The sequence below is a fragment of the Rutidosis leptorrhynchoides genome, chromosome 4, assembly GCF_046630445.1.
Source record: "Rutidosis leptorrhynchoides isolate AG116_Rl617_1_P2 chromosome 4, CSIRO_AGI_Rlap_v1, whole genome shotgun sequence".
Lineage (NCBI taxonomy): Eukaryota > Viridiplantae > Streptophyta > Magnoliopsida > Asterales > Asteraceae > Rutidosis > Rutidosis leptorrhynchoides.
In genome coordinates, this window is record NC_092336.1 from 92,557,872 (window position 1) to 92,629,960 (window position 72,089).

At 34.5% G+C, this 72,089-nt stretch overlaps 3 protein-coding genes across 3 annotated transcripts; 1 reads left to right on the top strand and 2 right to left on the bottom strand.

The window, feature by feature from the left end:
• Nucleotides 1-20,130: 20,130 nt before the first annotated feature.
• Nucleotides 20,131-22,542, top strand: LOC139845558 (pectinesterase 2-like). The gene is made up of 2 exons (XM_071835816.1): nucleotides 20,131-21,022; nucleotides 21,848-22,542. The coding sequence occupies exons 1-2, from the start codon at nucleotides 20,131-20,133 to the stop codon at nucleotides 22,540-22,542; spliced, it is 1,587 nt and encodes a 528-aa protein (XP_071691917.1).
• Nucleotides 22,543-26,665: 4,123 nt separating this feature from the next.
• On the bottom strand, nucleotides 26,666-35,759 carry LOC139843249 (uncharacterized). The gene is made up of 15 exons (XM_071833318.1): nucleotides 35,353-35,759; nucleotides 35,067-35,150; nucleotides 33,315-33,388; nucleotides 33,183-33,216; nucleotides 32,237-32,295; nucleotides 31,663-31,777; nucleotides 31,517-31,554; nucleotides 31,210-31,307; nucleotides 31,069-31,124; nucleotides 28,002-28,287; nucleotides 27,759-27,877; nucleotides 27,598-27,654; nucleotides 27,422-27,487; nucleotides 27,257-27,331; nucleotides 26,666-26,966 (listed from the first exon to the last, which is right to left on the bottom strand). The coding sequence occupies exons 1-15, from the start codon at nucleotides 35,563-35,565 to the stop codon at nucleotides 26,892-26,894; spliced, it is 1,449 nt and encodes a 482-aa protein (XP_071689419.1). The 5' UTR covers nucleotides 35,566-35,759; the 3' UTR covers nucleotides 26,666-26,891.
• A 2,041-nt stretch (nucleotides 35,760-37,800) lies between these two features.
• Nucleotides 37,801-39,820, bottom strand: LOC139839931 (large ribosomal subunit protein eL15-like). Its single transcript, XM_071830146.1, has 4 exons — nucleotides 39,716-39,820; nucleotides 39,467-39,633; nucleotides 38,953-39,150; nucleotides 37,801-38,164 (listed from the first exon to the last, which is right to left on the bottom strand). The coding sequence occupies exons 1-4, from the start codon at nucleotides 39,717-39,719 to the stop codon at nucleotides 37,919-37,921; spliced, it is 615 nt and encodes a 204-aa protein (XP_071686247.1). The 5' UTR covers nucleotides 39,720-39,820; the 3' UTR covers nucleotides 37,801-37,918.
• Between the last annotated feature and the right edge of the window lie 32,269 nt (nucleotides 39,821-72,089).

Sequence of the window (72,089 nt, forward strand, 5' to 3'; positions counted from 1 at the left end):
CCTTTTTATCGTCCTCTATTCCATTTTAAATGAATTTTAACATTTTAGTTTGTTTCTCAATTTATGTCCTTTCCGAGGTAACAATAATTTCGGTGTTAAAACCTAGTTTTATCGTTCATAAATATGTATAAACATGATTTTGAATTCATTTAATTGAAAATTTTGAAAATTTTTACTAGAATTGGGTAGTCAGTATATAAGATTAGGGCTGTTCTTTTTTATCAGAGAGCACTAGATTCTAATACAACTACTGTTTTACTAGTATTTTTAATGGTAACCAAGTGTTTAATATAAAAATTTTTAAAATCCGAAAGAATTTAACCCCTTCCCACACTTAAGATCTTGCAATGCCCTCATTTGCAAGAAATTAGTAACAATTTAAATTATTGAGGGTGATTAGTGTGAAAATGATTAAATTTTTACCAAAGTTTCCAAATATATTGGCGTTTGTTTGCTGAATGATAAATGGTGCACATCATTTGTTCATTCCGTCTTGTTGTTATTTCACATATATTTTGCATCTTGTCGTCAAAATTAGTTGCTTTTGCTGAACTTAATGCCAGTCTTTGAAAATGCGTTGTTTTACCCTGTTGTGTACATAAGATAAACTGCAAACATATATACATATTTTTGAAGTTTGGTATATTACCCCACGTTCAAAAATTATTAAAATCTAAGAATAAAAGTTAGATAATTATAAAAATGATTACAATATTAACAAAAATATTAAATGTATCAATAATTACAAATTACAAAATAAAAAAAAAAAATAAGTATACTAAAGATGATATTGGTACCAATAGGGGTTCCAGGCATAACCATAAGTGCTATAGAATGCTTCGGCAGGATCATACGTAGGATATGGTGGCTGCATCTCTATCGACCAAGGAGGGAAGATGGGTTTCGGTGTAGGAATATAGTTTCTACCTATATGTTGGCAATGAGCTATGATCTGGTTCTGATGAACTTGCCAATCTTCAAATGCTCTCTGTCTAGCATTTTCGTATTCCTGAGAAGCTATAAACCTATGCATTTCTTGCATCTCATTCCCCCCTCCTACATTACCTTGCTCCTGGTTTCTCTCCACCTGTGGATGTCTACCATGGTATCGTACTGCGGCGTTATTCCGCCTCTTCAAAACTTTCGCACCATGGTATACATTTAATCCTATAGTATCGCGGGGTTCCGGCTCTTCTAGTAATAATCCCCCCCGACTTATATCCACACCGAGATATTCACCAATCAAAGTAATAAAAATACCACCTCCTATTATGCTATGTGGTCGCATCCCCCGAACCATAGCTGATAAATAATAACCCACACAATATGGTATACTTACAGCGCTTTGTGGGTCTCGAATACACATATGGTAAAACAAATCCTGTTCATTTACTTTTTCTTTGTTCTTACCCCTTTGTGTAATCGAATTAGCTAAAAACCTATGTATCACTCTTAATTCGGCTCTATCTATATCCAAATAAGAGTAGTTTCCCCCTTTGAAACGGTGATGGCTTGTCATTTGACTCCACACACCGTGTGTATCAAAATTCTCATCTATCTTTCTACCGTTTAGTATCAATCCTCTACAATCGGAAGACGCTAACTCCTCAGGCGTATATATACGTAAAGCCTGAGCCATGTCCAGTAAAGACATGTGGCGCATCGAACCGCCTAACAAAAATCTAATAAAAGAACGATCGGTTAAACTAGCTACCCGATCATTCAACTCTATACTACATAACAACTCTTCACACCATACTTTATATACAGGTCTGCGTATGGTGAATAAACATATCCAGTCATTAAAAGAAGAATTACCATACCTCTGTACAAGTAATTCCCTAATTGGCCCGGCCAATTCTACAGCTTCTAAGGGTCCCCATTCTATGACCCTCGGTACCTCAACAACCTTAGAGTGAAGAGTATGCAAACCCCGTTGATATTTTGGATAATCTATCCAAAGTCTGTCAAATCTCAGGTTCGGGTGCAACTCTTCCAAATGCATATCGGAAAAGGTCATGACTGGATGAGGTACATCCTGCTTGTAGTAGTTATCCACCTCCTGTTGTTCCAAATTCTCAGCAGGAGCATTGCGGGCTTGGGATGAAGATTCACCCCTTTCATTCTGCAAAACACATCAAACACAAATTTTGTGCATCCAAATATGCATTAGTGTCAGCAAAATCATCAATCAAAATAATTACAATGACATTATCAATTTATATCAAACTTAAGCTTATTTTCACATTTTTATCAAATCTACACTTTTTCAAATAAGCATATACGAAAATTTTCGCCAAGTTCATAAGCATTCAACTCAAATAACATGTCAAAATAATCATTACTAGCAATTAAACAAGTCTCAAATGGCATTATCTTTCAAAAATCAAGTTCATGAATTTTAGACTTGAAAAAGTCCACTTTAATTCTCAAAATCATGTTTAGGCTCAAAGTTTGGATCATTTAACTACCTAGACATGTTACATTACTCAATTTAGCAACAATTCATGACAAAAATCGGCCATAACCTGTTTATATCAAAAAGCCCCAAATTTGCTCAAGAACACAAACCCTAGATTATTCAAAATTTGAAGTTTAAGGCTTCTAATCATGTTAAACAGCATCAATCTAGGTTATACAAGCATAATACATAAACAATTTAAGTCTAATTACACTAAAAAGCATCAAAATCAAATTGGGGAAAAAATAGCTCAAGAACACCTAATTTCGAATTAATGGTGTTTAGGTGTAGAAATTTACCGTTTTTCTTGAGTAATTCTTAGATAGCATCCTTCTCAACATGATTTAGCAAAAAATTTGGTGATTAACGGTTAAAAATTGGGATTTTTGGGGGTGTTTTTCGGGTTTTTTCGGCAGTATTTCGCAGCAGTTTTTTAGTTGTGGAGGTGTGTTTCATAAACTGATCGTTCAGCTCTTTTATTTTTTTTTCTGATTTTCGGTCCCTCCGCGAGTCGCGGAGGTTTTGCACTTCAAACTCCGCGAGTCGCGGAGTTTGCTCTTTTTTTTTTTTTTTTTTTTTTTTTTTTTTTATAATCTTTAACTTATAAAACAATTAAGTACTTAATTTTAAAATTTTGTTTCCCTTGTTATTTAGGACGAGGTCGTTTCGGATCGATGTCCTAGTCCGTCCTTCGACAAAATTTTAAAATTTGTCTTTTTGTAGCGATTGTTTTAAAAGCTAAGATTTTTGGGTTTTTTCAATGTTTTTGGCATACTCTAATTCAATAAGATTAAAAATAATGATAATAAAAGTTCTCGTCCCTCCCTCGGGTAAAGCAATTTCGGTTCAAAGACCTAGTCTTCAACTTACGACGAATTTTAAAAATCATATTCTTAACTTAATGAGATAAAGTAAATTTTTGTTTTTAAATTCACACAACTTAAATATAAAATTCAAAATTAATATTAAAAATTCACACCAAACTTAAAATTTGAAATGCATAAAATTAAAAATTCATATTTTAAAAATTAAAAATTCACACCAACTTAATAAATTCATATCAAACTTATATTAATTTTTCAAATATTTATAATTTTAAATATATTGTTTTTACAAAGTTTACAATATTAATTTAATATTTATATTAATTTTAAAAACATGGTAAAAATAAAATTAAAAAATCTTTTTGGCTTTTTATCCCACTTTAATCAATCAAATATTATCAAAAATATGCGCCCCTCTTTTCGGTAAAGTAATTTCGGTTCCAAGACCTAATTTAACTCATGACGAATTTTTGAAATATTTTGGGTTGATTGATTAAAGATATTTATACCTTAAGAATAAACGTTAAATTTCGCAGTGATGTAATAAATTTTTGAATGATATCAATAATTTCGGTCGCCAAACCTAATTTTATTCAATACCAATTTAATACTTTTTAGCGAACAAATTAGCGTTTATTATCAAAAGGTTAAAAATAAAAAAATAAAAACTGTACAGACATACCTGTGAAATAGATTTCTTAGTTATATGATCTATTCCATTCATAAGATAGTCGGTTTAATAGATTTTCCATGGCTGCATAGGCGTAACCTCGAGCATTCAGTGTCTTTTCTTCTAAACATATGAACGGTCCGTCTCTGCATAAAGTAACAAATTCGGTATTTGAATAGGTTTGATTATTTGAACATTTACCTCCATGTGACCATTTTCCGCATTTGTGACATCGTTCTAGGTGTCGTGCTCTTCTTTTTGCTGCGGATTTTGATTTTCCTTTACCAAATTGTAACTTATTATCTTCGCATCTGGATTCTTTTCTAACTCCGTCCATTCTTTCTCTGATTACTGATACTAATTCGCTCGGTAGTATGTCATTATTACGTTTAGTGATCAAAGCGTGTAGCATTAGACCATGGTTTAGTTCACAGGCAGTCTTCATTTTGTAAAAACCTAAAAAAAATAAAAATTCAGAATGGGGGGAGAAGACTAGTTCTTTAGGGTCTGCTAGGGAAAGACCATACGTGTTCCATTTTCGAGAACTACACGAAAACAGACAATCTAACTCTAACAGAAATACATATTATCCTTTAAAGACTTGATTCTCCCCACACTTAGTTAGCTGTGGCGTCGAAATTGTGATTAACTTCGTTGTCGACTTCCATCGGACCATGTATGTAATGTTTAATTCTGTGACCATTAACTTTAAATTCAATCCCATTTGAATTTATTAATTCTATCGTTCCGTATGGGAAAACTCTTTTGACTATGAATGGTCCAGACCATCTTGATTTCAATTTTCCAGGAAATAGCTTGAATCGTGAATTGAAAAGAAGAACTCTGTCTCCTTCTTTAAATTCTTTTGAACTTCTGATTCTTTTATCATGCCATTTCTTCGTTCTTTCTTTATAGATTAACGAATTTTCGTATGCTTCATGTCTTAATTCTTCTAATTCGTTTAGTTGACTTAATCGTAGACGTCCGGCTTCATGTAAATCAAGATTACATGTCTTCAAAGCCCAAAATGCTTTGTGTTCAATTTCTACTGGAAGATGACATGCTTTTCCATAAACAAGTCTAAAAGGTGTGGTTCCAATTGGAGTTTTGTAGGCTGTTCTAAAAGCCCAGAGTGCATCCTCCAATTTAATGGACCATTCCTTCGGATTTGATCCTACGGTTTTCTCTAGAATACGTTTTAAAGCTCGGTTGGTATTTTCAACTTGTCCACTTGTTTGTGGATGATATGCGGTGGAGATTTTATGAGTTACTCCATATCTTTTAAGAACTTTCTCAAGTTGATTATTACAGAAATGAGTACCCCGATCACTTATTAAAGCTTTCGGTGTTCCAAACCTTGCAAAAAGACGTTTTAAAAAGTTGACTACAACTCGTGCATCGTTAGTTGGGAGAGCTTGTGCTTCCGCCCATTTAGATACATAATCAATGGCTACGAGTATATATAGATTATTATGAGATTTTGGAAATGGACCCATAAAGTCAATACCCCAAATGTCAAATACTTCACATACTTGGATGACATTTTGTGGCATTTCATCACGTTGACTTATTTTTCCGGCCCTTTGACATGCATCACAGGATTTGCAAAGAAGGTGTGCGTCTTTGTAAATTGTTGGCCAATAGAATCCAGCTTCATAAACTTTTCTTGCTGTTAGTTGAGGCCCATAATGCCCTCCTGTTGGTCCTGTGTGACAATGGTTTAAAATTTTACTAGCTTCATCTCCAAATACACATCGGCGTATTATTCCATCGGGACAACTTTTAAACAGATGTGGATCTTCCCAGAAATAGTGTTTTATATCACTGAAGAATTTCTTTCGTCTTTGGTACGATAATCCTTTTTCAAGGAATCCACAAACTAAGTAGTTTGCATAGTCTGCAAACCATGGGATTTCTTTATAATCTATCTTCAATAGATATTCATCAGGAAAGTTGTCTTGTATGGCCGATTCATTCAGAACTTCTAATTCGGGATTTTCAAGACGAGAAAGATGATCAGCGGCGAGATTTTCTGCTCCTCTTTTATCTCGGATTTCAATATCAAACTCTTGTAAGAGTAAGATCCAACGGATTAATCTTGGTTTAGCATCTTGTTTTGAAAATAGGTATCTAAGAGCAGAATGGTCGGTATAGACCACCGTTTTTGCTAGAACGAGATATGATCGAAATTTGTCAAAAGCAAAGACAATAGCAAGGAGTTCTTTTTCAGTAGTTGTATAGTTCGTTTGTGCTCCTTGTAATGTCTTACTAGCATAACATATAGGTTGAAATCGTTTTTCAATCCTTTGTCCTAAAACGGCTCCCATTGCAAAATCACTTGCATCGCACATTAGTTCAAATGATAGATTCCAATTTGGTGTTATCATGATCGGCGCATTAGTGAGTTTTTCTTTAAGAATATTAAAAGATTTGATACATTCATCTGAAAAGATGAATGGCGCATCCTTTTCTAGGAGTTTATTCATAGGAGTGGCAATTTTAGAAAAATCTTTTATGAAACGTCGGTAAAAACCGGCATGCCCTAGAAAACTCCTAACTCCTCTAACATTTGTGGGATGTGGAAGTTTAGCAATTACATCTACTTTAGCTCTATCCACTTCAATTCCTTCTTTTGAAATTTTATGTCCAAGAACGATGCCTTCTTTAACCATGAAATGGCATTTCTCCCAATTAAGTACTAGATTTGATTTTTCGCATCTAATTAGCATTCGTTCTAGATTAACTAGACATGATTTAAATGTATCACCGAAGACTGAAAAGTCATCCATGAATACTTCCATGCATTCTTCTATCATGTCGTGAAAAATCGCCATCATACACCTTTGAAAGGTTGCAGGGGCGTTGCAAAGTCCAAATGGCATGCGTTTGTAAGCAAAAGTACCATAAGGGCACGTGAATGTGGTTTTCTCTTGATCTTCGGGTGCTATTGGAATTTGAAAATATCCGAAAAATCCATCTAGAAAACAATAGTAACTATTTCTGGCTAATCTTTCCAACATTTGATCTATGAAAGGTAAGGGAAAGTGATCTTTTCTGGTGGCGTCATTTAATTTTCTATAATCAATACATACACGCCATCCTGTTACAGTCCTAGTAGGAATAAGCTCATTTTTCTCATTTGTAATGACAGTCATGCCACCCTTCTTAGGCACGCATTGAACTGGGCTTACCCATGGACTATAAGAGATTGGATATATCAAACCTGCATCTAGCAGTTTAATAATCTCTTTCTTAACTACATCTTGCATATTAGGATTTAGTCTTCGTTGGCGTTGCACATACGTTTTATGACCTTCTTCCATAAGGATTTTATGTGTGCAATACGAAGGACTTATTCCTTTAATATCATGAATCTTCCATGCAATGGCTGGTTTATGAGCTTTCAACACAGAAATGAGTTGTGATTTCTCATTTTCAGTAAGAGAAGACGATATTATTACAGGTAATTCAGATTCACCATGTAAATAAGCGTATTCCAAATGGTTTGGAAGTGGCTTTAACTCTAATTTCGGAGGTTCTTCTATCGATGATTTATATCGATATCTGTCTTCTTCTTTTAGCATTTGAATTTCTTCTGTTGTTGGTTCATATCCATTAGCTATAAGTGTAGCTAACATTTCAGCTTCATCAATTGGTTCATTACCTTCTCCTAAAGAACATTCTCCTGTTCCTTGTAATTCTGGAAATTCTTCTAATAATTCTGCATGTGCATCTATAGTTTGAATATAATAACATGTATCATCTGCAGATTGTGGTTGTTGCATTGCTCTATCAACTGAAAAGGTAACACTCTCATCCTCTATACTTAGGGTCAGTTTCTTACCGAACACGTCTATCATTGCTTTGGCCGTGTTTAAGAATGGTCTTCCTAATATGAGAGGAACTTGAGAATCTTCTTCCATGTCCAAAACAACAAAATCTACTGGAAATACTAAAGTACCAACTTTAACTAGCATGTTCTCCATTATCCCTCTAGGATATTTTACTGATCGGTCGGCTAGTTGTATACTTATTCTTGTTGGTTTCAATTCTCCAAGGTCTAGTTTAGCGTATAGTGAATACGGCATTAGATTTATACTAGCACATAAGTCTGCCAATGCTTCTATTGAACTAAGACTACCCAGAAAACATGGAATTGTGAAACTTCCTGGATCAGATAATTTTTCTGGTATCTTATTCAACAGCACTGCTGAACAATTTGCATTCATAGTGACAGCCGAGAGTTCTTCCATTTTCTTTCTATTTGTGATTAGATCTTTCAAGAATTTAGCATATCTAGGCATTCCTGAAATCACATCAATGAAAGGAAGATTTACATTTATCTGTTTAAACATATCCAAAAATTTGGATTGCTCGGCTTCAAGTTTCTCTTTCTTCATTTTACTCGGATAAGGAAGTGGTGGTTGGTATGGTTTAACATAAGGTTTATCCTTAACTGTGTTATTTTCATTAATCTTTTCAACTACCGGTTCTTTTTCCTTATCTTGATCAGGTTGTGGTTCTTGTGGAGTAGGAATAGTTTCATCAGAAGTTACAGGTATTTCAGGTGGTTTAAGTGTTGTACCACTTCTTGTGGTAATAGCTTTAGCTGTTTCATTCCGGGGGTTAGCATTTGTATCACTAGGTAGACTTCCCGATTTTCTTTCACCTATTAATCTTGCTAGGTTACTTACTTCTTGTTCCAGATTTTGAATAGAAGCTTGTTGATTTCTAAATGCTTGAGCATTTTGTTCATTGGTTTGTTTCTGAGATGTGAAAAACTGCGTTTGAGTTTCAACTAGCTTTGTCATCATATCTTCTAAATTCGGCTTTTTATCATCGGTTTGTTGTGGTGGTTTGTTTTGAAAATTCGGTCTTTGCTGGTTGTAAGTATTATTGGATACTTGTTGATTGCTAGGACCTTGTTGGTTGTTGTATGGAATATTTCGGTTATAATTCTGGTTTTGATTGTAAATCGGTCTTGGCGGTTGATAATTATTCTGATAATTATTTCCAGGCCTTTGGTTTATGTATGAAATATTCTCTCTTTGTTCCATTGTTAATTCAATACTGAGACAATCTTTTGTCAAATGTGGTCCTCCACACTGCTCACAACTAATTCGTATTGAGTGAATATCCTTAGTCATCTTTTCCATTCGTCTCTCCACAGCATCTATCTTTGCGGAAATGGAATCTAAGTCATGGCTAGAATCGGCTCTAGCTGCTTTAGATGATCTAATGATATCTTTTTCTTGGTGCCACTCATGTGAGTGGGAAGCAGTATTATCAATAATTTTGTAAGCATCAGTTTCGGTTTTCTTCATAATAGAACCACCAGCTGCTATATCTATATCTTTCCTTGTAGTGATGTCGCATCCTTGGTAGAATATTTGTACTATTTGACAGGTGTCTAAACCATGTTGCGGACATCCTCTTAATAACTTTCCATATCTTGTCCACGCCTCATATAGAGTTTCATTTGGTTTTTGTGTGAACGTAACAATTTCTGCTTGAAGTCTTACGGCTTTAGATGCAGGAAAGAATTGTTTAAGAAATTTGTCAACTAAAACGTCCCATGTATCAATCGCCCCTTCAGGTAACGATTCCAACCAATCTTTGGCTTCTCCCTTTAAAGTCCAGGGAAATAACATGAGATATATCTGTTCATCCTCCACTTCTCGGATTTTAAATAGTGTGCAGATCCTATTAAAGGTACGTAGATGTTCATTTGGATCTTCCTTCGGCGCACCACTAAATTGGCATTGATTAGTCACCATGTGTAGAATTTGTCCTTTGATTTCATAATCTGGCGCATTAATGTCTGGATGAGTAATTGCGTGACCTTGGCCAGTGCGTTTAGCTCTCATTCGGTCTTCCATACTTAAAGGTTCTAGATTCTCCATAATTGAATTTGTTGAATCGGTATCACTAGATGATTCTGATTTAATGGTTCGTTCCTCAACAATCTCTGTTTGAATGATTGGTGGTTCCGGAGGAAAGTTTAATGGTTCAGGATCTATGAACCGTTCCTGAATATTCTCTGGATTCTCAATTGTGAGGTCGGGTTCAAAAAATGGATTATCGGAAATTTGAACTGAAGTACTTGGTTGACTGGATGACGATTCTAAAGAAAAATCAACGGCGGTTATATTTGCTAAATGTCTTGATCTAGTTACAGGTGGTGAACGTACAAAAGGTGATGAACGTCTTGCTCGGTGCATTCACTGAATATCTTATTAGTTTTAAAAAGGAAAGAAAAATTATAATAAGTTATCCAATCAATAGACTTTTCTGATTTTGCCCACGTTTCGAATAGCCAAAAGATGCAGCAGAGGGGCAGGATTCGTTTGGTCTCAATATAATTGAGGACTGTTTGGCTCCAATAACCCGGTCCACGTACAAATCCAACTATTACTACGAACCAGAAAATTTTGATGTCTATCAATTTAACCACTCAAAATAAATTTTCGTAATTTTAAGAAATTTAGATAAGAAGTAGAAAAAAAAAATTCTAAGTCCTAAAACTAGAATGGCGAGAAATAAGAGAGAAAAAGAGTTCGTCGAAAAAGGTCGAAAAAGAAAAAATATGGTTGAAAAATAAAAGGTGACGAAAAAATAAAAGAAACTTATAAAACTTAAAAATACTTTACTAACCTAACCTTATTACTACAACTAACTTAAAATTATAATCGCAAATTGAAATTACTAATTGGAATGATAATTGGTACATAGTAAAAGGTGTCTAAAAATATTAAAGCTTACAGGAAAAACTAAATCCCAAATGGAAATAACTTAAAAAGAAACTAAAACTTAAAAAGGCGTCGCAAAATTCTAAAGCACCTAAATCTTAATCTAAAGAAAAAGCACTTAAGGAATTCTACGGCAAAGCCTAAAAATCTAGGAGTAAAAATGACTATGGCAAAAACTAAGTTTAAAATTAAATATGAGCTAAAAAAAAAATACAAATATTACGCTACAACGATTAAAAAGGTACAAAATATAAAAATATACAAAAAGTTGTAAAAAGTACAATTTTTATAAAAATATTATTTTTATATTATTTATTTAATAAAACTACTAATTTTACAATTTAATTAAACTAATTTAACTAAAATATATAAATAAAAAGTAAAAGTAAAAATTAAACTAATAATAATAATAATAATAATAATTAGGTTTAAATAATAATTATAATTAATAATAACCCGTAATTAATGCTCGATTAGGGCTTCCTGTCGCCTGTCAGATACCCTCCGCGAGTTGCGGTGATTAATGAAGAAAACCCCGCGAGTCGCGGGGTTCAGAAATTCAGTTGACAGGTTTGAATTTTTTACGCGTTTTTATATTTTTTTTTTTTATTTTCTGTTTTTAAATAAAGAAAAGATTTTAAAATAAAACTTATATTTTTATAAACTAAAATAAAAATAAAGAAACTTATAAAACTTAAATATTTAACAAAATCTTAAAAATACATATATTTTTGTTTTTCTTTTTATATTTTTCGAATATTTAAAACGTATTTTTACAAAAACGAATTTTTAATAGAAGTAAGCTAAAAATCTTTTTTTTTTTTTATATATATTAGCGTTGCGCTTCCGGCTTTTAAGATAGTTCCCCGGCAGCGGCGCCAAAAATACTTGATGTGCAGCGGGGTGTATATAAAATAGCTTATATTTTACTAGGAAAAACTATTAAATACGATACAATTTTACACAAGATATTTATTTATTTATAGAATGGATATACTTAAACCTTGCTACAACACTTATAGGCAGTGTACCTAATCGTACAGTAGTGTAGTTTTTAGTAAGTCCGGTTCGTTCCACAGGGAAATCTTTAAACAAAGCTCAACGCTATATTAGTTTACTTTTATAAAAATACAAACATATATATAAGTAATATTATTATTATAAAGGGGGGTTTTTACCGTTTAATGACCGGTTTGTCGATTTTAAGACTTTAGTCGCAGTTAAAACCTAATGTAAAATATAAAATAAATACAAGACTTAAATTAAAGCGTAAAGTAAATAACGATAATGAAATTGCGAATAATAAAAGTGCGATAAAATAAAATTGCGATAATTAAAAAGTACGATAATTAAAAGTGCGATTAAATAACAATAAATAAAAGTGCGATAATTAGAAGTGCAATTAAATATAAAATAAAGGAAATTAAATATGAAATAAAAGAATTATGCTTATTTAAACTTCCGTAATCATGATGTTTGACGTGTTGATTTTAGTTTTATGCCCATGGGTTAATTGTCCTTTGTCCTGGATTATTCAATATGTCCGTCTGGTTTTTGTCCATAACAGTCCATCAGTCATAAATATAAAGTGCGAGTGTCCTCGTCAAATTATCCTTATACCCGAAGTTAAATATTCCAACTAATTGGGGATTCGAATTGTAACAAGGTTTTAATACTTTGTTTAATGAATACACCAGGTTATCGACTGCGTGTAAACCAAGGTTTTACTACTTTGTTAACAATTACACCAATTACCCTTGAATGTAATTTCACCCCTGTTTTAATTATTCTAGTGGCTATTAATCCATTCCCGTGTCCGGTTAAATGAACGATTATTCGTACATATAAATACCCCGCCCATCGTGTCCGATCGAGTGTATATGGTAATTTATAGGGACGCCCAATTGTAAATCTTTATATTAACATTAACAAACTTTCATTTAGTTAAACAAATATAAAGCCCATTAATAGCCCATAGTCTAATTTCCACAAGTGTCGTTCTTTTGTCCAAACCCCAATTATGGTACAAAGCCCAATTACCCAATTTTAGTAATTAGCCCAACATCATGATTACTTCGTTTTAAATAAGCATAATAATAACTTAGCTACGAGACATTAATGTAAAAAGGTTGAACATAACTTACAATGATTAAAAATAGCGTAGCGTTACACGGACAGAATTTCGACTTACACCCTTACAACATTCGCTAACATACCCTTATTATTATAATTATAATTAAAATTAAAATTAAAATATAAATTATATATATATATATATATCGTATAGATAGAGAAGAGAGAAAATAGAATATGAAATTTGATCAGAATTCGGTTTGCTTTATAGCCAGAGTTGAATTTTGGGGCTCCGCGACTCGCGGCAAAATCCCCTTCAAACTCCGCGAGTCGCGGAGATAGTATTTACAGCTCAGTCCTTGGAGTTTTCTCTGCCGACGGTTTTTTTATATATAAATATAATATATATATAATTAATTATAATTAATTATATATTATATTATATTTATATACATAGTTAACTTGTAATTTTTAGTCCGTTGCGTCGAGCGTTAAGAGTTGACTCTGGTCCCGGTTCCGGATTTTCGAACGTCCTCGCGTACAATTTAATATCTTGTACTTTGTGTTTTGAATCTTGTACTTTTGTAATTTCGAGACGTTTCTTATCAATAATTGGAACCTCTTTGATTGTCTTTTGTTCTTTTGAGCTTTTTGGTCGTTTGCGTCTTCAAATCGTCGAATCTGTCTTTTGTCTTCACCTTTTATTATTTAAACGAATATCACTTGTAAATAGAACAATTGCAACTAAAAGCTTGTCTTTCTTGAGGAATAATGCTATGAAATATATGTTCGTTTTTAGCATTATCAATTAGACTATATAGATTTATTAGGAAAAATTATATAATGAAATATGAATGGGTAATTAAGTAGTCAATTCTCTTTTCTCCAACAACACCTTCAACACCCATCCACCATTCTTTCCGGCCACCTTTTTCTCCATTTCCTCCGCCCTATCTTCTGGCGGTCGATGATGTAATTTCCATGTCGAAGCCAAACAACTTTTCGTTCTCAAAGTTGAGTGATATTCGTGTAACTTCGTTCTTGATCTTCAATTTTCCGGAGACATGGTCTCGTGATGATTGCCGGAGAATTTTCGAGAAATACGGGACACTCAAAGACGTGTACTTTGCACGTAAAAGATTGTCGAGTGGTCAACGATTCGGGTATGTTCGTTTTGAAGGCATCTCGGATATTGATTCTTTTGCAAGAGTGTTAAACACCATACAAGTCAATGGTCGATGGATTCGTACTTACAAAGCTTTGGAGAAGAATGTTGTCAAGCATTCAATGAGTAAAATTCAAGATTCCAAATTGAATATCGACGGTCTCGAAGACTTCCCTCCTCCGCCCCCTGGAATCAGGGTTCTTCGAAAACATCAAGGTGGAATGGGAAGAGCTTTGCAGAATCACTTGCAGGTTCTAACCATCACCTCAATGTGGCGTTGATTCCTAACCATAATCACATTGAGATAAAAGTCGGAGGTAAATGGATAGTATTCGACCTACCTGATTCATTAAGCAATCATAACCTTGTTTTTAGCTTCAACAATGACCGGCTATCTTGGACCTTGGTTGAAGTAAACAAACTTAAGGTCGACATGGCGGATGAAGGTCTCCAATCGGAACCAGACATTAATAATTTCGTGGGTAATAAAAAACTCTCGGGTGAGGGAAAGAAATCGACAAGTGAGAAATCGGAATCACTATATACGGATGAGTTTAATCGATCCCTTGCTGAGGAAAATAATGAAATTCCGTTGGATGAGCAAAGTATTTATGTACCTGCAGGGGGTTGCGACGAGGTGGAAGAAGGTGAGCTCAGGCCGTGTGAATCCAATGATGATAAGTCCGACGATCCTCCGGCTCAGGTTTCCTTACCAGAAGTTGACGCTGTTCAGTTGTCGGATGAAACCCAAAAGTCGAGTGACCAGGTTACGGCTTCCAATGCTGGCTATGATAGTTCCGAGAAAAACAACAGCACACGTGATTCATGTCCCTTGCAAGTTCCAATGCAATTTCAAATTCATGTTGGGCCAGATCAATCAATTGGGTCGGATCATACAATTGGGCCAGAGTGTCCAATTAATTCTGAAAAGGACAGCCTTTCTTCAATTGGGCAGAGCCTGGATGAATGCGACGAGAATGATCCTAGCCCATCCGAAAATGATTGTGACGTGGCCTCTAATTTATTCCATACCACGGTTGCTCGTTTTCGTGCTAAAGAAATACAAGTCCATCCTCTAATTAAGAGTCACTTCATTAAGCATGTTTGGGGATGGAAAAATATGAAACGCAACCGACGTCGGGATAATTTTCAATGGCACGAAAGATTTTTTTTATCGAGAACGTGATGAAAGACTCGGAAGAGGAAGATGTTTGTTGCTCATGCTGCTCCTCCCGTGCGTCATCTGATTCGGAAACGTAGTTTTAATTAGATAGTCGCGAAGCGTTGATTTTAGTGTCTTTGTGCTAGTGTCCGAGTCTCTGTTTTATTCGTGCGTGTAATTGTGTGAATGCGTGTGATCTTGTGTCTTATCTAGCTTCTTGCTAGTATCTGTTTCGTGTACCTTTTTTTAGTTTTATAAAACTTACTTGCCTTTAAAAAAAATATGAATGGGTAATTGAACTTAAATTTAAAATTGATGTTCGAAACTCGCTTTCTATATACTCCATAATAAAAGATATTAATATAAGAAAAGATTAAATAATTATTTTTTACTCACTCCGTCTTAATTTAATAGTCATGAGTTGACTTTTGTTTTTCACTTTCATCATAAATAACTTTTATTGCGTTATATAATACATGATAAATTTTATATGAATAAATTAAGTTTTATATATGCTTTCATTTTGTATAACTTTTATCAAGTATTATATAACATAAAATAGTTATTTACAGTCAAAGTTAAGAAAAAAGTCAACTCATGATTTTTAAATTGAGACGGATGGAGTATTAAATTTAAAAATATCATGCAAAACACGTGCTCTTCCGCGGGCTCTTTCATAGAGGATTATCATGTAGCGATTCCATTTCATTTACGTTTTCATGTTCCTAATTATTGTCTACATTTGATCGATAACAATAATAATTTTAAAAATTAATATGTCAATTTCCATCCAACGGACGAGCTCATAAAACTAGTTAATAGATAAATCTTATATATAAATCTAAATGTTAGGTGTGATGACATGCATTTATTTATTTATCAATACACACCATCAGTATAAATTTATGTATAAAAAAGTATAAATTTATAAAGTAGTGTCAGTTACTCATCATTATAAATTATAAATGGAATTAAGACTAAATCTAGTGCAACGTCAAAATGCGAGCGTGAGATGAGCTGGAATAAGTTGACGACAAGTGACGGGATTAACCTGACGTCAAAATCTAACGCCACAATGCGTCAGTTAGAATCTGAAGATAGTTTGACGATGGCTTTATCCAAAAAACAGCCAATGAATGTTTTTCTTACTTTAATATTAATATATTTATGTTATTCATTTATTTTTTTCATACCAAATTTCCAATCAGATTTTACCACGTCACCCTCCAAATATTTGACACAAAAACTTGACATTTTGGGTTAACGAGGGTTAAATACAGTCAAATACAGTTACAGCCAAAAACTCACTTTTTCATCAAAAAGTGCACAATTTCCCTATGATGTCACCGTCAAAGTTAGGAATAGTCTAAGAAAATCAAGGTAGTTTTAGTGGAGTCCAAAAGAGTAAGTAACAGCGTTGAAAGTTGTACTTTTGGTTTTGTTTCAACACACTTCCTCTCTTTAAGTTTTTACATGTATATATTTTTAACCTTAAAAAATTGAAATACTATTCTTTGTTCTAAATTTTTACATATATACACTACCTTACAAAAATTAAAATACTAACCTTAATTATAGATTTAAGTAGAAAATAAATAATTAAATTATATTAGATAACTCTAACATTAAAAATAACTTTAAGTTTATAGGCTATTACTTTTCACGACTTAATTTAATAATTAAACTAAAGTTATCAATATATTTCCTCTATATATCATTCAAAAACATGCCTGTATTGTTCATCGGATTTTTTAATTCCAAATCCCACGCGATTACTTATTTTTTCGAGAATTGATATGTATTTTTTTTAACAGCAGTACGAGATCACTCAAGGGGACTTAACTACTCACGCGTTCATCTCCCTACAGTTGCATAACCCGCCCTCAAGGAGGAAACCCGGCCCAATCCGTGTGCATGGGCGATAAAATCCCCCTCCCCCACTGCCCCCGCAACACGATGTGCGGAAGGTACCCTTAGATGAAATTCAAGGGTAAAAGGGGCAACCTTGTGTGCAATGCTGCACCCCACGGAAGTCAAATCCATGACCTCTCGCTAAGAGTGACAAGTCACTACCACACAATCATTGATATGTATTGAATGACTTTTGTTCAAATTATATTTTACGTTTCAAATATTTATTGCCCTTCCCAATTTTTTTTTTAAGATGCATCCATGTATTTAAACTTCAACAACTTTTTGTGCCGTTGGCCCATCCATTATACACCAAAAAGCTAACAACGTCCTCCGATTTTTTTGGCTAACAACATCCTTCCATTATCTCATTTAAACGTACTGAGTCTCTCCGTCAACCATCAATTTAATCTGGACGTTAAGTGCCATCACGTACCTGAAACGTGAGCGGTATTTTCGGTTTTACACTTCATCTTCATATGAATCTGAATCCTACTTGCTCAACTTGTTCTTCCCCAAATTCTTAACTACAAACCCTAAAACCCAAATAAAACTAAATTCATATGGATCTGTTGGACCTCCTAACATGAACCGTACGTCGTATTCTTGGAGGATCGAGAGGCCCTTCAGACCAACTTTCAAGTGATTCTCGTGACCAGATTGATGCCATGTGTCATTTGTTTCTTGTACCCAATCATTACCTGAATTTTCTGGCCGATTACGGCTCACGACTTCGGAAGTTACGTCTCCCCGTTCATTAGTAATATCACGACCCTCCCAAGTTTCTCCCTCGGTAATGGTTGTTTGCTAATATGTACTTTGAACGTCTGCACTACTTTCCACATACGTAACCAGATGACGTTTGGTTTCATGAACCAAATAATGGGTTTGCGTTTGGGTTTACGTTTGGATTTGATCCTGATTCTCATGTTCAATCTCCTGTGGTGTGTTTGCACGAGTCTCATCACTTCTAAAATCATTGTTGTTATTGTTAGATGAATCTTCAGATTTGTTGCTTACTTGACCACGAAAAATGGATTCTAGTCTGAACTGAAACCCTTCCTTAATTAGGGGATACAATTGTCAGAAGAAGAAAAAAACTACGAGTATATAAGCATATACCAGCAACCAAGAACAAGTTACATTGAAATTGAAATACAATTCTAGCGGTAATTCAAAGTAATTTGGGTTCCTTTTATTTTGGGTTTTAGGGTTTGTAATTTGGAATTTGGGGAATAACAAGTTGAGCATGTGGTATTCAGATTCATATGAAGATGAAGTAAAAGAACGAGAATACGCATCACGATTCAGGTGATGACACTTAACGTCCAATTTAAACGGATAGTTGACGGAGGAACTCGGTAGTTTAAATGAGATAATGGAAGGATGTTGTTAGCCAAAAATAACCGGAGTGACGCTGTTAGTTTTTTTGTTGTATAATGGAGGGACCAACGACACAAAAAAGTGAACTTTAACTTTGGCTAGTTGATTCGAACATTTTTAAAAATAAACTTTAAGTATAAACTATAGCTACAAGTTTTTAACTTCAACTAGAAGCTAGTTTCATCAAAGATACACTAACAGTGTGTTTGTTTACTTTTTAATTGAATGATTCAGCGCTGAATGCTGAATCATTTAACATTCATCGCGTTGTTTCTGACTTCTAAATAATATATGATGTTGAATGATTCAATATTCAGTGTTGAACAATTAAAATATGAAACACCTTTTTAACCATTAAACACCTAATATTCTGTAATATCTTCCTCAAATCACATTCTAAATACTTAACAAACAAGTATATTGAGATTCTTATTTACGTAAGACGTTAATAAAGTAATTTTACTTAATTCATAATATTCATTCAATATGATTATCAAACAACTTATTTTCATTTAGAATTAAGTTTAATCAAAGACTTTAAATCATTCAGATTATGAACTATTCAACGACAAATCATTTCGTCTTATTAAACATAACCTAAGTATTTTTTTTTTTAAAGATCTTGCAGTAAATAAAATAATTGCAGTGTAAAAAAGAAAATAGCTAATAAGTAGTACTAAGAAAACATTTCCATATCATTCACATATTTCTTCATCCATGTATTTTTTTTTTTTCTTTTTTTTCGGCGAAAAAACAGAAAACTTCATTAAAACAAGGAAACTTCAACAAAAATTGAAGCCCAAATAACGTACAACCAAAGTCAACCGAGCTTAAAACAAAAATTACAAACCAACCAAACTCGAATCTAAACAAAAGATCTAAACAACAAAATAGAAAAAATGACCACGATACAAAAAACAAGGAAGATCGAGATATAGAGGGTGACCAATCAAACGTATGACGGACGATTAGCAACCATCTAAACGCCGACAACATTAAGCGTCTTTTATGAATTCACCGAACTTTTCCATCTCGGCCCCTTGCATGTAAGGTTTTATTTGCTTTCATTGATGCTTGTTGCTTTGTCAAAGGCAAATTGAAGAATCCATATTTTTACACATGAGTACCAAACAATTTAGACCAACCACGAAAGTCGCTCAAAAAGTTGGGTTACTAGTTACATATCTAAAAGTATCTGAAGTTGCAACCGTTTAATTTGTCTCATGATTTTAGCCTCTTATCTTTATCAAAAGACGTAAAAAACAGATTTATAAAACTGTTCAAAATATATCAAGTTTAAAAATTAGAGTACATTTTTTATAACAATATTCACATGTATAATACTCGTACATTTATATACCTTAATGATAACGTTTTAGGCCCTCAGTTAAAAACACTTTCAAAAAGTATCCGTTTTTTAATAGAAAAAAATCACCCTAATTTCAAAGATACGAGCGATGGCGACCACGTGCATTGCAATAAACATCAAAAAATAAATAGCGTAAAACACTTGCTATTCTTCAACAAGCAATCATTTTTCTACCCTTCTTCATTCATTGTTTTACTTAATTTCACTTAAACTTTACTTACACATTTTATCGATTCAAATCTTCGTATCGTATTATAAAACCACAACCCATCATACACTATACCATCATTTCAATCCAAAACTCCATCTACACCTAACGCAATAAACCACAAATATCGAACAATCAAAATTCAAGTCCTAAAAATGGCTTCCTTTAACCTCTTTTCATCGTTTTGGTTGTTTGTATTCGTCTTATCATCTTTATTTAATGTATCTAGACAACTCAATGAGGAAGCAAGTGACGACATCAACTCATGGTGCCAAACGACTCCTCATCCTAATCAGTGCAACTATTTCCTAAGTCGTGGCCCGCATAGCAGGCCACGACATAAAGCTGATTTTCGAATGTTAGCTTTACAGGCTGCAATCGATAACGCTAATGAGGCTCAAGGATGCGCGAAAAACCTTGGAAAAATGTGTCGAACAACTGCAACAACAGCAGTTTGGAACGATTGCTACAAGCTTCTCAATAACACAATCTATCAACTTAACCAAACCCTAGTTGGCTTAAAAAACAACCAAAGCTCCGATTTTGACGCGCAAACATGGCTAAGCGCCAGCCTTACAAACCTCCAAACTTGTTTTTCGGGTTGTGTTGACTTTAACTTGACCGACTTTGTTACTCCGATTAGGTCAAGTAATTTAACTGAAATGATAAGCAATAGTTTGGCTATAAACCATGGGTTCTTGAAACAAAACTCAAGTTTTGATCAAACAAACGAGTTTCCAACATGGGTGACACATCTTGACCGGAGATTATTGGCTACGATGTCACTACAATCGGTTGCAAACGTAACGGTGGCACCAGGGAGTAACTTCTCGACGATTCAATCAGCTCTTGATTATGCTGGAAGTATCGATCGTAAGAATCAAAGATTCGTAATTTATATTAAATCTGGTGTATATAATGAAAACATTGAGATTGCGAACGATTTGACTAATATCATGTTTGTGGGTGATGGGATTCGATACACCATTATCACGGGCAACAAGAGTGTGGCCGGAGGTTCCACAACTTATGCCTCTGCAACCGTTGGTAAGATTTTGTTTTTATAATAATGATATAACTATTTTTATTAAAAAAAAATTACGAGTATAAATTATTATCTAATTAAGTGGTTGAATATGAAAGTTGGATGGATTGTAATACAATGGTTGACCTGTTAAGTAAATTATGATAATTGGTTAAGTTAATCTTTGAAAATAAACATCGTAAAGAAGGATTGTACGTGTGAATACAATGATACGATAAAAAGTAAAGTGGTCTAAAGTCAACGACGTATATTTTCCCTAATTTCATGCATATGGTTGCATGCTATTTCTTGAATATACACGTAAATTGTTTTCTGTTGGATTAAACTATAACGTGCGGTGACCTGCTAAATAATTTCTTGAGGTTCCTCGCTCATTTTATGGGCTTCGGAGGTATCAGACATTTTGCGTTCGAGCTTCACCTGAGAGAGTTTTACTACACGCGATGCCCGTATAAATTTGCTGTGGTGATTTCCTCCTGAAGGGCGGTAGGACCATAAATGGTTCGTCCCAACATCGCATTTGAGCCCCTGTCAGTGAGTCATAACCGCCGTTTGATTAAAAAAATCGGATTAAACTATTGCTTAATTAACTCTTTATTTTGACTCAAGCCAAGTCATGATTGAATCATATCATATCATCAAAATATTTAACTGTACAAAACATGACAAATAGAGTATAACAAACGAAAAGCTATCTTATAATTCTACAATTTCTACAATTCTAATAATTTTATTTCCCTAATTGTTGCCCTTGATATAATATGTGCACCCCTTTGTTCAACCAATTATTTCTTATTTTCTTATCACTAAAATGAATTGGAATGCAGGAGTTGATGGTTCTGGATTCATAGCTCGTGGCATAACATTCCGGAACACGGCCGGCCCTAAAGCCGCCCAAGCAGTAGCCCTCCGATCATCATCCGATCTCTCGGTATTCTACGCTTGCAGCTTCGAAGGTTATCAAGACACTTTATTCGCCGTTTCTCAACGCCAATTCTACAAACTCTGCTACATATCAGGCACAGTCGATATCATATTTGGTAACGCAGCTGTAGTTTTCCAAAACTGCGTAATGCTAGTCAGAAAACCCTTGACTGGTCAAGTAAACACAATAACCGCTCAAGGTCGTGGTGACCCGTTTCAAAATAGTGGCATTTCAATTCACAATTGTCGCGTAATACCATCTTCTGAACTACTTCCGTTTCTGCCTTCGGTCCAAACATATCTAGGTCGGCCGTGGCAAGAATATTCTAGAACGGTTTTCATGAAAACGTATCTTGATGATTTTATTAATCCAAAAGGATGGTTACCTTGGGGTAATACTGATTTTGCTTTTACGACATTGTATTATGGCGAATATGGTTGTTTTGGTAACGGTTCAGTTACGCAAAACAGAGTCAATTGGGTCGGATACCATGCGAATATGAATTTGACGGAAGCACAAGACTTCACTGTGGAACGGCTTATTTCTGGGAGGATGTGGTTACCATCTACGGGTGTACCATTCATTGCCGGAATGTGATAATATATTTTATTTATTAGTATTTATTTGTGTACATTATTTGATTCTATTATATATATTGGAATATAAAAAAAAAAAAACATCATTAGTTAGTTTTCCTGATTGTGATTATTAAAGTGTTACAAAACTTTGTATTCTAGAGTAGACATCACATGATTGCAGTCATTGAACTTGCACTTGCTTATATAACTGAATCAAGATACTTTGTATATGTTATTACAATATATGTATTGTGTGTATAGATGCACAAACCGGATAAAAAACCGGATTCGGACAAAAAAAATCGAATTTTTTTGTCCGGATTTTTAGGAACCGGTTCCGGATCCGGTTCCGGTTCTCGGCGTCGGATTTTTTTCCGGAACCGGTTCTTTTTCGGATTTCGATCGGATTTTTTCGGATTTTTCTTGGACTAGGATTCGATTTTGCGAATTATATTTTTACCGGTTCTATTTTTTTTTAACGTTTGACAACAATAATATAATCGGTATAAAGAAAAGTTAGTAATGCTCAACACAATAGATAATATAAATAACAATATTCGAACAATACAATTATAAAAATAACACTTTTATTCGAACGATACAATAATAAAAATAACAACACTTTTATTCGAACAATACAATTATAATTACGGAGTAATACATTTCGAGCTTCGGCATGGCCATCACCCAATAATGTATTAAGACTAAAGTATATCGAGCTTCGGCATTGCCATCACCCATTATACTTTAGTCGTCAAATGACCCAAATGTGTTATCTTGTTGAGCGCGTTGAGGACGGTGCCTTCGATCGTAGTCTTCAAAAGCGGGGTCATCAACTAGAGAAAGGTAAGCTTGTTGGTAACCCGATACATTCATTTCGGTTTGGTCCATATCAAACGCTTCATAGTCACCTTCATCCACTTCGTTTAGTTCATTGTCGGAATTCTCTTCGGTTGTTGTAGGTGATAATCCCGCTAAATTTTCTTCATACTCTATACATTCTTCAATGTCGTTATATAACGGACCTTCTAATGAAGTTTGATCGTGTATCCTATCTACCCCATCTAAATAATCTTTCAAACATACACATACTTTCACGGCTTGGGGGGTAAGTCTTGACCTTCTTTCCGATATAATTCGACCACTCAAAGAAAAGGCCGATTCGGAAGCTACGGTTGAAGCTTGAACGGTAAATAAGTCACGAGCCATAATGCTTAATATTGGATATGTGTCTTGTTTTGTTTCCCACCATTTTAAAATGTCAAGGTTGTTAAATTGTTCTTCACTCATGTTTAGTGCAAAGTTTGCCATCTTATAATTTCTCAACTCGCTTGTGGGTGCCGATGTTCGTGCACGTTTGGAAGCGTCTTCACGTACCAAGTTAAAAAGACTTATTTTGAGGTCTCGGCTCCTTCGAGAAGATGATTCGGGTTGGTCAACAATTGGGTTTGATTGTCGACCATATTTTGTTGCATAAATACCAAACATATTCTCAAAAACATCATTAAAAGCGTGTACTTAGTTCAAAAGATAGTTGGGTTCGTCATCGAAAATACCATGCACACAATCAAAGTTGGTATATATTGCTGTCATCAATCGTTCAACCCCATTAAAATTTAATCGTGGGTCAAGTGCGGCCGCACATAAAAATACCTTCGGTATCTCTCCAAAATATTTTTTTAGTTTTTTTCTTATATGAAAAATCGCTTGTCTAAAAATAACATTATTTGAGTTCGCAAATTCGCATATTTTTTCCGTCATTATATAAAATTGTTCTAAAACTAGTACACTAGTTGGGTAATAAACACCCGATAACATTGTTGATGCCTCTTTAAAAACTTGTAAAAAACTTGTTAATGATTCCAAGTCATCCCATTCGTCGTCACTAATTGGTTCGGGAAATCCCTTTCTAAGTAGTTTTCTATTAAAAGCGATTAACGTTTCTTTTTGACGTAAAATATTTTCGAACATTAAACAAGTAGAATTCCATCTTGTATTATTATCAAAATAAGGACCTAACCAAGTGCCATGACAATCTTTAACAAAAGCCTTATAGTTATGATGTCGTGCGTTGCTCGTACGATAAATCGTTACTAATAATCTTCTAAATTTTTCTTTTAATGAAGAACAAAAAGCTAAACAATCTTGAACTCCCAAGTTTATAATATGAGCAACACAACGTGTATGAATAAATGCACCATTTAAAATCGGTCTAAGTGCAATTTTTAACTCACTCATGGCCGCATCATTATTAGATGCATTATCTAGCGAAATTGTAAAAACTTTATCGATTAAATTATATTCTTCTAAAGTGTCTTGTAACGCTTTTTTATATTATTACCATTATATGGATAACCAAATATTTTAAAATCGATAACACGTTTCATTAAAAGCCACGAATCGGGATTAAACCAATGAGCGGTAACGGCTAAATAAGAATTTGTCGTTCCATGTGGTGCGCTCCAAACATCACAAGTTATAGAAACCCTATGTTTATATGTTCGAAAACCTTCAATTATTTCAGTTTTAGCTTTTTTCCATAATTTAAAGGCGTCACGTCTTAAGGTAGAACGACTTACATTGCTATATCGCGGTTGTAGTCGATTCCGAATTAGCTCCGTAAGCCTTGGATTGTCGAAGTGGTTGAAAGGAAGCGCTTGTTGAATGAAAAACCTTGACAAATCTTGCCGAAGAGCTTCGGCATCGTATTCAAAAATCGAACCATCGGCCCGCATTGTTTGTTGTCTCGGGTCTTGCCTTGCACTACAACTTTTGTCAAGATGTTTTCTTAACGTTGTATTACCCGAAACACCCATGAACTTCATACATTGTGTACAACGAGCTTTTTCCGCACCATCCTTCATTACACACAACTCGAATTTGGACCAAACGTCCCCTTTTCGCTTTGTTTCTTTTTTGTAATCAATATCGGCCGTAGTGTAGCCTTGTGAAGATGTTCCAACGGAAGCGGAACCGGAAGCGGAAGCTTGTGAATTATCCATTATGGGATAAGTAAGTAGAGATTAGAGAATATTTAGTGATTTAGAAAGAAATATGAGAATGTTTGTTGGTGCATTTTCAACCAAAGCTAAACCATGTATTTATAATGGACTTTGTGGGGTTAAAATGGTCCAAAAAAAAACTCAAAAAACTGCAAAAAAAAAGGCTGAAACTGCAAAAAAAAAAAAAAAAAAAAAAAAACGGCTATTTTTTTTTAAAACCGGATCGGATAAAATCCGATTTATATCCGGAAAAAATCCGGTTCTCTTGAAAATCTGGATCCGGTTGGAACCGGATCGGATGCCCATCTCTAATTGTGTGTATGATCATGTAATGATCGTATAGCCCAAACGCAATGTCCTACAATATAAGCCCAAGAGTCCATCATTTTCTAAAACCAATTGGTGATAGAAAGACTTCCCCTTAGACTTATATACATACATTTGTTTTATCCCATGACCGATGTGGGACTTTGGTTTGCACCCTTACAGATCAAACCTTATAAAGAATCAATGATCAGAATCTCGAGTACAACAGCACCAACACGAGTCTCCATAATCTCAATCTCGTGATCATTCAGCTGTAAAGAGTTCCTAAAGATTAAAAATTCTATCAAAGTTTCAGGATCATTGAGTTCCCATGTAAGGCCGTCGTCCAGGTCATGTATCAGTAGCAGCAAGTACTCGATGTATGACTTATGTGCTTCCTTATAAATTTAGTGTCGGCAACTGTTTTACGATGGTGAAATTAAGGGTCTATATGTTACTCTTTTTTGTTGGATGTTTCGGTTGTAAACTTTTACTAATGCTCACTAAAATCACTTGTTTATTTGGGGACAAATAGCTTTTTACAAACTCAAGTTCCTATAGAAAACATCCTCAAAGATATGACTATATGAGTATTTACTTTAAGTACAAGACTTATGACTATTGTTAAATTCATATCTTATTTATGTTTTGTATTATTGACCTGATCTTATTTGACCCACCCATATGACAATTTATTTGTTGATTTAACACTCTAAAGTTCTTACAAACACACGTTAGTTTAAGTCATAGATTCGCCACTGACTGGATTATTTTAACGTTTAATACAGACCAAATCACCAGGACACAACAACGGACCTGAGATTATAGAATAGCTTACAAAGACAATAGAATAATAGAATTAAAATCAAAATAAGCATAAATCACGTACAGGAAAAACATAAAGAAAGTTGGGGACTGATTCTACTCACAATAGAACTAGGAGTTTAATTGACTTGAAAATTATTTACAGATTGTTTTCTTATTCGGCTTTGTAGAAGAGAACAGTTTTTTGAAAATTGATTAAGAGATGCTCGAGATCGATCGATACCTGTAGTTAACATCAACGTGTACTCTTGACTTCACCTGTCTGGCCGTTGCTTCCTTTGGAGGCAGAAGAAATACCTTGTTCGATACACTGATTCAATACCACAACGTTTAAGGAGATATTAAAAAGAGAATCCATAATTATAAAGTCCTAATATAATATTGCTGGAAAATGAATAATCCCAACAACATCTAATCTAGTAACTTTGAGACATATTGATGTCTTCTAATTAGAATAATAATATGTAATATATAATATATGCTCTTAATTAGAATAAAGCTATATATATACTGACAACTCAATAAAATATTTATACTGACAACTCAAAATTGGTGCCTATGCAAATACATGGTATGGGTATAAAATGAAATACAACATACCTGAAGAAGATGATTGTGTAGCCAATCAAGAGTCTGTGGAAATGTTGTTGCAGATATATTAGCAACTGTCAATCCCTGTTCCAGATATATTCAATAAAAATAAATCCTTATGAACACGACCACTAATAAGATTTTTTCCATGATTAAAATGTGATTTGAAGGTACCTGCGACTTAAATGAGCACAGATAGTCCTGAATAGTTTTCAAATTGCTGATCAATTTATCCTTTTCCTGAAAATGTTCAAACACAAGAATAATTCAATATATTTACCCTAACTTGAAAATGTAGAAAGAGTGTCAACTAACTGCTATACAAAACATAGTAATAAATATATAAATACCTGGACTGGATACTTATCACTGAATTTTCGACTGGATATCCATTCTTCCAGTAGAGCCTGCGATAAGATGAGGCACTTGATTTATTATTTTCTATTTTGAACTACAGATTTTTTTTATATATAATTAATCACACTCTAAGACATTAAGAACATCTTGATACCTTATGATCAAATTCTGCCATCTTTAGGACTATAGGAATTATTACTGGTTCAGTGACCCCAGATTTCTCTCTTGCAAGAACAGGCTTCTTCTCCGCCGCTTGCTCTTTTATTTTCTCACCTGAATGGCCAAATAAGACAAATTAGAAAAAAGGCACTCTTTTAACTTATGTGTGAGAGTCAAACTTCATCAAACTTTATGAAGGACAAAACTAAATAAACATGGAGGTTAGTTAAGAGCTAACTTTGACTACCAGCAGCAGCTTGGTCATCGATATGAACAGAGTTGAGGCCATTTGTAATATTATCTGTCTCATTTGCTGCTGCTGCTACTGCTACTGTCTTGGAATTTTCAGTACTGTTATGGCTATTTTCAGTAAGAGTACCGAAAGCAGAAGCATTATTTTCCGCATCTTTTATTTCCTTTTCATCTGTCTTTGTAGATTTTGACTCGTCTGCATTCACTGGAGCGTTATGTGGTGATTTATTCTCTTCATCCATAAGGTATATACTAGGATCTACATGCATCCCCTACAAGGCAAATTCATGGATTGTGTAAATGTGTTATCGTTTGGAAGGAAGAATGTTTATATGAGAATGAATTAATAGATTATAAGAAATCCACATGCATCCACCAGTTCATTGTAAAATTATAAACAAAATAAAACTCAGCATACAAGTGAGTATGAAGCAGATTTAAGTAAGCTGATAGGAGAGTTTCAAGCTTGGGTTCAGTGAGAAATCATAATATACCATTTTATGATGTAACAATTAGGTGTACATGACATCATTGGGTATCTGGTGTTTTTTTTTTTTTTTTTTGAAAGGCAAGTAAATTTTATTATTAAAAAGAACCAAATACACGAGATTAAAACTAGCAAGGAACTAGACAAAACACGAAACAACACGCAGCCACAAAATTAGGACGCACACACGCAAAAGCTCGAAAACTATATAGGGCACACAATCACGAAGACATTAGAGATAACACGACACGACAACTGAGAAAACTATGTTTCCAAGTCCGATGATGTATCCGAGTCCGATGACGCGCAAGAAGAGCAACATGAGCAACAGCCAATATCCTCCTCCGAGTTATTCATCACATTGTCGATAAAATATCTTTCGTGCCATCGAAAATTATCTCGACGTCGGTTACGCTTCATATTATTCCTACCCCATACATGATTAATAAAATGACTTTTGATCAAAGGAGGAACTTTTTTCCTTTTAACACGAAAACGAGCAACCGCGGTATGAGCTGGAATAGACGTCACGACACATTCTTTTTCGTATGAACTAGGATCACCCACGTCTCTTTCGTCTGAGCCCAAGCTCGGCCCATTTGAAGAGTAATTGTCCATATTAGAGTCAGAAGTACAATCTGGCCCAAAGGTTTGATCCGGCTCAACATGTTTTTGAAAATTCCTTGGAGATTTCAACGAACCAGCATCACTCGTGCTGTTATTTTCATCGAGACCAGCGTCGTTCATCTTGGAAAACGAAAAATCCCTCGGCCTTTGAACTGCATCCGACATCGGACCGTCGATTATTTCCGGTGTGGATACCGGTGCCGGAGAATCAACGGACGGAGCCCGAGTATTCTTGTTTTCAGGCGACACAATCTCACCATCTTCTACCTCATCGATTCCTTCTGCAGGTACACAATTACCCTGTTCTTCAACAGGTTTCCCTTTGTTATCTTCATCATAGGAACGATTGATCTCACCCATGTTTGATGATTCCTTATTCTCACTTAACGATTTATTACACTCACCCGACAATTCATTATCACCTTCTGATTTATCTTTGGCCGATTGAAAATCTCCATCCTCGACGTCGACCTTAAGCTTATTCACTTCAACCAGAGACCAAAATAACCGATCCTTGTTGAAACTAAAAACGAGATCGTGGTTGTTCACCGAATCAGGAAGATCGAATACTATCCATTTACCCCCGACTTTTATCTCGATGTGATTAGAGAAAGGAATCTGAGATACTTTTGGGTTATGTTTAAACTCTACAAGCGATTCTGCGAAGCTTTTGCCTTCCCATCTTGAAGGTTTTGACGATCCCTGATTCCAGGGAGCAGGAGGGAAGTCTTCATACCCCTCAACATTCAATTTGAAATCACGAACCTTATTCGATGACTGTTTATCTATACTCCTCTCCAAAGCCTTGTAAGCACGAACCCATTTCCCGTTAACTTGTATGGTGTTTAATATTCTGGCAAAAGAGTCAGTATCCGTGATACCTTCAAAACGGACATACCCGAAACGTTGACCGCTCGACAATCTCTTACGTGCAAAGTACACGTCTTTGAGATTCCCGTATTCCCCAAAAACTCTTCGGCAATCATCACGAGACCATGTATCCGGAAAATTGAAGATCAGGAACGAAGTTACTCGACTATCACTCGACTTTGTAAACGAAAAGCCGTTTGGCTTCGACATTGAGATTACATCATCGTCCGCCAGAAGATTGACCGGAGGAGATGATGATTGGATCGCCGGAGAAGATGATTGGGTGAGGTAAAAAGAGTGTGAGAGAAAACAACTCTTTGAGACAATAAGTCGAGAACAGTTGGCGGGCAACTCAAAAGAATGGAAGTGAAAACCAAAATTAGAAGAGGAAATCTCTAGGGTGACTAACAGGGACAAAGGATAATGGATCAAAGTACGTACTCTTAAGTTTACATATATTCTTAAATTGAAAATCAAAGTTACCTCTCTAACTTATAGTAAGAATTCTTCACACCAAAACTCATGAAAGCTAACAAAGGTCTGCAACGATTTTGTGACGGATCTTGATTGAAGCCGGTATGATGGAATGGATCTTGACGGCGACGTGGGTGGTAATCTCCGGCCAGATCTGGTGTCGTAATTTCAGTTGTGGTGCCGGCAATAAATATTTACGAAGTATCAGATCTTAATTGACGAATTAACTAAAACCTTTGAGGAATTGTGGGTTTGACGGATCGTTGAATTAAAAATGACTGGAAGAATTGTTGGGTTGGTTTTGAGTAATTTGCGATTTCAATTTACAAAATCAAACGGATGAATATGTTGACTTGTGAGATCTTTTTTTAGTGTTATGTCAACATTTATTCGACCGGAATGTTATCCCTAATTGAAGTATATACAAGACTATTACAAACATACAATATTGCAAACAGTTCTTTAGTAATTAGGGTACAAGAGAAGAATCCAGCTACATGATCCATTTTGATTTAATCTAATCACAATCATTGTAATGGGATAATATAGTGATATATGACCTCAGAACATATCTATACTTAATTTTTTTAGGTACCTCAATGATGATTGGCTTCCCATCTTTCATTGCTTTCTTCAAATCTCCAGCCAAACCTACAACAAAACATGATTCGCACGATCAATTAATTATTTCTATAATTTTTGTAACTCCAGACTGGCCTTAGCCGGAAACTAATACCTTTTCTAACAATTCTGCATTCTCTACAAAATTCAGTGATTAGCTCCTCTGAAGAGCTGAAGTCTCGTGTCCATATAGGTGAAGATGTCAAAGGTGCACTGAGCCAATTAAAAGAACAACAATAAGCTTTATGCTTTAACTTACTATCATACATTTACTCTTGCTGAAATTCATCATAATTACTTTTTAGGATATCACAACATAGTGAAGAAAAATTAGTACTAGTTTGAATGTATTCTATCATTTCTTAAAGTTCAAAAAAGGACATTTATAAAGATATGAACAAAAGTATGGAAATGTTACGTACTCTGTCGACGTCCTTAGCAATTCATAGACCATATCTGTCTGTGACATTAACAATTAAGAAATATAAATATTAAAAGATTTAATGTGAAGAACATGTAAAATAAAGAAAAAAATGGACATCTTACAGATATGTGAAAACAGATTCACCTGCAAAACATTTGGCAAGTTTAGCCTTTGTGCAAGTTGGGTAGCAATTGTAGACTTTCCAACACATGCTGTGCCACATACAAGAATAACCAAAGGTACTCTTTGATGGTGAAATCTAAAAAGAGAATGAATAGGATAAACAAACAATATAAATGAAGTGTTTACAAAAAAAGCCAAATAAATACAAATAAATACAAATAAATAAATACATGATATTATTATCCTGTATTCTTAGGAATCAAGAATACCGAACTATGAGCCTATACAAAATATTGTTATTAACATTGATAATATTAGAAATGTAGTACTTTGTAATAGATATAAAAATAGTCTTTTTTTCTACATACAATAGTCAAAACTGAACTACTCCCATCAAATCAATATGAGCAACTGTATTAGTTTCATATCTCTGATTTCTTTTACACTAAAATCCTACTCTGGTTACACTAAATACAATCAGCATAAGCAATTTCATTGATCAAGATACCCTGACTTACTTAAAGTAAATCTAATCAACCTGTACGATTTGAGTTTCAGCATGTAGCCTTACTATAAAAAGGAAATGGGTCCATACCTAGTCATCATCTTGTAACGGTTTATGTATTCTTGCCCATAGCCCCGCCGCTCCATGAGCTACAAGAAAAATGTCAAAATCTTAACAAACTTTCATGATTAATTTTGAGATAAGTCATAATTATCATCATGCATTCGACAATTAAAGTAGCATTACTGTAAAAGCACAGACAAAGCCTTCCTATATGTGAATATTTTAAGACACAGCTTCATCCAACCAAGCCTTAGCACATGCAGTTGGGCGTAGGCTAAAACAAAAGTTACAGGAAACTGCAAATGGTGGTATGTAGATCTCATTATCTCATTCAACGTAATTGAATGCCTTTTATCTAATAAAAATAAACGAATCATACGCCAAATACAACTTTAACCCCTTTACAGTAATCATCAACTTCTAGTAAAATGAATATCTTGAGATGTTTTTGCATCATGGGTATATTGACATTATATATTAGATGCATGAAAACGATTTAACTAGATAATCTATCAAATTCTTTGAAAACACAAAATTTAAACAAATTAACCTAACATTCTCAATGTCATAATTAAATATGAGTTGTAGGACTACGGACGTCAAACAATGATAAAGTATAAGTTATCTGGCATTGCAACAACTTATCTGTTTCAGTTGATAATTGGTACATTCCTAAAAGAATTTCTTTTAGTTGTTAATGTGGTTGTCAGCTAGTTTTAGAAGAAGTAATCATAATGCACCCCTATATAATCTGAGTGCCATAAGTCTTTATATCCTGATCATTATAGTTACTTGAAACATGTTTAATATAAGTATCGAGAGACAATAACCAGCGACAGATAAGTAACATAAATTTAAAAACAACAGACAGGCTGCAACATCACATGCTTGCAAGTAAACCTAAATCACTTCAAAAAGATACCAGTAGTAACTCTAGGAGATACATTGAAAGATGAACATTGTAGTGATATACCTTAAACAAATTGGCTTCCAGATCGGACTGAGAGCTGCAAAATGAAAGCCTGATGCATAAGGTTATAAAGTTTACATACAAAGAATCGAATAGTCAAAATGGAGGGCTTCAAGATGAGATACGATGACATACACGTCCAGAAGGCTATTATCTATGAGCAGCTTCTTGAGTTCAAGAGCAATTTTTAGAGCCACGTGATTAGGAATCTAAAACACAAAAACAATATGATGTTTATATTTGAACTTTACAGTCACATAAGCAGAAAAGAATGATAAAAGTAGAAATGCACATAACAAGGAAAGTAAATATTTGCCACTTGAAGCTTTTAAGAGTCCTTTGAAGTTTCTATGAAAAACACTTTAAGCTTCTGAAAGGTATGCAGAATGAATGAAATCCAAAAGGAGCTTATAAACTAGTTGCACAATTTGGAAATCCAAATTTTATTTATGTAGTAGCATTTCCAATGCACGCGATAGAATTTCAGCTACATTTTCTAAAACCTTGCTTTGTCATTACTATCTTCTCACAACTATCAGTTCTGTACGAGTTTTGATTATGTATGCCTATATCATCAGGGACGGAACTTCTTTAAGACAAAAGGGGGCGGTCTCCCCTGCTAGAAATCTACCTGTAGTTAGCCTTTTCAATGGTAATATATGAAAACTACATGACTTTTTCATCACCGCCCTTGTAAAATAAACGTTGAAAGTTGAGATTAATTGGTTAAAGCCTAGATATATGTTCTCGGCTCAGACCCACTAGATTATAAGGTCAATATAACTAATTTCTGTAAATATTTAATTTTAGTAATACTATAAGTAATACGAAAATTATATTTAATAATCTAGACATCATGCGTCTATTTTAAATAATCACTTTAAGGTATTTTTATTCTTTTATACATGCATACCTTCAATTGATATGTTAAAAATTACATAAAATTTTAATGACTTTTTAAAGACGATCGCAAGTATTATCATTAAAGTGCAAAAAATCATTTAATTAGTGATTATGTATTTTAATCAAAATGATGGTTATAAAACGCTACAATAACTTAACGAGTGCGCTTACAAGTGTGGTTGGAAAAATTCATAAAAAAGTACTACACATTTAAGTGAGGAAACCCCCCCCCCCCCCCCCCCCCCCCCCCCCCCCCCCCTCTTACTAACGTTGTCAAGTTCCGCCCCTGTATATCATATGCGCCAGACTACCATAGATAAGAAGCGACACAGAATTCTATAGTATATGAACACGATTTTGAAACTTTAAAGTAATATAAAAAGTTATCTCCGTGGGGATAGTAGAAGCAGACTTTTAGAATTAACTACGCTTCAAAGCAATAAGATGTCAACTTTGATATCTGGAGCAAAGAACTAACATAGTTCGAAATTGATGTGATATAAGCTTTTGTCATGACACCTGAACAGTTCCGCCATTTGTCTAACATACAATGAATCCTTTCTACAACCTAGTTGCAATATCTCTTATATGTGCTTGCAGTCCTAATAAAAAGGTTGCATTTCATGTGTCATTGCGCATTCAGAAATGTATGACACATGAATGTGACATCGAAGCACGCCATAACTCTGCTCACACCTATTAGACATAATAATATGTGAGAATTTGAGGTAGTTCCTTTTGTGCTATTACCAAAGGGAAACCTTAGACACGTGTTATAGTGCATCATATGAGCTAATCACCTTTACAGATTAGGTAATTATCAACAATTCCTTACTAATATATCCAACGATTATCATTTACTGAACACAATTAGGCATGACAACTACTTGGTTTTGTGCAAAATAACACAAAACTTAACAGCTTGTAACAGATAAAATTAGACAATTGTACAAATCTATGATAAAAAAGGATTAATGGCAAAACCTTAGTAACAGTCAGCATTCTGCTAAGTAAAAATCTAGAAAGCACATAGTAATGATCTGCATTGTCACCCAGCCAAACTTTCACCTGATAACAATAAAAGAAGATACATAAAGTAATCCAGAACCAATATATACAATCATTTATCTGCATGCATAACTAGAGAGATTAATTAATTAACACAATCCTAATATAAATCCATAATTACGTGTCGCATATTGAACAACTAAACATTTAAATAATCATATCATCATAAATATAAATTAATAAATAAATAAGAAGTAAAAACCTTGACGAAATCGTATTTAGAGGAACCGTTACGAGTGCCGGTGCGCACAGGGAAGTCATTGGTACTAAATTGCTTCTCTTCTGATTCTGATTCGTGTTCATCTTCTCGAAGGGATCCTCGATTATTTGAAGCTGATGATGATGATGATGACGGGGGTGGTGGTGATTTTGGTTGGTTAGGGTTTGCAATTAATACTGATTTGTCCTTCTTCATTTCAATCTGATTTTTCAGGATTCTAGCTCTGCGGTGAATCGAAAACTATTATTATCAATTATATAAAGCGGCGACGAAATCAGTTAATTGAAATTGATTAAATTTTCTTCTGATAATAAGTAATGAATTAACAGAGAGATTTTTCAAGGAAAATAAGTGGGATCCAGCAAATCTTTAGAGAAAGAACGAACAACTCCGACGCTGGTATCAAATGTGAGTAACGAGTATAGATGACAATGGTCACGTGATTTATATGGATGTTTTTTTTTTTTTTTTTTTTTTTTTTTTTTTTTTTTTTGAGTGTTATAATTGATATTCTAACTAAGCACGTGAGTGACCACCTAATCACCAGTTCAATTCCTAGTTTATGCCAAATTATTCAAAAAGAAAAAAGAAAATGTGACTAGAGGCGCGTATAATGCGCAATTCACCCGGTACCAGATCTCACACTCGGGGGCTTGATTACCCGATGCTTTACCTTCTATGGGGAGCCAATGTGCTCGTTTATAGGACGGTTTACTCGTTTACCAAAAAAAAAATAACAATTGACATTCAACTACGTTCTTATTGACTTTTTATATTGGGCTAGACTCAAATACGTTTCCATTATATTCCACAATAGAAACAACAAACAAGTCGTTGAAAACTCGTTGAAGCAACGAATCGAGCGATGAATACCAACACGTGAATTACAATATTTGAAACTCTTCAAACTCCAAACACAATCTAAAACCGACAACCAAACCTCTTCAAAGTACCAAAGGGCTTCTGATCTAGTGGTATCGAGGTAACTCATCAACCTTGAGATTGTGAGTTCGAATCTCGTTGTGGAAAAATACGGGTGTGTGTGTGTTTAAGATTCCAAAAAAAAAAAAAAAAAAAAAAAAAAAAAAAAAAAAAAAAAAAAAAAAACTCTTCAAAGTTTCTAGATTAACAAATAAACGATTAAAACCAAACACAGCTACAATCACCGCAAATAACAACGGATAGCCAAAACTACATCCATAGACCACAAATTCACAACCAAAGCCGGTCTAACACAGTTAGTAACTAACAACATTGGTAATCTAGGCAGGGACTTGCTTGTCATCTTTGTCGAGAAGTTGAGACTAACAATTGGAAGACATCCTTAAAATCCATGAGCAACAAACCAAAAGAAAAGAAATGGATACACCGAGGTCGAAAATTCATGACAGATGAAGCGTCAAGGTGAAAGGGAAGTACAACAAGGTGAATCGACGACGGTGGTGGAAAGACGAAGGGAAGGGTACATGAAGTAGTAAGTTGTAAACCCACAAATACGAGACAAGTTATCCGACTTTGGATGAACCTTTACGATGCCTAGCATCCGGTCGCGATGTAAACCCATCGACTTTATTGATATGGACACCTTTAGATATCCGGGACTTGAAGTTGTAAGTGAGAATTTGGACGACTCCCAAGTCCCAACTAGAACACGAGACGAAGGAGGAATTATACCACAATTTGCAAGATCTTGAAAAAAAAAAAAAAAAAAAAAAAAAAAACCTTTCTTGTTAATGATCGGGGTACCTCCATCACTTGCATCCTGAATAACACAATCCCTTGAAGATTTTCCCATTTCTGCTTTTTCTCAGAACCACGCTTCTTTTTAGACTCGAGAACCACATAATCCGAGTTAAAGGGTTGTGAATCCCATCAAACCGAGAATCATCAGGGGGAGTAACAACGGACTGAGAACCTACAATCTCATTATGTCCGGAAACATGGACTAAACCCGGTTGTAACCCCGGCAAAAGAATGAGATGTCTTCCATGGGTGACACTTGATTTGTTTTGGTTGATAAATATTTACTCCGTAATATGTTGTTTAGAATGAGAATTTTGCCTAGTTTTGCTTGGTTAGAAAAAACATCTTACATAGGATTGATGCTAAATTTACCGTTTGCATATTATGCCTAGAAAATGAACAGTTTTTGTAGCCTTTCAATTGAAACCTTAAAATAAGAAAACTATATAATTAGCACCGCATCTTGAGGGTCGGAAAAAGTACGAGGAATAACCTAGTGAGGCCGCATACATCATATCAAGAATACTTGCCCTATCCACGTAACTAAAACGGAGAAAGCCTCTTAGGTTCAACTAATACCCTTGAAAACTCATCAGCAAAAAAACATTTTAGTATATCAAGTCAATAAGATGTTGATGCAATGGGATACCTCTAAACAACTAAAGCAGAGCTATGTTTAGATCAAAATTGATTTAAAAAGCATTCATATCCTCAATTCTCAAACAGCAAAAAATAATATCAGTAAAACAAAATATACGAGTACAAGCCAGTGAAAAAGAAAACAAAGATAATGCAGATGAAGTGATCAACGGTAACGGCGAAGGGACAAAGTATTGTTTCTCTTCCAGGTAGCCCTTCTTGACGGACGCTGCTTATGGTTCAAGTGTCCCTTTCCACGAAGTCCCCTGTACTTTTTACCAGCAGATGTGAGTCCTCTAAGCTCTCTGTGTTTGTGTACTGGGTTGCAGATCCAGTTGATCCTTGGGTCGTTGCGGATTGCAGTATGTGCAGGGTCCACCAATATCACCTCAAAGTACTTGTAAGTTGAATCCTGTATTCAAGAATTGAACTCAGTGCCCACCAGATTTAGTTCATTGTAATTACTACGGAGTAATTAACATCAAATGCAGGTCCAAAATTGATGGGTGAGATGGGTTGAGCCAAGTACCAAAATGTTTTTTGGCCCAGTTTTTTGTATTTTGTAAATAACTAGCATGCCAGATATGATTATAATGAGTTTTTAAAATTATATTTGTGAAATAATGAGTTTTTTAAATGTAAACAAAACTAAGGACATTGCACCCATTTAATAGCCTGTCAACTGCAGAGCTGAAAACAGGTTGAGATGACCTGAACACTCAAAATAAAAAAGATATTTTCTATATAAGCATTTTTATACACAGTAGGAAGCTTTTTAATTGTTTAACCCCTTTCAATTTTAGCTAATGGTCAGCATTTAATCCACCAAAAAATGAGATACTGCTGAAACTGATCCCATTAGCATACAAAAAGGATAAATCTTGTTTTACAAAAATAGGCATACAGTAAGCAATATCATGGTAGAATGAAAACACCTAAACAAAACCATAAGAGCACCCCCTAAAAAGGTGACGTAAGAACCTAAACAAATACACCTACTAAAAACCCAACATCCGAAAAACAACCCTACACGGCACCAAGATTAACCACAGAGAATTGCACAAAAATAGAGAAACTTATTGCATGCAAGTAAATTGACAAAGCAAGATGAACATTAGAAGACGTGAGCCAAAAAAATAAAATCATATGCTGAGGAAAAATACTATAGACCCTGTCCACAAACAAAAGGCAGAGGCATACCTCATTGAGCCAGTAAGAGTTAAGAACCTTAAGCCCGCCCAATTTCCTCCCAGCTCGTTCCTCAGCAACGGACCTCTTGCTCCTTTGAAACTTGAGTTGGGTGACACCCTGGTTGGTAGGCTTTCCATACACAATACCTTTAGGTACTGGCCTCTTCCTTCCACCACGCCTCACACGTACTCGGTAAATCACATACCCCTACAATTATAATCAGTATTGATTGATTTAGCACAACATACGAAACATCAAACAGTAATTTATATCCTGTATAATATTACAACTGGTACCATTAGTATTAATAACTGAATACACTTAACAATTCAACCAGTGATTGCCATTTTCACAATGTAATAACGAATAACAATTACTTTATGTTAAGAGAATACAAAATGAACCAAATTTTGTAATAATAAATAAAAAGCAAGTAACAATCATTAAAACCGACAATAATGGATCACTAATATATAAAATATTTAACAGAAAAGGAAGAAATGGTTAGGTTAAAGAGAGTGACCTGTTTGGCTTTGTAGCCCATACGACGGGCCTTATCGGGTCGGGTAGGATGAGTGACCCGAACAATGGAGGGAAGCTGACGGTACTCCCAGCACCTAACTCTCTGCATGAATCTCATCACATCTGATTGTTTCTTCCTCCATAGTTCCGATACATACGTATACGCACCTAATTTTGAATCACAATTAATATATCAAATTCATAAAAAAATAAAATATAATGGAATTATGCGAGAGATGATTGTGCTTACCCATCGTTGAACTCTGATCCGGCTACGATCTACCTGCAAATCGATTTACGGCTGCTGATATTTCAGTTGGGAATAATGATGTAACGTTTTTGGATTAGGGTTTTTCGTGAGGGCAATGAATTTGATGTCAGCCCAATGACTGTTTTAGGCCCATTACGGTTGGATTTTCACTACAAATGGGCCCTGTGAACATTTTCAATGATGAAGTTGTGTTTAAAAAAAGAGCAACCACAGCAACAAAACGTAATCTCACAAATAAAATGTATGAAATGAAATATTGAAAGTCATTCTTCTAACAAAACGTGAAGTCATTTCTACATGATGAAGAGACTCAAGAGTAGACCATCTCTCCTTCAACTCAAAGACAAGAATACCTTTTTCAGAAAGACTTCGATCAATACACGACTATATTCTTAATTCAGAATAAGTTGTGTTTAATAAAGGCAAAATGATTCAAAATAGAACGAGATTTTGAATAAAAATAACATGTTTAATACTCCGTAGTAAATTTTAATAACACTTTAAATGATGTAAAATTATTGTATTAAGTTTTTAGATGAATAAATAAAAAATAAAAGAGAAATATAATTTAAGGAGGGTATAATAGGATATGTGTAATGATTAATTGATAATTTCAACTTGAATGATTATGTATAAATTTTTGTTTCATTTAACATCGCTTCTATTCTAATCTTATATTAGACTAAGAAGATGATGTCATAAACAAGCTTTACCCAAGCTTATAAAAAAAAAAAAAAAAAAAAAAAAAAAAAAACTCTAGACAATGTGATGATGTCATTAAGGATATATTAATACATTTAAACAAAATTAAGAAATCTTGAAAAAAAAAAACGTTTTTTAACAAATAATTAAATAAGATAAAATATAAAGAAAATATTAAATTAAATGGGATGCAGCTTTTATAGTCATGTGCACATGTACACGCCATCAAATATGTATGTGAAGGGTTATTGTTGTCTTGGGACTATAATAATACAGAGTAAAGAGTATTTCAAATTCAAGTTCATTCTTTTATATTCTTCATTTCAATATTTCATATTTCATATCGTTCATCCATTTTTCTTCATACATCACCAAAAATTAGGTTTAGCAAAATTAAAGTGATGTTTATGTAGGACAAAATTTTAAAAACCATACAAACTGAGATATAAACTGATACATAAAATTATTACAGTAGATGGAAATTACACACTAAAAGAAATACATAACAAAATTAGAAAAAAGACGATGGCCGGAGCTTGTGTTAAACACAATTCCCTTAAAACAGATTCGAGTCTTTCCCAGGGTACGGCGGCCTAAGCTGCGTACAGCCGGAGTAGAATACTTGCCTGAAAATGCAGAGGTTATAGAGAGTATTGCTGTGGTTTTTGGTGTGTTTCTCTTGGTATTTCCATGGATGAAGGTGGTATCCTTTTATAGACTAAAATTACCACTTGCAACCAACTCATTAAATGACATAAGCTACCCACTTGCAACTAACTCATTAAATGACATATTCAATACCATAAATACTGAATTTTAATGTCCTTAAAATCAGGGATTTGATTCTTAAATGAGTTGAAAAACTGCAACTAACTCATTAAATGACATTAAACACCTCTCTTTGTAACATGATATCTCATTCACCATTATATAACTTTGGACACATAATATAACATCTTGAAGCCCTTGTAAAAGAGCTACGTAATTATATAAAATATTACTCATAAATATCTTATATACGTATACATATTTAGGTCCAAAGTTCGGGAAAAATATACACTTGAGAACTTATTTTTCAACAATCCCCCACATGAATAGATATCAATTTAAAACACACAAATATACCGCATTTTCAACAGTTGAGTCTTGCATAGGATAGGTAGGTTTTATCCTTTGAACCTTCCCTTATGAAACATACTTAGTCTCCTGGCTCTCAGTAGACGCGAAGTCCTTGAACTGATCTGCCGCTTGTGTAGACGACAATACATTTCACACATGACTCTCCTTGACAATTTCAACTCCTCATAGTCGTGTCCGTTGTGGTCCTAAACACTAGCCTGGTTCTGCGAGAGCTCTAGGAATTTTGCCCAATAAGTCCTTTCGAAACGACCCCACTTCTCTCTCACATAGGTGATTCACACATAATCATTAAAATCTTAACGCTTATCCTCATAATAATGTCACCGAGTTAATAGGAATGGGCTAGAGAGTTTATTTGAACTCCCCCACAGTGACCTCCCTCAGTCTATACAATTAGGTTGTCCTATTGAACCTAGATCTTGGGATCTCCAATCAACTAGGTTAGGTTTCCTTCGTATAAACTCATTCATTCAAGGGCTTTAATATAGTGACCCGAACTTTTCCATGTTTATATATATTAATTGAGATTGATATTTACATGATTAAATGTTTCCAACATGTTAAGCAATCAAACTTGTTAAGACTTGATTAATTGAAATATGTTTCATATAGACAATTGACCACCCAAGTTGACCGGCGATTCACGAACGTTAAAACTTGTAAAAACGACATGACGATATATATATGGATATACATATGGTTAACATGAGATTATGATAAGTAAGTATCTCCATAAGTATATTAACAATGAGTTATATACATATAAACAAGACTACTAACTTAAGGATTTCGAAACGAGACATATATGTAACGATTATCGTTGTAACGACATTTAAATGTATATATATCATATTAAGATATATTAATATATCATAATATCATGATAATATAATAATTTAACATCTCATTAGATATAATAAACAATGGGTTAACAACATTAATTGAGATCGTTAACTTAAAGGTTTCAAAACAACACTTACATGTAACGACTAACGATGACTTAACGACTCAGTTAAAATGTATATACATGTAGTGTATTTAGATGTATTAAAATACTTTTGGAAGACTTCAAGACATATATCAAAACACTCATACTTAACGAAAATGGTTACAGTTACTTTTTCATTCTTTTCTTTCATCAAGAATTCTAGTCGTATTCTTACCCGTATTATACACAGCTTCAAAACGTACTTACTATGAGTATATACCAATAGGAACTAGCATGGGATTCCACTCTTGATTATGTCATGTATGACTAATCAATTTTAACTTCTACCATGAGCTAGTCAACTAACTAGAACTCCTTTTAACCCCACTCACCACTCACCAATTACCACTCATCATTCACTCCATTTCACTTCCAATTCTCTTTCTAATTCTCTCTCAACGCATACACACTATTATGAACGTATTTTTCCAGTATTTAATCATCATCTTCATCAAAAATCACTTTAAGAATCAAGCTATAATCATCATAGGAAGAACACTTCAAGAACACTTCAAAAATCCCTTCAAGTTTACTAATTTACTTCCAAGCTTTCTAATCCATTCCAAGTAATCATCTAAGATCAAGAAACCTTTGTTATATACAGTAGGTTATCTTTCTTATTCAAGGTAATATTCATATTCAAACTTTGATTAAATTTCTATAACTATAAACTATCTTAATTCGAGTAAAAATCTTACTTGAACTTGTTTTTGTGTCATGATCCTACTTCAAGAACTTTCAAGCCATCCAAGATCCTTTGAAGCTAGATCATTTCTTGTCACTTCCAGTAGGTTTACCTACTAAACTTGAGGTAGTAATGATGTTCATAACATCATTCGATTCATATATATATATAACTATCTTATTCGAAGGTTTAAACTCGTAATCACTAGAACATAGTTTAGTTAATTCTAAACTTGTTCGCAAACAAAAGTTAATCCTTCTATATTGACTTTTAAAATTAACTAAACACATGTTCTATATCTATATGATATGCTAACTTAATGATTTAAAACCCGGAAACACGAAAAACACCGTAAAACCGGATTTACGCCGTCGTAGTAACACCGCGGGCTGTTTTGGGTTAGTTAATTAAAAACTATGATAAACTTTGATTTAAAAGTTGTTATTCTGAGAAAATGATTTTTATTATGAACATGAAACTATATCCAAAAATTATGGTTAAACTCAAAGTGGAAATATGTTTTCTAAAATGGTCATCTAGACATCGTTCTTTCGACTGAAATGACTACCTTTACAAAAACGACTTGTAACTTATTTTTCCGACTATAAACCTATACTTTTCTGTTTAGATTCATAAAATAGAGTTCAAAATGAAACCATAGCAATTTGATTCACTCAAAACGGATTTAAAATGAAGAAGTTATGGGTAAAACAAGATTGGATAATTTTTCTCATTTTAGCTACGTGAAAATTGGTAACAAATCTATTCCAACCATAACTTAATCAACTTGTATTGTATATTATGTAATCTTGAGATACCATAGACACGTATACAATATTTCGACCTATCATGTCGACACATCTATATATATTTCGGAACAACCATAGACACTCTATATGTGAATGTTGGAGTTAGCTATACAGGGTTGAGGTTGATTCCAAAATATATATAGTTTGAGTTGTGATCAATACTGAGATACGTATACACTGGGTCGTGGATTGATTCAAGATAATATTTATCGATTTATTTCTGTACATCTAACTGTGGACAACTAGTTGTAGGTTACTAACGAGGACAGCTGACTTAATAAACTTAAAACATCAAAATATATTAAAAGTGTTGTAAATATATTTTAAACATACTTTGATATATATGTATATATTGTTATAGGTTCGTGAATCAACCAGTGGCCAAGTCTTACTTCCCGACGAAGTAAAAATATGTGAAAGTGAGTTATAGTCCCACTTTTAAAATCTAATATTTTTGGGATGAGAATACATGCAGGTTTTATAAATGATTTACAAAATAGACACAAGTACGTGAAACTACATTCTATGGTTGAATTATCGAAATCGAATATGCCCCTTTTTATTAAGTCTGGTAATCTAAGAATTAGGGAACAGACACCCTAATTGACGCGAATTCTAAAGATAGATCTATTGGGCCTAACAAACCCCATCCAAAGTACCGGATGCTTTAGTACTTCGAAATTTATATCATATCCGAAGGGTGTCCCGGAATGATGGGGATATTCTTATATATATACATCTTGTTAATGTCGGTTACCAGGTGTTCACCATATGAATGATTTTTATCTCTATGTATGGGATGTGTATTGAAATATGAAATCTTGTGGTCTATTGTTACGATTTGATATATATAGGTTAAACCTATAACTCACCAACATTTTTGTTGACGTTTAAAGCATGTTTATTCTCAGGTGAATACTAAGAGCTTCCGCTGTTGCATACTAAAATAAGTACAAGATTTGGAGTCCATGTTTGTATGATATTGTGTAAAAACTGCATTCAAGAAACTGATTTCGATGTAACATATTTGTATTGTATACCATTATGTAATGGTCGCGTGTAAACAGGATATTTTAGATTATCATTATTTGATAATCTACGTAAAGCTTTTTAAACCTTTATTTATGAAATAAAGGTTATGGTTTGTTTTAAAAATGAATGCAGTCTTTGAAAAACGTCTCATATAGAGGTCAAAACCTCGCAACGAAATCAATTAATATGGAACGTTTTTAATCAATAAGAACGGGACATTTCAGTTGGTATCAGAGCGTTGGTCTTAGAGAACCAGAAAATTTGCATTAGTGTGTCTTATCGAGTTTGTTATGATGCATTAGTGAGTCTGGACTTCGACCGTGTTTTCTTTAAAAATGATTGCTTAACATTTTTGTTGGAAACTATATATTTTTAACATATGAATATTATGTGATATATTAATCTCTTAACGTGTTTGATATTATGTGATAGATGTCTACCTCTAGAACAAGTCCCATTGACTTACCTAATAATAATGAAGAGTCAAATGTAAATTGGAATGATTCGTGGACTGATTCACAAGTTCCCGAAGAGGAACCGGAAGAAGAGTCGGAACCGGAAGAAGAATCGGAACCGGAAGAAGAATCGGAACCGGAAGAAGAAATAGAACCGGTGGGGGAAATAATAAAACGGTTAAGTAAAAGAGAATCCTCAACCAACCGACCAAAGTTAATTATGGTCAATGGTGTTTTCGCCAAGGAAGCAAAATATTGGGAGGATTACCAATTCTCCGATGAATCGGATTCCGACGAGAATTCCGATGATGTTATAGAAATTACCCCAACTGAATTTAAAAAGGCAAAAGAAAATAATAAGGGAAAGGGCATAAAAATAGAGAAATCTAATTCCAACCCCGGTGAACTTTATATGTATCGTCAACCCCCGAAGTCCTTAAGTTGTAACAATGACCCGGGAACCTCTAAACCACCAGGTTTTTCTAAACCAATGTGGACAACAACGGCTCGTATTAGGGGAACATCATATATCCCTAGAAACTTGGCAAAACGAACCAAAACCGAACAAGAAGAAACGAGCTAGTCGGAATAAGATAGTTGTATTCGTGTGGTGTAATATATGTAATATAGTGTGCTTATGCTTTATGATATATGTAAAAATTGATTGTATTAATAAGTATTTTTTTTTATGAATCTAACTCTTGTCTATTTTACAGTATAAAAACACAAAATGGATAGACAACCCAATATTTTAAGAGACCTACCCGGAGACATGATTGATGAAATCTTGTCTAGAGTCGGTCAGAATTCCTCGGCACAACTATTTAAGGCGAGATCAGTTTGTAAGACATTCGAAGAACGTTCCAAGAATGCCTTGGTTTATAAAAGGCTTTCATTCGAAAGATGGGGGATATCACATTGGGAAATCCATAAGTTACGATGTGTTTACTTTGACGCATATATTGCGGGGAACCCAAATGCTATTTTACGCAACGGGTTAAGAAATTATTTTGACTCAGAATATCCGAATATAGGACTTCGTGATTTAGAAAAAGCGGCTAACATGCAACATAAAGAATCCTGTTATGCTTACGGGTTAGTAATGTTCGCTTCTCACCAAAGTGAGAACAAGAACATCGGCCTACAACTATTAAACAAAACGTTCCCACAAGTGACGGAGTCGGTAATTGGGGTAAGAAATGAGGTTTTTAGGTTATTACGAGACTGTTGGTCATTACGTAACCCTCGTCCCTTTGACGACGTTACAACACGCTGTCTTATCAACGACCATAACGGTTATGTTCCACAAGACCAAGGATGGGAAGTAGTCCTAGTAAAACCAGAATGCATGACTTGTTTCTGGACGTATGAATTACATGTCTTTATTGCCTTTGCTGAACGACTTGTGTACTAGCTAGAATTATCTTCACAACTATCTTGTATCAAAGTTATTGTGTGCTATATTTCATGCTTTATGTAAAATAAGCGGTATTGTAAGTTTGTAAAATATTGTATAAAAGTTTGAACGCGAAATATTATTACAATCAGTTTTTTCATATAGAATTGTAGTAGTTGAATTGTATATTAGCTACTAAGTATGAACTTAACGGGTAGGTACTACCCGAATTTAAACTTATAAAACGCTAATATGAAGAAAAAGCTTTTATAAATGAGTTCATATTATGCTACGAAATACTATTAACTACTCTTAATATTCTGTATGATTAACTTGTTCCATTTGACTATTTTGAAGGAAATGGCACCGACTACTCAACACACCGTGAATATGAATGAAGAGGAATTCCGTACTTTTCTAGCTTCAAACATAGCTGCAGTACAGGCTGCGCTACATACCAACAATAACCTTGGATCTGGCAGTACAGGAAATCGTGTAGGATGCACCTACAAAGAATTCACTGCCTGCAAACCTTTGGAATTTGATGGAACCGAAGGACCGATCGGATTGAAATGGTGGACCGAGAAGGTCGAATCGGTGTTTGCCATAAGTAAGTGTACTGAAGAGGACAAAGTGAAGTACGCTACGCATACCTTCACAGGTTCTGCGTTAACATGGTGGAATACCTATCTAGAGCAAGTGGGACAAGATGATGCGTACGCACTACCGTGGTCAGCATTCAAGCACTTGATGAACGAGAAGTACCGTCCCAGAACCGAGGTCAATAAGCTCAAGACAGAACTTAGAGGGTTACGAACCCAAGAATTTGATATTACCACGTACGAAAGATGTCATAACCCGTCCTTAACCATAAGAACGAGTTAGATAACGTATGATTTCATTGCGAGGTATTGACCTCTATATGCGACATTTTTAAAAGAACAACTGCATTTATTTTACATTACAAACCATAACTCTTATTTTAATACAAGCTTTAGACAATAAAAAGATGATTATCGTTTAGCGATAATCTTAGACTTACAAACTTTACATGTGATGATAACAATACGATTTCTAGCATATTTTACATTACAATTCCTCGGATATGCAGTTTTATTTTTGACACAAATATGCATACTCAAGATCTTGCTTAAATTCAACATGTTGCAGCGGAAGCTTCTAATTATCACCTGAGAATAGACATGTTTAAAACGTCAACATAAAGTTGGTGAGATATAGGTTTAATGCCGGCAGCAATATATATATATATAGACCACAAGATTTCATATATAAACGTTTTAATAAAAATATTCTAAGTGGTTGAGCACTTGGTAACCATACTTAACATTTAATCACGTCGCATATTCCCTTTATTATGAAATCTTACTACACCGTACCAAGTGTAGTCACAAAACGAAGTACTGTGCAACCGTTGAATACTGGTCGTCCAGTCCGGTTGGGGTTGTCAGGCCCGATAGATCTATCAACAGGATTCGCGTTTACAATACCGCTGTAAATAACAGTTACCAAGCTACAGGGAAGTATGCCAGTGGTACAACTCAACGTAGAATATATTTTTCAGTTACTTGTGTCCATAACGTAAAACATAAAATACATGTATTCTCATCCCGAAATACTTAGAGTTTTAAAAGTGGGACTATATACTCACTTTTGTCTTGAAGATATGTAATTTCGACTTGGTCTCCGATTGATATCACAAACCTAACCATATATAATGAAATGTCCCGTTCTTATTGATTAAAAACGTTCCATATTAATTGATTTCGTTGCGAGGTTTTGACCTCTATATGAGACGTTTTTCAAAGACTGCATTCATTTTTAAACAAACCATAACCTTTATTTCATCAATAAAGGTTTAAAAAGCTTTACGTAGATTATCAAATAATGATAATCTAAAATATCCTGTTTACACACGACCATTACATAATGGTTTACAATACAAATATGTTACAACAAAATAAGTTTCTTGAATGCAGTTTTTACACAATATCATACAAGCATGGACTCCAAATCTTGTCCTTATTTAAGTATGCGACAGCGGAAGCTCTTAATAATCACCTGAGAATAAACATGCTTAAAACGTCAACAAAAATGTTGGTGAGTTATAGGTTTAACCTATATATATCAAATCGTAACAATAGACCACAAGATTTCATATTTCAATACACATCCCATACATAGAGATAAAAATCATTCATATGGTGAACACCTGGTAACCGACAATAACAAGATGCATATATAAGAATATCCCCATCATTCCGGGACACCCTTCGGATATGATATAAATTTCGAAGTACTAAAGCATCCGGTACTTTGGATGGGGTTTGTTAGGCCCAATAGATCTATCTTTAGGATTCGCGTCAATTAGGGTGTCTGTTCCCTAATTCTTAGATTACCAGACTTAATAAAAAGGGGCATATTCGATTTCGATAATTCAACCATAGAATGTAGTTTCACGTACTTGTGTCTATTTTGTAAATCATTTATAAAACCTGCATGTATTCTCATCCCAAAAATATTAGATTTTAAAAGTGGGACTATAACTCACTTTCACAGATTTTTACTTCGTCGGGAAGTAAGACTTGGCCACTGGTTGATTCACGAACCTATAACAATATATACATATATATCAAAGTATGTTCAAAATATATTTACAACACTTTTAATATATTTTGATGTTTTAAGTTTATTAAGTCAGCTGTCCTCGTTAGTAACCTACAACTAGTTGTCCACAGTTAGATGTACAGAAATAAATCGATAAATATTATCTTGAATCAATCCACGACCCAGTGTATACGTATCTCAGTATTGATCACAACTCAAACTATATATATTTTGGAATCAACCTCAACCCTGTATAGCTAACTCCAACATTCACATATAGAGTGTCTATGGTTGTTCCGAAATATATATAGATGTGTCGACATGATAGGTCGAAACATTGTATACGTGTCTATGGTATCTCAAGATTACATAATATATAATACAAGTTGATTAAGTTATGGTTGGAATAGATTTGTTACCAATTTTCACGTAGCTAAAATGAGAAAAATTATCCAATCTTGTTTTACCCATAACTTCTTCATTTTAAATCCGTTTTGAGTGAATCAAATTGCTATGGTTTCATATTGAACTCTATTTTATGAATCTAAACAAAAAAAAGTATAGGTTTCTAGTCGGAAAAATAAGTTACAAGTCGTTTTTGTAAAGGTAGTCATTTCAGTCGAAAGAACGATGTCTAGATGACCATTTTAGAAAACATACTTCCACTTTGAGTTTAACCATAATTTTTGGATATAGTTTCATGTTCATAATAAAAATCATTTTCTCAGAATAACAACTTTTAAATCAAAGTTTATCATAGTTTTTAATTAACTAACCCAAAACAGCCCGCGGTGTTACTACGACGGCGTAAATCCGGTTTTACGGTGTTTTTCGTGTTTCCAGGTTTTAAATCATTAAGTTAGCATATCATATAGATATAGAACATGTGTTTAGTTGATTTTAAAAGTCAAGTTAGAAGGATTAACTTTTGTTTGCGAACAAGTTTAGAATTAACTAAACTATGTTCTAGTGATTACAAGTTTAAACCTTCGAATAAGATAGCTTTATATGTATGAATCGAATGATGTTATGAACATCATTACTACCTTAAGTTCCTTGGATGAACCTACTGGAAAAGAGAAAAATGGATCTAGCTTCAATGGATCCTTGGATGGCTCAAAGTTCTTGAAGCAAAATCATGACACGAAAACAAGTTCAAGTAAGATCATCACTTGAAATAAGATTGTTATAGTTATAGAAATTGAACCAAAGTTTGAATATGATTATTACCTTGTATTAGAATGATAACCTACTGTAAGAAACAAAGATTTCTTGAGGTTGGATGATCACCTTACAAGATTGGAAGTGAGCTAGCAAACTTGAAAGTATTCTTGATTTTATGAAACTAGAACTTTTGGAATTTATGAAGAACACTTAGAACTTGAAGATAGAACTTGAGAGAGTTCAATTAGATGAAGAAAATTGAAGAATGAAAGTGTTTGTAGGTGTTTTTGGTCGTTGGTGTATGGATTAGATATAAAGGATATGTAATTTTGTTTTCATGTAAATAAGTCATGAATGATTACTCATATTTTTGTAATCTTATGAGATATTTCATGCTAGTTGCCAAATGATGGTTCCCACATGTGTTAGGTGACTCACATGGGCTGCTAAGAGCTGATCATTGGAGTGTATATACCAATAGTACATACATCTAAAAGCTGTGTATTGTACGAGTACGAATACGGGTGCATACGAGTAGAATTGTTGATGAAACTGAACGAGAATGTAATTGTAAGCATTTTTGTTAAGTAGAAGTATTTTGATAAGTGTATTGAAGTCTTTCAAAAGTGTATAAATACATATTAAAACACTACATGTATATACATTTTAACTGAGTCGTTAAGTCATCGTTAGTCGTTACATGTAAGTGTTGTTTTGAAACCTTTAGGTTAACGATCTTGTTAAATGTTGTTAACCCAATGTTTATAATATCAAAATAGATTTTAAATTATTATATTATCATGATATTATGATGTACGAATATCTCTTAATATGATATATATACATTAAATGTCGTTACAACGATAAACGTTACATATATGTCTCGTTTCAAAATCATTAAGTTAGTAGTCTTGTTTTTACATATGTAGTTCATTGTTAATATAATTAATGATATGTTTACTTATCATAATATCATGTTAACTATATATATAACCATATATATGTCATCATATAGTTTTTTACAAGTTTTAACGTTCGTGAATCACCGGTCAACTTGGGTGGTCAATTGTCTATATGAAACCTATTTCAATTAATCAAGTCTTAACAAGTTTGATTGCTTAACATGTTGGAAACATTTAATCATGTAAACATCAATCTCAATTAATATATATAAACATGGAAAAGTTCGGGTCACTACAGTACCTACCCGTTAAATAAATTTCGTCCCGAAATTTTAAGCTGTTGAAGGTGTTGACGAATCTTCTGGAAATAGATGCGGGTATTTCTTCTTCATCTGATCTTCACGCTCCCAGGTGAACTCGGGTCCTCTACGAGCATTCCATCGAACCTTAACAATTGGTATCTTGTTTTGCTTAAGTCTTTTAACCTCACGATCCATTATTTCGACGGGTTCTTCGATGAATTGGAGTTTTTCGTTGATTTGGATTTCATCTAACGGAATAGTGAGATCTTCTTTAGCAAAACATTTCTTCAAATTCGAGACGTGGAAAGTGTTATGTATAGCCGCGAGTTGTTGAGGTAACTCAAGTCGGTAAGCTACTGGTCCGACACGATCAATAATCTTGAATGGTCCAATATACCTTGGATTTAATTTCCCTCGTTTACCAAATCGAACAACGCCTTTCCAAGGTGAAACTTTAAGCATGACCATCTCTCCAATTTCAAATTCTATATCTTTTCTTTTAATGTCAGCGTAGCTCTTTTGTCGACTTTGGGCGGTTTTCAACCGTTGTTGAATTTGGATGATCTTCTCGGTAGTTTCTTGTATAATCTCCGGACCCGTAATCTGTCTATCCCCCACCTCACTCCAACAAATCGGAGACCTGCACTTTCTACCATAAAGTGCTTCAAACGGCGCCATCTCAATGCTTGAATGGTAGCTGTTGTTGTAGGAAAATTCTGCTAACGGTAGATGTCGATCCCAACTGTTTCCGAAATCAATAACACATGCTCGTAGCATGTCTTCAAGCGTTTGTATCGTCCTTTCGCTCTGCCCATCAGTTTGTGGATGATAGGCAGTACTCATGTCTAGACGAGTTCCTAATGCTTGCTGTAATGTCTGCCAGAATCTTGAAATAAATCTGCCATCCCTATCAGAGATAATAGAGATTGGTATTCCATGTCTGGAGACGACTTCCTTCAAATACAGTCGTGCTAACTTCTCCATCTTGTCATCTTCTCTTATTGGTAGGAAGTGTGCTGATTTGGTGAGACGATCAACTATTACCCAAATAGTATCAAAACCACTTGCAGTCCTTGGCAATTTAGTGATGAAATCCATGGTAATGTTTTCCCATTTCCATTCCGGGATTTCGGGTTGTTGAAGTAGACCTGATGGTTTCTGATGCTCAGCTTTGACCTTAAAACACGTCAAACATTCTCCTACGTATTTAGCAACATCGGCTTTCATACCCGGCCACCAAAAATGTTTCTTGAGATCCTTGTACATCTTCCCCGTTCCAGGATGTATTGAGTATCTGGTTTTATGAGCTTCTCTAAGTACCATTTCTCTCATATCTCCAAATTTTGGTACCCAAATCCTTTCAGCCCTATACCGGGTTCCGTCTTCCCGAATATTAAGATGCTTCTCCGATCCTTTGGGTATTTCATCCTTTAAATTTTCCTCTTTTAAAACTCCTTGTTGCGCCTCCTTTATTTGAGTAGTAATGTTATTATGAATCATTATATTCATAGATTTTACTCGAATGGGTTCTCTGTCCTTCCTGCTCAAGGCATCGGCTACCACATTTGCCTTCCCCGGGTGGTAACGAATCTCAAAGTCGTAATCATTCAATAATTCAATCCACCTACGCTGCCTCATATTCAGTTGTTTCTGATTAAATATGTGTTGAAGACTTTTGTGGTCGGTATATATAATACTTTTGACCCCATATAAGTAGTGCCTCCAAGTCTTTAATGCAAAAACAACCGCGCCTAATTCCAAATCATGCGTCGTATAATTTTGTTCGTGAATCTTCAATTGTCTAGACGCATAAGCAATCACCTTCGTTCGTTGCATTAATACACAACCGAGACCTTGCTTTGATGCATCACAATAAATCACAAAATCATCATTCCCTTCAGGCAATGACAATATAGGTGCCGTAGTTAGCTTTTTCTTCAATAACTGAAACGCTTTCTCTTGTTCATCATTCCATTCAAATTTCTTCCCTTTATGCGTTAATGCAGTCAAGGGTTTTGCTATTCTGGAAAAGTCTTGGATGAACCTTCTGTAGTAACCAGCTAGTCCTAAAAACTGGCGTATGTGTTTCGGAGTTTTCGGGGTTTCCCACTTTTCAACAGTTTCTATCTTTGCCAGATCCACCTTAATACCTTCTTTGTTCACTATGTGACCGAGGAATTGAACTTCTTCCAACCAAAATGCACACTTTGAAAACTTAGCGTACAATTCTTCCTTCCTCAATACTTCTAACACCTTTCTCAAATGTTCACCGTGTTCTTGGTCATTCTTTGAGTAAATAAGTATGTCATCAATGAAAACAATGACAAACTTGTCAAGGTATGGTCCACACACTCGGTTCATAAGGTCCATGAACACAGCTGGTGCATTAGTTAAACCAAACGGCATGACCATAAACTCGTAATGACCGTAACGTGTTCTGAAAGCAGTCTTTGGAATATCATCTTCTTTCACCCGCATTTGATGATACCCGGAACGTAAGTCAATCTTTGAATAAACAGACGAGCCTTGTAGTTGATCAAATAAGTCGTCGATTCTCGGTAGTGGGTAGCGGTTCTTGATGGTAAGTTTGTTCAACTCTCGGTAGTCGATACACAACCTGAATGTACCATCTTTCTTCTTGACAAACAAAACAGGAGCTCCCCACGGTGATGTGCTTGGTCGAATGAAACCACGCTCTAAAAGTTCTTGTAATTGGCTTTGCAGTTCTTTCATCTCGCTGGGTGCGAGTCTGTAAGGAGCACGAGCTATTGGTGCAGCTCCTGGTACAAGATCTATTTGAAATTCAACGGATCGATGTGGTGGTAATCCCGGTAATTCTTTCGGAAATACATCGGGAAATTCTTTTGCAATGGGAACATCATTGATGCTCTTTTCTTCAGTTTGTACTTTCTCGACGTGTGCTAGAACAGCATAGCAACCTTTTCTTATTAGTTTTTGTGCCTTCAAATTACTAATAAGATGTAGCTTCGTGTTGCCCTTTTCTCCGTACACCATTAAGGGTTTTCCTTTTTCTCGTATAATGCGAATTGCATTTTTGTAACAAACGATCTCCGCTTTCACTTCTTTCAACCAGTCCATACCGATTATCACATCAAAACTCCCTAACTCTACTGGTATCAAATCAATCTTAAATGTTTCGCTAACCAGTTTAATTTCTCGATTCCGACATATATTATCTGCTGAAATTAATTTACCATTTGCTAATTCGAGTAAAAATTTACTATACAAAGGCGTCAATGGACAACTTAATTTAGCACAAAAATCTCTACTCATATAGCTTCTATCCGCACCCGAATCAAATAAAACGTAAGCAGATTTATTGTCAATAAGAAACGTACCCGTAACAAGCTCCGGGTCTTCCTGTGCCTCTACCGCATTAATATTGAAAACTCTTCCACGGCCTTGTCCATTCGTGTTCTCCTGGTTCGGGCAATTTCTAATAATGTGGCCTGGTTTTCCACATTTATAACAAACTACATTGGCATAACTTGCTCCGACACTACTTGCTCCGCCATTACTCGTTCCGACACCATTTGTTCCTTTCGTTCTATTAACCCCTGGTCCGTAGACCTCACACTTCGCCGCGCTATGACCATTTCTTTTACACTTGTTGCAAAATTTGGTGCAGAACCCCGAGTGATTCTTTTCACACCTTTGACATAGCTGCTTCTGATTGTTGTTGTTGTTGTTGTTGCGGTTATTATTGTTGTTGGGATGATTGTTGTAGTTGCTGTTGTTGTTGTTGTTGTTGGGCCGTTTGTTGTAGTTGCGATTGATGTTGCGATTGTTGGGATAATTGTTGCGGTTATTGTTGTAATTGCTGTTGTTGTTGTATTGGTGATTCTTATCACCGTTTTCCTCCCACTTTCTTTTGACTTGCTTCACATTGGCCTCTTCAGCAGTCTGTTCTTTAATTCTTTCTTCAATCTGGTTCACTAGTTTGTGAGCCATTCTACATGCCTGTTGTATGGAGGCGGGCTCGTGTGAACTTATATCTTCTTGGATTCTTTCCGGTAATCCTTTCACAAACGCGTCGATCTTCTCTTCCTCATCTTCGAATGCTCCCGGACACAATAGGCACAATTCTGTGAATCGTCTTTCGTACGTGGTAATATCAAATCCTTAGGTTCGTAACCCTCTAAGTTCTGTCTTGAGCTTATTGACCTCGGTTCTGGGACGGTACTTCTCGTTCATCAAGTGCTTGAATGCTGACCACGGTAGTGCGTACGCATCATCTTGTCCCACTTGCTCTAGATAGGTATTCCACCATGTTAACGCAGAACCTGTGAAGGTATGCGTAGCGTACTTCACTTTGTCCTCTTCAGTACACTTACTTATGGCAAACACCGATTCAACCTTCTCGGTCCACCGTTTCAATCCGATCGGTCCTTCGGTTCCATCAAATTCCAAAGGTTTGCAGGCAGTGAATTCTTTGTAGGTGCATCCTACACGATTTCCTGTACTGCTAGATCCAAGGTTATTGTTGGTATGTAGCGCAGCCTGTACTGCGGCTATGTTTGAAGCTAGAAAAGTACGGAATTCCTCTTCATTCATATTCACGGTGTGTCGAGTAGTCGGTGCCATTTCCTTCAAAATAGTTAAATGGAACAAGTTAATCATACAGAATATTAAGAGTAGTTAATAGTATTTCGTAGCATAATATGAACTCATTTATAAAAGCTTTTTCTTCATATTAGCGTTTTATAAGTTTAAATTCGGGTAGTACCTACCCGTTAAGTTCATACTTAGTAGCTAATATACAATTCAACTACTACAATTCTATATGAAAAACTGATTGTAATAATATTTCGCGTTCAAACTTTTATACAATATTTTACAAACTTACAATACCGCTTATTTTACATAAAGCATGAAATATAGCACACAATAACTTTGATACAAGATAGTTGTGAAGACAATTCTAGCTAGTACACAAGTCGTTCGGCAAAGGCAATAAAGACACGTAATTCATACGTCCAGAAACAAGTCATGCATTCTGGTTTTACTAGGACTGCTTCCCATCCTTGGTCTTGTGCAACATAACCGTTATGGCCGTTGATAAGACAGCGTGTTGTAACGTCATCAAAGGGACGAGGGTTACGTAATGTCCAACAGTCCCGTAATAATCTAAAAACCTCATTTCTTACCCCAATTACCGACTCCGTCACTTGTGGAAACGTTTTGTTTAATAGTTATAGCCCGATGTTCTTGTTCTCACTTTGGTGAGAAGCGAACATTACTAATCCGTAAGCATAACATGCTTCTTTATGTTGCATGTTAGCCGCTTTTTCTAAATCACGAAGTCCAATATTCGGATATATTGAGTCAAAATAATTTCTTAACCCATTGCGTAAAATAGCATTTGGGTTCCCCGCAATATATGCGTCAAAGTAAACACATCGTAACTTATGGGTTTCCCAATGTGATATCCCCCATCTTTCAAACGAAAGTCTCTTATAAACCAAGACATTCTTGGAACGTTCTTCGAATGTCTTACAAACTGATCTCGCCTTAAATAGTTGTGCCGAAGAATTCTGGCCGACTCTAGACAAGATTTCATCAATCATGTCTCCGGGTAGGTCTCTTAAAATATTGGGTTGTCTATCCATTTTGTGTTTTTAAACTGTAAAATAGACAAGAGTTAGTTTCATAAAAAAATACTTATTAATACAAGCAATTTTTACATATATCATAAAGCATAAGAACACTATATTACATATATTACACCACACGAATATAACTATCTTATTCCGACTCGCTCGTTTCTTCTTCTTCGGTTTTGGTTCGTTTTGCCAAGTTTCTAGGGATATATGATGTTCCCCTAATACGAGCCGTCGTTGTCCACATTGGTTTAGAAAAACCTGGTGGTTTAGAGGTTCCCGGGTCATTGTTACAACTTAAGGACTTCGGGGGTTGACGATACATATAAAGTTCATCGGGGTTGGAATTAGATTTCTCTATTTTTATGCCCTTTCCCTTATTATTTTCTTTTGCCTTCTTAAATTCAGTTGGGGTAATTTCTATAACATCATCGGAATTCTCGTCGGAATCCGATTCATCGGAGAATTGGTAATCCTCCCAATATTTTGCTTCCTTGGCGGAAACACCATTGACCATAATTAACTTTGGTCGGTTGGTTGAGGATTTTCTTTTACTTAACCGTTTTATTATTTCCCCCACCGGTTCTATTTCTTCATCCGGTTCCGATTCTTCTTCCGGTTCCGATTCTTCTTCCGGTTCCGACTCTTCTTCCGGTTCCTCTTCGGGAACTTGTGAATCAGTCCACAAATCATTCCAATTTACATTTGACTCTTCATTATTATTAGGTGAGTCAATGGGACTTGTTCTAGAGGTAGACATCTATCACATAATATCAAACACGTTAAGAGATTAATATATCACATAATATTCATATGTTAAAAATATATAGTTTCCAACAAAAATGTTAAGCAATCATTTTTAAAGAAAACATGGTCGAAGTCCAGACTCACTAATGCATCCTAACAAACTCGATAAGACACACTAATGCAAATTTTCTGGTTCTCTAAGACCAACGCTCGGATACCAACTGAAATGTCCCGTTCTTATTGATTAAAAACGTTCCATATTAATTGATTTCGTTGCGAGGTTTTGACCTCTATATGAGACGTTTTTCAAAGACTGCATTCATTTTTAAACAAACCATAACCTTTATTTCATCAATAAAGGTTTAAAAAGCTTTACGTAGATTATCAAATAATGATAATCTAAAATATCCTGTTTACACACGACCATTACATAATGGTTTACAATACAAATATGTTACAACAAAATAAGTTTCTTGAATGCAGTTTTTACACAATATCATACAAGCATGGACTCCAAATCTTGTTCTTATTTAAGTATGCGACAGCGGAAGCTCTTAATAATCACCTGAGAATAAACATGCTTAAAACGTCAACAAAAATGTTGGTGAGTTATAGGTTTAACCTATATATATCAAATCGTAACAATAGACCACAAGATTTCATATTTCAATACACATCCCATACATAGAGATAAAAATCATTCATATGGTGAACACCTGGTAACCGACAATAACAAGATGCATATATAAGAATATCCCCATCATTCCGGGACACCCTTCGGATATGATATAAATTTCGAAGTACTAAAGCATCCGGTACTTTGGATGGGGTTTGTTAGGCCCAATAGATCTATCTTTAGGATTCGCGTCAATTAGGGTGTCTGTTCCCTAATTCTTAGATTACCAGACTTAATAAAAAGGGGCATATTCGATTTCGATAATTCAACCATAGAATGTAGTTTCACGTACTTGTGTCTATTTTGTAAATCATTTATAAAACCTGCATGTATTCTCATCCCAAAAATATTAGATTTTAAAAGTGGGACTATAACTCACTTTCACAGATTTTTACTTCGTCGGGAAGTAAGACTTGGCCACTGGTTGATTCACGAACCTATAACAATATATACATATATATCAAAGTATGTTCAAAATATATTTACAACACTTTTAATATATTTTGATGTTTTAAGTTTATTAAGTCAGCTGTCCTCGTTAGTAACCTACAACTAGTTGTCCACAGTTAGATGTACAGAAATAAATCGATAAATATTATCTTGAATCAATCCACGACCCAGTGTATACGTATCTCAGTATTGATCACAACTCAAACTATATATATTTTGGAATCAACCTCAACCCTGTATAGCTAACTCCAACATTCACATATAGAGTGTCTATGGTTGTTCCGAAATATATATAGATGTGTCGACATGATAGGTCGAAACATTGTATACGTGTCTATGGTATCTCAAGATTACATAATATATAATACAAGTTGATTAAGTTATGGTTGGAATAGATTTGTTACCAATTTTCACGTAGCTAAAATGAGAAAAATTATCCAATCTTGTTTTACCCATAACTTCTTCATTTTAAATCCGTTTTGAGTGAATCAAATTGCTATGGTTTCATATTGAACTCTATTTTATGAATCTAAACAAAAAAAAGTATAGGTTTCTAGTCGGAAAAATAAGTTACAAGTCGTTTTTGTAAAGGTAGTCATTTCAGTCGAAAGAACGACGTCTAGATGACCATTTTAGAAAACATACTTCCACTTTGAGTTTAACCATAATTTTTGGATATAGTTTCATGTTCATAATAAAAATCATTTTCTCAGAATAACAACTTTTAAATCAAAGTTTATCATAGTTTTTAATTAACTAACCCAAAACAGCCCGCGGTGTTACTACGACGGCGTAAATCCGGTTTTACGGTGTTTTTCGTGTTTCCAGGTTTTAAATCATTAAGTTAGCATATCATATAGATATAGAACATGTGTTTAGTTGATTTTAAAAGTCAAGTTAGAAGGATTAACTTTTGTTTGCGAACAAGTTTAGAATTAACTAAACTATGTTCTAGTGATTACAAGTTTAAACCTTCGAATAAGATAGCTTTATATGTATGAATCGAATGATGTTATGAACATCATTACTACCTTAAGTTCCTTGGATGAACCTACTGGAAAAGAGAAAAATGGATCTAGCTTCAATGGATCCTTGGATGGCTCAAAGTTCTTGAAGCAAAATCATGACACGAAAACAAGTTCAAGTAAGATCATCACTTGAAATAAGATTGTTATAGTTATAGAAATTGAACCAAAGTTTGAATATGATTATTACCTTGTATTAGAATGATAACCTACTGTAAGAAACAAAGATTTCTTGAGGTTGGATGATCACCTTACAAGATTGGAAGTGAGCTAGCAAACTTGAAAGTATTCTTGATTTTTTGAAACTAGAACTTTTGGAATTTATGAAGAACACTTAGAACTTGAAGATAGAACTTGAGAGAGTTCAATTAGATGAAGAAAATTGAAGAATGAAAGTGTTTGTAGGTGTTTTTGGTCGTTGTTGTATGGATTAGATATAAAGGATATGTAATTTTGTTTTCATGTAAATAAGTCATGAATGATTACTCATATTTTTGTAATCTTATGAGATATTTCATGCTAGTTGCCAAATGATGGTTCCCACATGTGTTAGGTGACTCACATGGGCTGCTAAGAGCTGATCATTGGAGTGTATATACCAATAGTACATACATCTAAAAGCTGTGTATTGTACGAGTACGAATACGGGTGCATACGAGTAGAATTGTTGATGAAACTGAACGAGAATGTAATTGTAAGCATTTTTGTTAAGTAGAAGTATTTTGATAAGTGTATTGAAGTCTTTCAAAAGTGTATAAATACCTATTAAAACACTACATGTATATACATTTTAACTGAGTCGTTAAGTCATCGTTAGTCGTTACATGTAAGTGTTGTTTTGAAACCTTTAGGTTAACGATCTTGTTAAATGTTGTTAACCCAATGTTTATAATATCAAAAGAGATTTTAAATTATTATATTATCATGATATTATGATGTACGAATATCTCTTAATATGATATATATACATTAAATGTCGTTACAACGATAAACGTTACATATATGTCTCGTTTCAAAATCATTAAGTTAGTAGTCTTGTTTTTACATATGTAGTTCATTGTTAATATAATTAATGATATGTTTACTTATCATAATATCATGTTAACTATATATATAACCATATATATGTCATCATATAGTTTTTTACAAGTTTTAACGTTCGTGAATCACCGGTCAACTTGGGTGGTCAATTGTCTATATGAAACCTATTTCAATTAATCAAGTCTTAACAAGTTTGATTGCTTAACATGTTGGAAACATTTAATCATGTAAACATCAATCTCAATTAATATATATAAACATGGAAAAGTTCGGGTCACTACATATAATATATCAATACCTTTTCTTTTTAAACAATCGTCACATATATATACTTATAATACTTTTAATAATTCCTTAGTCCGTAGTTAGCAGTTCGATGTTAGTAATTCAATTTTAAATGGTTCATTTTTAGGTGTTTAACAAACCCCCAACGAAATAAATAAAACCCCCATCGTATATGTATTGGTCGAGATTAATCTTGACCACGGTACCGGTGTTCTCAAATGACGTGTTGCGTACATAAAGTACCGGTGTTGTCAAATGACGTGTTGCGTACAATCATGGGATCTTATGATTAATCTTCTCGTATTGTTTACGGGTGATCCTGAACCATATAAAATTAAATTATGAGTACATATATATAAAATATCATGTTATTTTAAAAAGATGTGATTTATTTAATTTTCTCCAATTATTTTCGTAGCTAAACTAGTCTTAGATATCCGATCTCGTTTTGGTCATAGTTTCTTCGTTACAACTCCGTTTTCGTTGATTCAACTTGCCACTTCCTTGGATCGAGTCCCTCTTTAAGACTATGAACTGTAAATACCTTAGTTTGTATTCGAAATCACAGGTCATAGGTCAAACTTTAGTAAAACTTATGAAGTTAATCATTTTCCATCATGTAAACAACCTTAAATGATTATTTTTCTAAAAATACTTATACTTTGAGTTAAATCATGAAATTTTTATGTGTTATCATATTCATAGCAAATATCATTTTTCCAGAAAATAAACCTCCAATTCAAAGTTCAAGATAGTTTTTAATTATCCAACCCAAAACAGCCCCCGGTTACACTCCGACGTCGTAAAAACAGTTTTTAAGGTAATCTTTGAAAAACCAAGTTATACCTTGTTAAGTTAACATATATTTAAGTTATATTACAGGTCTTGAAGTATTTTAAAAGTTAAGTGAGAAGGATCTATTTAGTTTGCAAACAAGTTTGAAAACATTCAAACTATGTTCTTGTTGTTAAAATTTTATACCACAAAATAAGATAGCTATATATATATGAATCGAATAAGGTTATGAAAAAAGTTACTACCTCCAGTTACTTGGACAAGATTGCTGTAAAAGAGGAGTAAGAACCTAGAACCAAAAGGGTGATGGAATTGGATGAAAGATTGGAAGTAAGTTTGTGTTCTTGGAAAGGATTCTTGAAGTTTTTTTGTAAAGGTTTTCTTATGGTGTTTAAGGCTTGTTTCTATGGCTAGATCTTCATGGTTTCTTGCTAAATGGTTATGGAGTTTAAGGCTCTTGAGAGTGTGTGTGTTTTTAGCTAAAGATTTGAAGTAAAAGTGAATCAAAAATGGAGTACTTCTTACTCCTTAAAAACGTGATCAAGGGGGGGGACATGGACAAATTTCAAGCTTGTAATCTTATGTATTTAGTCAAGCAATCATACAAAAGCAATTACCTTATACATAAGGCATTGAACAAGGGCTGGTTGGTAGTGATTTGATGTGTATATACCAATAGTAAATACGTATAGAAGCTAGGTATGATACGAGTACTTATACTCTAGATATACGTATAGAAATTTTGTGAAAAATGGAATGAGGATTCAAATATAGCTATCTTTTGTGAATACACTTATATTGTTTTATGTATTTAAGTCCTTAAAAAGTGATTAAATACATTACTTATACGATATATGTATAAACATTATAGGTCATAAGTATTTATGTCAATTAACGTTACGTATGGTTATCGTTTTGAAAACTTAAGTTAGTAGTTTCAAAACATACTTATAACTTATTGTTATTAATACAAAATGAGGTATTAAAACATTCATTAATCATGTTAAATATGTATATATACATATATATACACAAACGTATAATTATCATATGTTATATAGTTCGTGATATCATCGGTCAAACTAGACGGTCAAACGTTGTGTAAAACTCTTTTCAAAACATAATTCTCAACAATTTGGATTGCATATCATGTTGGTAAGTTTAATTTATGTAAATATCAATCTTATAAGTATAGATTGATCGAAAAAGTCCGGGTCATTACAGTACCTACCCGTTAAATAAATTTCGTCCTGAAATTTTAAAATTGTACCTATTTTGCGTCATCGAGAAACAAGTGTGGATACTTTTGTTTCATCTGATCCTCTCGTTCCCAAGTAAACTCGGGACCCCTTCAAGCATTCCAACGAACCTTAACAATCGGTATGTTGCTCTGCTTGAGCTGTTTAACTTCACGGTCCATGATTTCGATTGGTTCTTCGACGAATTGTAGTTTCTCGTCGACATGGATTTCTTCAAGAGGAATGGTGAAATCTTCCTTTGCAAGACACTTCTTAAGGTTTGAGACGTGAAAGGTATTATGTACTCCGGCGAGTTGTTGCGGTAACTCGAGTCGATAAGCTACCGGTCCAATGCGTTCCATAATCTTGAACGAGCCTACATATCTTGGGTTCAGTTTACCCCTTTTTCCGAAGCGTATTACACCTTTCCACGGTGACACCTTTAACATAACCATGTCCCCGATCTGAAACTCTAATGGTTTTCTTCGGACATCGGCGTAGCTCTTTTGGCGACTACGGGCCGTTCTCAATCTATCCTTGATTTGTACTATCTTTTCAGTAGTTTCATGTATGATCTCGGGACCAGTTAATTGTCGATCTCCTACTTCATTCCAACAGATAGGAGATCTACACTTCCTTCCATACAGTGCTTCGAATGGTGCAGCTTTAATGCTCGCATGATAACTATTATTATACGAGAATTCTGCTAATGGTAGATATTTATCCCATCCGTTTCCAAAATCGATCACACATGCCCTGAGCATGTCTTCAAGAGTCTGAATTGTTCTTTCACTCTGCCCGTCGGTTTGCGGATGATATGCGGTGCTCATATCCAAACGAGTTCCTAGTGCCTCCTGTAGTGATTGCCAGAACTTTGAGGTAAATCTACTATCACGATCGGATATAATGGAAATAGGTATTCCATGCCTTGAAACTATTTCCTTTATATATAATCGTAATAATTTCTCCATTCTATCTGTTTCCTTTATAGGCAAGAAATGTGCAGATTTGGTAAGACGATCAACAATTACCCAAATGGTGTCATATCCCCAGGCAGTCTTTGGTAACTTCGTGATGAAATCCATGGTAATACCATCCCATTTCCATTCTGGGATTTCTGGTTGTTGAAGTAACCCTGACGGCTTCTGGTGTTCTGCTTTGACCTTGGAACAAGTTAAACATTCCCCAACATATGTTGCAACGTCTGTCCTTAAATTAGGCCACCAATAATGTGTCTTAAGATCTTGATACATCTTTCCAACTCCAGGATGTATCGAGTATCTTGTCTTATGTGCCTCGTTCAATACCAACTTCCTTAATCCACCCAACTTCGGTACCCAAATACGATTTGCAAAATATCGAATTCCATCTTCCCGTATAACGAGTTGCTTCTCATACTTCTTCATTATTTCATTTCCTATATTTTCTTTAGTAAGTGCTTCTCGTTGAACTTATTTGATTTGTGAGTTGAGATTCATGCGAATTTTTATGTTCATCGCTCGTACTCGAATTGGTTCTCGTTCCTTTCTGCTTAGAGCGTCGGCCACCACGTTCGCTTTCCCGGGATGATAACGAATTTCACAATCATAGTCATTTATTAACTCAACCCACCTACGTTGCCTCATGTTCAGCTGTTTTTGATCGAAAATATGTTGAAGGCTTTTATGATCAGTAAACACAGTGCATTTAACCCCATACAAGTAGTGTCTCCATATCTTCAATGCAAACATGACTGCTCCCAGTTCTAGATCATGCGTCGTATAATTCCGCTCGTGAATCTTTAATTGTCGGGATGCGTATGCAATAACTTTCTTCCGTTTCATAAGAACGCAACCAAAACCTTGTCGCGAAGCGTCACAATATATTTCAAAATCATCGTTCCCTTCTGGTAACGATAAAATAGGCGCCGTAGTCAACTTCTTTTTCAGTAATTGAAATGCGTTCTCCTGTTCCGAGGTCCATTCGTATTTCTTCCCTTTTTGCGTTAATGCTGTCAACGGCTTAGCTATTCGGGAAAAATCTTGAATAAACCTTCTATAATAACCGGCTAAACCCAAAAATTGGCGTATCTGCATTGGTGTCTTAGGAGTCTCCCATTTTTCAATGGCTTCAATTTTTGCTGGATCAACCTGAATTCCTTTGCTACTAACAACGTGGCCAAGAAATTGCACTTCTTTCAACCAGAAAGCACATTTAGAAAATTTAGCATATAGCTGTTCTTTTCTTAACAACTCTAATATCAACCTTAAATGCTGCTCATGCTCTTGCTCACTCTTGGAATAGATAAGAATATCATCAATGAAAACGATAACAAACTTATCTAGATATGGACTACAAACTCGATTCATGAGGTCCATGAATACAGCTGGCGCATTCGTCAATCCAAACGGCATGACCAAAAATTCGTAATGACCGTAACGTGTCCGAAAAGCAGTTTTCGGTATATCTTCTTCTTTGACGCGTAATTGATGATAGCCCGATCTTAGGTCAATTTTCGAGTACACACATGATCCTTGGAGTTGATCAAATAAGTCGTCAATTCTCGGTAGTGGATACCGATTCTTGATAGTTAACTTATTTAATTCACGATAATCTATACACATTCGGAAAGATCCGTCTTTCTTCTTGACGAATAAAATTGGAGCTCCCCACGGTGAAGTACTTGGTCATATGAATCCACGATCCAGTAATTCTTTTAACTGACTCTGAAGTTCTTTTAACTCGGACGGTGCAAGTCTATATGGAGCACGGGCAACTGGTGCAGCTCCTGGTACTAAATCTATTTGAAATTCTACAGATCTAAATGGAGGTAATCCCGGCAACTCTTCCGGAAATACTTCAGGAAAATCTCTTGCCACAGGCACGTCATTGATGCACTTCTCTTTTTCTTTCTTTTCGACTTTATTAACATGTGCTAAGATAGCATAGCACCCTTTCTTCAAACACTTTTGAGCTTTCAAATAACTAATGAGTTTTAGCTTTGAGTTACCCTTCTCTCCATAAATCATTACTGGCGTTTTATCCTTACGAGGAATGCGAATTGCCTTCTTGGCGCACACAACTTCAGCTCCTATTTTGGACATCCAGTCCATGCCGATTATTACATCAAAACTTCCTAATTCTACGGGTATCAAATCAATCTTAAATGTTTCTCCGGCTAAATTTATTTTACAATCACGACAAATTTTATCGGCTTTAATTAGTTTACCATTAGCTAACTCAATCATGTACTTAGCATCTAGAGGTAATGATGAACAATTCAATTTAGCGTGAAAGTCTCTACACACGTAACTTCTATCAGCACCAGTATCAAATATAATAGATGCGGATAAGTTATTAATGGTAAACGTACCCGTAACAAGCTCCGGGTCTTCACACGCCTCTCTAGCATTAATAACAAATGCTCTCCCTCGTGCAGGTCCGATATTCTTCTCTGGATTCGGGCACTGGCTCTTATAATGACCCTGTTTCCCACATCCATAACAAGTAATGGTAGCCAAAGCAGTTCTATTTGCATTGGTGGCAGGAGTCTTGGTACCATTTGCATTTGTAACGAGAGCCCTACAATCTTCAGCAAGATAACCCTTTCGATTACATTTGTTGCATACCACATTACAGTAACCAGAGTGATGTTTGTGGCATCGGTTGCATAAAGGATTTTGTCCTTTATAACCAAAGCTTAAACCACTACCCGCACCTTGCGTGATTTCTTGTTTCTTAAAAGTTTGTTGTTGGTTACCTCGATCATAATTTCCATTCCACTTTCTTTTGTTACCTGATACCTTCACATCAGTATTGGATACTTTCTTATCCATGATGACCTGATCCATTAGCTCGTTTGCCATGGTTATAGCTTCATGAATTGTCTTAGGTTTCGATGCTGTAACATTTGCCTTGACCTTTTTGGGCAAACCATCTTTGTACATTTCAATTTTCCGTTCTTCGGTTGGAACCAATTCAGGACATAGCAAAACTAATTCCATGAATCGCTGATTGTAGTTGGTGATTTCAGTACCAATAACCTTCAGACTTCGTAATTCATCTTCCAACTTCCTAACCTCGTTCCTTGGACAATACTCGTTGATTAACATTGTTTTGAATTCTTCCCAAGGAGTATCATAAGCTACATCTCCTCCTACAGCCTTCACATAATTTTTCCACCACGTGAGTGCACTATCTTGTAAAGTGCACGATGCATACTTGGTCATGTCCTTTTCAACATAACCACTTATTTTAAACACAGTCTCCATCTTTTCTATCCACCGGGTTAAACCGATCGGTCCTTCCGTTCCACTGAAGGATGAGGGCTTGCAAGCTTGAAAAGTTTTGTAGGTACATCCTACATGAGGATTTGGGTTAACTGCAGCAGCTCTTGCAGCCTCGACCCATAACATTCTGTCGTTCACTCGCTGATTGATGAGTTCCTGGATTTCTTGTTCCGTCATTCGGTTCAATCGCGCCATAATCTTCAATAAGAAAAAAAATAATTATTCACATGGAATATTATAGATGTAGTATGTATTTACAGTACATCGTAGCTTATTAATAATATGAACCAGTTATTATTATAAAAGCCTTTTCTTCTTATTAGCATTTTATAATTATATCTAGGGTAGTACCTACCCGTTAAAGTTCATACTTAATAGCTTAGTACGAAAATCAATTACTACGACTCAAATAATACTTAACCATGGAAAATTATTGCATTTCACACTTCACTATTTTACATATGCTTATCTTACATCGAACATTAAGCAAACCATACTAATAATATTATACAAAACATTATATGATCCCATGGTTTAATACGGCAGCGCATCGTTTGGTCTATTTTCTAGGACGTTTAGGTTCAAAGAATCGCTTAACGCTTATCCTGGCTGTCTGCCTATATTTTGGCTGTGGGACTGAAGAACTGGATGCCGGGATAGAACGAATAGGAATAGCGGGAATAGGGGTGGTAGTGTCTAGTGGAGTTGGTGCCACATCATCCTTATTAAACTCAAGATTTGAATTTTCTAATTCATTAGCCTTTCGTTTCTTTCCTAGTTCGAACTTGTCTTTCGTAATTTCCTGTATTTCTTCCTCGGGTTCACTTTCCTCCTCGGGTTCACTTTCCTCCTCGGGTTCACTTTCCGGGTTCTTTATAGTTGGTTCATCCGGAATTTGTGAGTCTTCCCCAAAGATATTATTTTCGTCATCGGATAGGTTAATGACTGAAACACCATCTGAAGATTCTGATTCGGAGTCGCTGAATGTGATAATAAGTTTTGAGCCCGACATCTATCACACAACAACTAACCCATTAGTACTACATAATATTTACATATAAATTTTAACCAACAATGATAAGCAATGGTTTTTAAAATCAGACCCGGTCAAAGTCCAGACTTACTAATGTATCCTAACGACTTCTCGGTTAGACACACTAATGCAAACCTGGTTCGCTAAGACCACCGCTCTGATACCACATGTCATAACCCGTCCTTAACCATAAGAACGAGTTAGATAACGTATGATTTCATTGCGAGGTATTGACCTCTATATGCGACATTTTTAAAAGAACAACTGCATTTATTTTACATTACAAACCATAACTCTTATTTTAATACAAGCTTTAGACAATAAAAAGATGATTATCGTTTAGCGATAATCTTAGACTTACAAACTTTACATGTGATGATAACAATACGATTTCTAGCATATTTTACATTACAATTCCTCGGATATGCAGTTTTATTTTTGACACAAATATGCATACTCAAGATCTTGCTTAAATTCAACATGTTGCAGCGGAAGCTTCTAATTATCACCTGAGAATAGACATGTTTAAAACGTCAACATAAAGTTGGTGAGATATAGGTTTAATGCCGGCAGCAATATATATATATATATAGACCACAAGATTTCATATATAAACATTTTAATAAAAATATTCTAAGTGGTTGAGCACTTGGTAACCATACTTAACATTTAATCACGTCGCATATTCCCTTTACTATGAAATCTTACTACACCGTACCAAGTGTAGTCACAAAATGAAGTACTGTGCAACCGTTGAATACTGGTCGTCCAGTCCGGTTGGGGTTGTCAGGCCCGATAGATCTATCAACAGGATTCGCGTTTACAATACCGCTGTAAATAACAGTTACCAAGCTACAGGGAAGTATGCCAGTGGTACAACTCAACGTAGAATATATTTTTCAGTTACTTGTGTCCATAACGTAAAACATAAAATACATGTATTCTCATCCCGAAATACTTAGAGTTTTAAAAGTGGGACTATATACTCACTTTTGTCTTGAAGATATGTAATTTCGACTTGGTCTCCGATTGATATCACAAACCTAACCATATATAATATATCAATACCTTTTCTTTTTAAACAATCGTCACATATATATACTTATAATACTTTTAATAATTCCTTAGTCCGTAGTTAGCAGTTCGATGTTAGTAATTCAATTTTAAATGGTTCATTTTTAGGTGTTTAACAAACCCCCAACGAAATAAATAAAACCCCCATTGTATATGTATTGGTCGAGATTAATCTTGACCCACGGTACCGGTGTTGTCAAATGACGTGTTGCGTACATAAAGTACCGGTGTTGTCAAATGACGTGTTGCGTACAATCATGGGATCTTATGATTAATCTTCTCGTATTGTTTACGGGTGATCCTGAACCATATAAAATTAAATTATGAGTACATATATATAAAATATCATGTTATTTTAAAAAGATGTGATTTATTTAATTTTCTCCAATTATTTTCGTAGCTAAACTAGTCTTAGATATCCGATCTCGTTTTGGTCATAGTTTCTTTGTTACAACTCCGTTTTCGTTGATTCAACTTGCCACTTCCTTGGATCGAGTCCCTCTTTAAGACTATGAACTGTAAATACCTTAGTTTGTATTCGAAATCACAGGTCATAGGTCAAACTTTAGTAAAACTTATGAAGTTAATCATTTTCCATCATGTAAACAACCTTAAATGATTATTTTTCTAAAAATACTTATACTTTGAGTTAAATCATGAAATTTTTATGTGTTATCATATTCATAGCAAATATCATTTTTCCAGAAAATAAACCTCCAATTCAAAGTTCAAGATAGTTTTTAATTATCCAACCCAAAACAGCCCCCGGTTACACTCCGACGTCGTAAAAACAGTTTTTAAGGTAATCTTTGAAAAACCAAGTTATACCTTGTTAAGTTAACATATATTTAAGTTATATTACAGGTCTTGAAGTATTTTAAAAGTTAAGTGAGAAGGATCTATTTAGTTTGCAAACAAGTTTGAAAACATTCAAACTATGTTCTTGTTGTTAAAATTTTATACCACAAAATAAGATAGCTATATATATATGAATCGAATAAGGTTATGAACAAAGTTACTACCTCCAGTTCCTTGGACAAGATTGCTGTAAAAGAGGAGTAAGAACCTAGAACCAAAAGGGTGATGGAATTGGATGAAAGATTGGAAGTAAGTTTGTGTTCTTGGAAAGGATTCTTGAAGTGTTTTTGTAAAGGTTTTCTTATGGTGTTTAAGGCTTGTTTCTATGGCTAGATCTTCATGGTTTCTTGCTGAATGGTTATGGAGTTTAAGGCTCTTGAGAGTGTGTGTGTTTTTAGCTAAAGATTTGAAGTAAAAGTGAATAAAAAATGGAGTACTTCTTACTCCTTAAAAACGTGATCAAGGGGGGGGACATGGACAAATTTCAAGCTTGTAATCTTATGTATTTAGTCAAGCAATCATACAAAAGCAATTACCTTATACATAAGGCATTGAACAAGGGCTGGTTGGTGGTGATTTGATGTGTATATACCAATAGTAAATACGTATAGAAGCTAGGTATGATACGAGTACTTATACTCTAGATATACGTATAGAAATTTTGTGAAAAATGGAATGAGGATTCAAATATAGCTATCTTTTGTGAATACACTTATATTGTTTTATGTATTTAAGTCCTTAAAAAGTGATTAAATACATTACTTATACGATATATGTATAAACATTATAGGTCATAAGTATTTATGTCAATTAACGTTACGTATGGTTATCGTTTTGAAAACTTAAGTTAGTAGTTTCAAAACATACTTATAACTTATTGTTATTAATACAAAATGAGGTATTAAAACATTCATTAATCATGTTAAATATGTATATATACATATATATACACAAACGTATAATTATCATATGTTATATAGTTCGTGATATCATCGGTCAAACTAGACGGTCAAACGTTGTGTAAAACTCTTTTCAAAACATA

Excerpts from the sequence above, each read along its gene's own strand:
- LOC139839931 (XM_071830146.1), bottom strand. Across the intron at positions 39,151-39,466 it reads TGGGCTACAAAGCCAAACAG|GGGTATGTGATTTACCGAGT; the intron begins GTCACTCTCTTT and ends TTATAATTGTAG. Across the intron at positions 38,165-38,952 it reads ACTCTTACTGGCTCAATGAG|GATTCAACTTACAAGTACTT; the intron begins GTATGCCTCTGC and ends TCTTGAATACAG.
- LOC139845558 (XM_071835816.1), top strand. The coding sequence starts at position 20,131 with ATGGCTTCCTTTAACCTCTTTTCATCGTTTTGGTTGTTTGTATTCGTC. Across the intron at positions 21,023-21,847 it reads TTATGCCTCTGCAACCGTTG|GAGTTGATGGTTCTGGATTC; the intron begins GTAAGATTTTGT and ends ATTGGAATGCAG.
- LOC139843249 (XM_071833318.1), bottom strand. The coding sequence starts at position 35,565 with ATGAAGAAGGACAAATCAGTATTAATTGCAAACCCTAACCAACCAAAA. Across the intron at positions 31,778-32,236 it reads CGTTACAAGATGATGACTAG|ATTTCACCATCAAAGAGTAC; the intron begins GTATGGACCCAT and ends TTCTCTTTTTAG. Across the intron at positions 27,332-27,421 it reads TGTGCTCATTTAAGTCGCAG|GGATTGACAGTTGCTAATAT; the intron begins GTACCTTCAAAT and ends TATCTGGAACAG.